The following is a 72089-nucleotide window of genomic DNA, read 5'->3' on the forward strand; positions in this document are numbered from 1 at the left end:
CATGAGAAATACATCGAATTTTGAAATGTCTTGAAATGTCGAAACAATTCAAAACGAAAAGAAATAGGCTACTCTCTGATTTATGTAATCCATGTGCATTTCTCTCGATAGGCGCGTTCACTACGGAGATGGTGATCGACAACTTCATCTTTGCAGCCGACAGAAAACACTAGTTTATTAATAAAATCAATGCACGCGTCACCGGATTTACAAATGCACATCTAGCTTGTTGCACGCACACATATTATGTCGAAATAACGAGATATTATGTTGAAATAACATTATTAGCCCAATAATAATACATCTTTATTCAATATTTGATTGAATGCTGAATGTTGTGCTTGGTCAATTTAATAAAATTGAGACTTTAATTGTGACAATTAAATTAATTAAATATTAAATATTAAGTGGCCAATTTTTGTAATAGTATTTATATAGGCTATATATCTAGCACCCCCCTCAGCACCTGCATTAAAAAAATATCTGGCACCGCCCCTGGTTATAACGGCCCACGTAATAAAAAAATGGTCGGGTTTAAATAGGGCTCGGGCTCATAATTACAGTTATGTTAATGTGTCGTGTTGTGTTGTGTCGGGCTGGGCCGGGCTCGGACACAACGTGCATGGGCTCGGGTAGGGTCTGGCTTGATGTTTTGGGCCTGATCTAAGCTCTTAACTCAAAGTACCGGTAGGTTCAAAGTCTCTGTGCATGTGTATGTGCGTGCGTGTGTGTGTGTCTCATGGCAATGTATATCCCATATGTTTCCATGCTTTTCCACTTCAGATCTGCTGCGTGAGATCACGTGAGGCGCTTCCTCTGGCATGATAATCTTAATAACATTTTGTAGTGTGTGGTGCACCGCGATTTTCAAAGCTTTAGTAGTGTTGTCACGGTACCAAAATTTCAGTATTCAGTACCGATACCAGTGAAAATCCACGGTTCTCGGTACCAATTTCAAACCAAAGTTTAATTTAGATTAAATTTACCAGTAAAAATTCATGGTTCTCGGTACCAAAGCAAAACACAAAAACATGCTAGCTGAACAACACACTATTTTTATTAATAAAGTTGCCATTCTTTATACTTGTTTAAAATTGTGTTTCAAGTTTTTCCACAAGTAATAAATGAAAATAAATTACAAACCTAAAAAACACAATTTTTAGGAATTAAACAAAATATGCCATGACTGAACAACAAGTTATAAACTAAAATATTATTTTAATGTAAAAAAAACAAAAAAACAATGGCATAATTTAAGTATTTCAAGCCAAGGATTGTAAACATTTGAGTGATTAAATAACTAGATAAATAACAAAACAATAAGCCATGACTGAATAAACACTCTTCTTATTTATAAACTTTAACATTTTTATAAATTAAACAAAATATGCCATGACTGAACAACAAGTTATAAATTAAAATATTATTATAAATGTAAAAAAAAAAAAATTTGAGTAAATAACTAGATAAATAACAAGCATTTTTTCAAACAAGTTTCACTTACTCTATGCTTAAAGTTTCACCCAAAAAAATACTGGCCTACACAGTTATTCCTTAAGTTATGTTCTTTGCCATTTCCAGATTTTCCGAAAGAAACACTAACATATCAACATGTTCCTGACTCAGTCTTGAGCGTCTTGGGCTAACAATTTACCCGGCAGTACTGAACACTCTTTCAGATGAACAGCTTGATGCAGCAATGCAAAGATACTTCCTGGCAAACTCGGATAGTTGAGGTAGTTTACCCATATTTGTTTTCCACCAGGAAAGTGGATCATCCTCAGCACTGACCTCAGGCATCTGACCGTACACCAAGAATTCACCATTTATCTCGTCACTTGCAGAAAGAGGTGCTTGACTTGAGGATGTTGGCTCTCCTTTTTCTTTCTTTTCCCCTTGTATGGTGGAAAGCAGAAACTTCAGGTCATTTTTGGATTTTTTTGATGGCCTGACTTCTTGACTTAACTCTCCTCCAGACACCCGAGATGCATTTCCTTCATTTTCATTGCCCATTTTCCTCACCTCATCCAGGAAACTTTGCTTCACATCATCCTTTAGAGAGACAAAGCTGTTCTTAAATCGTGGATCAAGGTAGGTTGCAGTGTTCAAAAGAAACCGCAGCTGCAGGTCATCATAGCGATGCTGAAGATACTCGTTATCTTTTCCTTCATGTCTTTGGCTAATGCAGAGTCACTTTGTTCATGACTGAGACACTCAAATATCTTCCAGAGTAATGGCAAGACTGAGGACAGGGTGGTATGTTTTTCCCCGCTAAGTGCATCAGTAAAAGGACTGAGTGGCTCAAGAACTGTTTTAACAGTTTCTAAAACTGTTATATCTGAGTCTTTTGGCATCAGATACCATTTTTTCATCTTCAGCCAGGACAGCACAGACAACCTGCTGCTGCTCCAAGAAACGTTCCATCATATCGTATGAAGAATTCCAGTGAGTGGGTTCATCATGAATGAGTTTGTGGTCTGGAGAGGACAGATCTTTCTGTTTCTTGGTCAGCTGGCGTGAAAGTTTTGGGGATCTTGTAAAGGCAGAAATAGTTTTTCGAAGCCTTGACAGCGCTGCGGACACCCTGTTTATGTCTAATGCCTTATTTACAGCAAGGTGGAGATTGTGTCTGAAACAAGGAATCCAGGTGTAGTACTCAAAGGCTTTTTTGTTATTTGTGGCATTGTCTGTTGTGATGCCTGACATTCTTGCTATGTCCAACTTCCAGTCTTCAAGTTTTTCTTCAAAGGCCTCCTTCAAACTTTCAGCAGTGTGATCTGTGTTGAGACCACAACAGCCAAGACACCAGGATTGCAATTCCCACAATTTAGTAATGTACTGCAGAGTTACAGACATGAAAGTGTCTGCAGTTCTACTTGTCCAAAGATCTGTTGTGCAGCTGTTAAACGGTTTCTCTCTGAGATGCTGGATTATGAGGTCTCTGGTGTCATTGTAGATGCGGGGAATCTCAGTGTACATAAAAAAGTTTCGACTTGGAAGCTGGTATTTTGGGCTGAAATGATGGAGCATTTGTTGGAATCCACATTTTTGAACTGTATAAATGGGCACTTTATCCATACATATGAATTCAGCAACAGCTCGGTTCAGTTTTCTTGCCTCAGGTGAGTTTTTGTCATATTTTTGCTGCCACTGAAAAGCTTCTGTAACTGTTGGCTGTTTATGAGTTTGCTGGGGTGTTCCATGGTCTTCCTCAGCCTGCAGCTGTAAAAGGAAAATATAATAAATATACTTTATAAGTATAGAAGTCAAACAATGGGCTGAGTCTGAACAAATGAAATATTAGTTTTTCTCTAAATAGCAAACCTCAGCTTTTATAATAAATCTAGATAAGTTTAAAATAACTTAAACACTGAACCATACATTTTGGATATACAATCATAAAAAAAAATCTCTAGTGTGTAAAAGCAGTAAACGCCTTTATGTCGTCCTGTTTGTTTTTTTACCCTAATTAAATGTATAGGAGCTTTAAATAGTTAATAAAGAATCTTAATTTTAACACTTATTATATTAGCGTTAGCCGCATCACGGATGCTAACGATTTAACGTTACTACACAAACGGCTGTTTATTTCTATCCGACTGATTCCGACATTCAAATTAAAATATGATATATAATTTATAACAGAAGCTCTAAATTAAAAATTAGTTTGAAACTTACCTGCTTGAACTCTTTCATCAGATCCGGGTGTCGGTCTTTGAGGTGTTTTATTAAGTTAGATGTGTTTCCTCCTTTTGAGAGAAAACTTCGATGACATAGTTTGCAAATGGGTTTTTGATGATCAATGATGTTCCCCTCGTCATCAGCCGCAAATCCGAAATATTTCCACACATGGCTCTTTCCTCCTTTTTTATCAACAAGTGGTTTTGCTACCACATCAGCTGCATCGCCAGTCGCCATGTCTCAGCGCTTTATTAAAGAGGACGCGCAACTGCACGCGCTCAGTGCATGCATGCGCATCAAGGAACGGGGTTTGAACGGGTCCTCTGTACCACCGGTACTTAACCCTCTGGGGACGGATTGGGCGGTACCGCCCAAAATGGCATCCTTTTACAAATGTGTAATTATCTTAAAAACTATTAATGATAGAGAGATGCGGTCTTTTTTGCCGTCTTCCTCAGATTCCGCTGAAAACAATGGTATATGGTATACATACTTCCTTGTTGCGTAATACCACTGCGTATAAGGCCAATGAAATCGATGTTGTTAGGAATATTCCACACGCAAAGACCAATGGAAAAATTGCCGCTGGGAGGAATATTTTTCTTACCCAATCAGAAGAAGGTTACCATGACTTATTCTAGCTAATCAGAGGACTCTGTAGCCTTGCAAGGGGTGGGACTAAAGTAAGTGATATGATGCAAACAGCCGCGTCGAGTGGAGAAGGAGACAGAGAGCGAACGGAGCAGCGTATTACACACAGAGATTTATATGAGAGACAGAACGATTATAATATTTATATATATTAGCAATATTTAATATTTATAGCATATTAGCAATTATAGCATTATTATTTTATAGTTTTAGCACTTGTATGATGGCAAGCAGTAAAAGATTTACCTCAGAACAAGCTCTGGAACAATTACTGGAAAGTGACGTGGAGAAATCCGAAGCTGACAGCTTTTTGAAAAAACGCTGTATATAAAGTTCATTATTTCATTGTTCTTTACACTTTTGATTGAACAATTACAAATATCTGTCTAGCAAAGGGTTTGAAATATATATATTTTGTTCAAAAACTGTTCACTATTGTTTTGTGAGGTGTGATTTTCAGTAATAAATGACTAAAATAAAATTTTCGTTTTTGAAATTCTCTAGTTTATTGTAAATTTTTTACTCATACTTCCTTTATAAACACATTACATGCATTCTTATGTTAGCTTAGGGTCTTCTGAATCCATAGATACCAAACACATGGTGTTCCATCTCCATTAAATATGGTTTATAAGCCCAAATGTAAAAATAGAGAAAACGGACCAAAAAGGGCTTAGTCCCCAGAGGGTTAAGAAAACTTGGTACCGTGACGTTTACATTTTTTTAGTACCGACTTGGTACCGAAGTACCGGGTCTTTTGACAACACTAGCTTGTAGTGTGAGCATGTTTAAGATTTGAGGGAAGAAAATCTGCAAAGATTCTCCTTAAGTGTGTGCTGCAACCAGATTTCAAAATCGGTTAGGATTTTAAAACTCCTGTAGTGTGAGCCAGGCATAAGTGATTGTGGTGTTCTGTTCTTGGGTGTAATAACGAACACAGCAGTCATTTTGATGTTCCTAAATCCGAACCACTGAAGACGCAGTGGCTGAGTTTTGTTTTCGAAGGGAATATTCCCCAAGATCAACTCAATGCTTTCATGTTTGCGCGAATCATTTCTCACCAGACTGCTTTACAAACGAGGTCAGTATAAAGCGGGTTTTGCTAAGAAGCTGCTCCTGAAAAAAGGATCGGTACCAACTATTTGTGTTCCTGCTGCACCTCCAGAAGAAGAAGTGAGTGTAACGTTATATTAACCTTTATATTAATATTTATATTAATCTTTGCAAATCGCTTGCTGCACGCTTCACGATGAATGCGGCTGCTTACACTCAGGGTACATTACTGTTATGCAACTGCTCAGAAACAAGACGTTGAGATCCAAATGCAGCTTTATTAGGGTTAATCCAGACACGTAATCCAAGAAACAGGCAATGGTCGAAACACAGGTAAGCAGTCCAAATGAATAAACAAACAAACCAGGAAACACAGGCAGGGGTCAGAGGCAGGAGAATAATCCGAGGAACAGGCAGGGGATCCAGGAAACGGGAAACCATGAAGAAACGCTCAGGAGTGCAGTGTAACCACATACAAAACTTCGAGGAGAGTGAATGAGTGAACAGGGTACAAATAGGCTAGGGAGACTAACAGGGTGACGAGACACAGGTGAATGCAATCAGTGAAGATGAGTCCAGGCAATGAATTATGGGCTGATCGTGGTCCGTGAAGCGGAAGAGGACCTGGAGACTGCGACAAGACGGGAGACCAGGGCGGAGCAGGCAGTGCAGGCGACACGGGCGGAGAAGACCCCTCGGGCGGCCACGGCGGAGACGACCCTTCGGGCGACCACGGTGGAGAAGACCCTTCGGGCAGCCACGGTGGAGACGACCCTTCGGGCGGCCAGGGCGGAGCAGACGGTTCAGGAGACCATGGGGGCGTGGTCCTATCAAGGGACCTCCTGCCTAACCCCTATGGGGTTATGGGCAGGAACAGACACCGGCTCAGGAACAGACACCGGCTCAGGAACAGACAGCGTGGCAGTGGCCATCTTTGCTGAGGGCTCAGGTTCAGGCGTGGCGGCGGCCATCTCTGCTGAGGGCTCAGGTGACATGGTGGCGGCCATCTCTGCTGAGGGTTCAGGCGGCGTGTCTTGTCCGGAGACACTGGCTCAGCGGCGGCCAACTTGTCCGGAGACACTGGCTCGGCGGTGGCTATCTTGTCCGAAGACACTGGCTCGGCGGCGGCCATCTTGTATGGAGACACTGACTCGGCAGACGTGACATGAACAGTCTCTGGATCGGCAGACGTGATGTGAAGCGCAGGCTCGGCAGGGCCGACGTGGAGATACTCAGACTTGGCCGGTGTGGTGAATAATATGGTTACTCGGTGTATTGGGTCCGGGCGTAGGACCCAAGCAATCCGATTGGCTCAAAGCCCGTTTTATGGGTAATCGCTTTAGTGCCTGGTTATAAATCATACAAAATAATTTTATTATAGAAGACGTTTGTACTACGTTTTAACGAGTCATTAATGTATTTAATGTATTTTAAATGATACGTTTCATATACTAGTATTTAACCGAAGCTATAGATTGTGAAATTAAACATTTCTCGTTGTTCGTGTTTTTTAGTTAGCTTAGATAATAGCATAGCATACAGCTAACGTTATCCGATGATCGTGCTATGAGCTTAAACTGCACTGATACTGCCTTACCGTATTCACAGCCATTCGTAATGCAATTATAATTATGTAATTATTTTTTATCCTCAATAATCAGCGCAATATGTTACAAGTACACTTTTATTTATTAAAAGAGCCATAAAATAATATTTATTTGTGTATATTACTATTTTTACTATTACATTTAAATAAATTACAGAATGCTAGCTATGTTTTGTGGGCATAAATATGAATTGGTTGTCTAGTCTTGACTAAAGAACACTATAATTATGGAATCACAATCTTAATGTAATTAATCAAACCCCTTAATTCATATAATAATCTTTATTTTAAAGAAATAACATGTTAAAGTATGTTTTGTGACGAAGTTATTTGTTTTAAAGAAATAGGACATAATATGCTTTTTTATTACAAGCATGTCATTTGTGTACTAATGCATATGATTTATGTCATAATAATTCTTAATACAGATCATACAACACAATAACATTTAATGTAATAAAATTAGAGAATCAAAACTTATATAAAAATTATATTAAATTACACAATACAATACATAATGAATTCTGAAACTGAATTATGAGATGTAATATATTACATTTTTATTAACACAAAACTACAAGCAAAATGCACATCGTTTTAGGACATTTATAGAGCTTTTTAAAATACACAACAATACAAAGCAGCTTTAAACAAACATACTCTAGTATGTCTTTACTTTCCTAAACACTTTTGTGATAGTCCTCTGGCTATAGATTGTGAAGATTTAAAAACAATTAATGTTGAGTTAGCTGTGTTAAAATATTTAATGAACTGTAAGGTTAAAGTTTTTTGAGAGCTAATGAGACAAATACTGTAGATGCAGTGTATTTTGCTGTATGAAAAGTCAAATCTTTAGTTTGAAGTAAATTCATGTCAAGGCAAGTCACCTTTATTTATATAGCGCTTTTTACAATACAGATTGTATCAAAGCAGCTTCACATTGATAAAATGAAAATAATACAACAAAGTTTGTTTCTAGAAGAAAATTGCATCATTGTCCACCCTAATTAGGCAGATCAATAATATTGTTGAATATTAAATGTCCCCAACTAAGCAAGCCAAAGCCAAGGCAACAGTGGCAAGGAACCAAAACTCCATCAGATGACAGAATGGAGAAAAACACCTTGGAAGAACCCAGGCTCAGTCGGGGGCCAGTTCTCCTCTGGCCAACGAGCGAACAGTGTATGATTATGATCCAGGCAGCATTACAGATCAGAAGTCAGATTGGTCGTGTCGATGAGGCTGGCACTTCAGGGATGCGTCATGGTTGGGTCCACGTGCAGGTCCACCATCTAGTCTGGATACGGCCGGGGTCCACCTCACTTCAGAAACGGAGAGACTGGTTGACAATTCAGCACTGCGTTGTCGTCGCGTCCAGGCGTAGGTCCTTCATCTGATCTGGATACGGCCTGGATCTGTCGGACTGCGGTAAACCTCGGTATAAGCAGAGAGACTAATATTAACGTAGACGCCATTCTTCTTATGATGGAACGAGAACATCAGGATTTATGGGAAGTGTTCCCGGTTCCGGCTGGCCTAATCTATGCAGCCTAATATGGAAATATATAAGTCTATAATGTGTTATGTGAATGCTAGGTCAAAGAGATGTGTTTTTAGTCTAGCTTTGAACTGACTGAGTGTGTCTGCTTCCCGGACAATGGTAGGAAGACTGTTCCAGAGTTTTGGTGCTAAATAGGAGAAGGATCTACCGGCAGCAGTCGATTTTAATATTCTAGGTATTATCAACTGGCCGGAGATCGCAATAGACGTGAAGGACTATAATGCGTTAAGAGCTCGCTCAAGTACTGGGGAGCTAAACCATTTAGTGCTTTGTAATTAATCAGCAATATTTGAAAATTTGTGCAGTGCAGTGTTGACAGAACCGGGCTAATATGGTCATACTTCCTGGTTCTGGTAAGAACTCGAGCTGCTGCGTTTTGGACCAGCTGTAGTTTGAAGGAACTCTGCAAAAACACACAAACAACACGTCACATGCAACTGAACACTTACAGTCTTTAGTGCTGTGGAACACCACTCACTGTTTTTGCTTTAATTTGCAAACTCAAAGGTGCAACGCAGCCGACGGTTAGCTCGTTGAACCTGAGCTGTCATGGATGCAATGACTTTTGAGGGAACTCTGCAAGACACAGCTAGCCCGTTGGGAACATTTCTTGCAAGAAATCAATATCTTTTAAGGACAATTTGAATCCTGATGTCTCTTATGCCTGATGCTGTTTTGTTAGTTATTGTTTTGCCTTAACATTAATCCATTAATCCATTAATCCAAACAGCGCTTAATCTTGCAAAGTACGTTTTGGTGTTACTGCTATCATTACGTTAGTAATTCATTAAGTTAACTATAAAGTGTCGCTATGTTGTGAGAAGGTATTCCTTTGCAGAGATCCCAACCCTAACTAAGCATTTAACAAACAGAAAAAAGTCGTGACATCTCATTGCTAGATGTTCTCCAGTCCTAAAAGTAAAACAAAAACACAAACAATCTGCATTTAAAAGATCTTTTAGAAAGTCATGGTCTCTTTTGGGCCTTTGTCAGTGATGCTTGATTTCTTTCAAGACAACATAGGCTACTCTGAATTACTTCTCATCCCATACATGAAAAAAAAAAATACATGCTGTGTTGGTGATATCATAATTTTATATATATATTAAAATATTCTTACATAGGCTATATAAAATAAAATGACACAACCCTGTCTCTTTTTGTAAAATTTTAGTTTTATTGATCAATAATAGCAACTATGAAAGTATAAGTAGCCATAGTTATAAAACTAAACTTTGCCCTCAGCCAAAACGATTTGCAAGGGAACAAATTAATGATATCAAAGATCGTCTGTTAGACATAGCCTACACAAGACGAATTATACCACTCCACTTGACTCAGCGAGTAACGTCTGCTGCACTTGCCGAGATAAGGCTTTTTCAGGCGGGATACGTGAGCGCTGAGCGCCCGGTGATCCCTTGGATCTCCCGTCTCCGAAAACGTCAGATCAAAATTTGAAATAGGCGCTATCTGTATAAACAAACAACATATTTGAGATTAAAACAACTACATTATCGACTGAAAAACTCTTAAAACTACATTTCGTGACACATTAACAGTAGTATTTTTAAATTTCGCGGTCTTTCTCCTGCTATTGACGCAACTTGAGATTTTAAATATTAGCTATAGAATATACACAATTTACATGTACAATATAAAATTTAATTTAATATACATTGCATATAGCATCTCTCTGAAGACCAGCGGGATTTAGCATTCATAAAGCTACCACATAATAACACTAAAACAGCTCACGTTAGCTTCAAGTTATCGCGAGAACAGATTTAGATCAGGCATACTAATGGGGTCCTTCGCCCAGACCCAATACACCGAGTAACCATATTATCCGCCACACCGGCATGACGTGAAGAGATTCAGGAACGGCGGCCATCTTAGGATATGGCCCTGGAACGGTGGTTGCGGCAAGACGAGACCCTGGGACGGTGGTTTCGGCGGAACGAGACTCTGTTCGGGCGGCCCTCTTGGCAGTACGTGCTGACATCAGCGGTGGATCTGTCACGTTGGAAATAAGTCCTGGACGCCCATAGACCGATCCAGTGGCAGGCTTTATGGGTAGCGTGACGTGAAGATTCTCAGGCTGGGCAGGCGTGACGTGAAGATCAGGCTGAGGGGATACTGCGGGTTCACGGAGCTCCTTCTCCTTCACGCCCACAGTAAACGATGAACCGCTCAACAACAGGGCCAGATCTATATATTGTTCTAATATCCCGTGAGGATCATGGTCGGGCATCAATGACCGGAGCGGTTCAGATAATCCTCTGTGGAAAAAGATCATTAAGCACTCGGTGCTCATTAGCGTGATGTGCCAGTTCAATAAAATCTGCAACGTAGTCTTCGATGGACCGATTCTCCTGACGGAGACGCATGATTTGGACTTCTGGACACATGGTTGGCATGGCTGCTGGATCTCGGTGTGGTGAAGTTTTCTGTTACGCAACTGCTCAGAGACAAGACGTTGAGATCCAAATGCAGCTTTGTTAGGGTTAATCCAGACACGTAATCCAAGAAACAGGCAATGGTCGAAACACAGGTAAGCAGTCCAAACGAACAAACAAACAAACAAACAAACAAACAAACCAGGAAACACAGGCAGGGGTCAGAGGCAGGAGAATAATCCGTGGAACAGGCAGGGGATCCAGGAACCGGGAAACCATGAAGAAACGCTCAGGAGTGCAGTGTAACAACATACAAAACTTCGCCAAGAGTGAATGAGTGAACAGGGTACAAATAGGCTAGGGAGACTAACAGGGTGACGAGACACAGGTGAATGCAATCAGTGAAGATGAGTCCAGGCAGTGAATTATGGGAAATGTAGTGCGTGGCTGATCGTGACAATTACGGCATGTTTTCTATGTACGACGTTCTCAATATAATTCATAATCCCACGTTTATAATGAACAATGCGTTATGGTTATTGTGTTAGAAACGGTGTACGCACAGAACAGAGGGGCGGGGTGAGCAAAGCTCATTATCATTTAAAGACACATGCACTTAAACAGCGTGCTGAAAACAGAGCTATTTTTGACCAGGTAAAATTAGTGTTTTCTTACAATACTAATGAGAATTTTTAATTACAGTATATTACAAACTTTTAATTTAGACCCTAAAGAATCATATTAGCTTGTACAAAAATGCCATTATATGACCCCTTTAAAACAGAGAGAGAGAGAGAGAGAGAGAGAGAGAGAGAGAGAGAGAGAGAAGCAGCCACTGGAGAAGAGGTATACAGTGTGTGTGTGTGTGTGTGTGTGTGTGTGTGTGTGTGTGTGTGTGTGAGTTAAACTATGCAGGGAAATGTCTTGATATTGTTACTGTTGGTCCTGGAAAGCATTGTTGCAATTATGTGGTGTAAATCCTGTATGATGGAGAATATCTACAGGTGTTGATGTCAGTGTAATAGAGGCCCTATAATTCCTTGATAAAACCTTGATTGTGTGTGTGTGTGTGTGTGTGTGTGTGTGTGTGTGTGTGTGTGTGTGTGTGTGTGTTTGGGCTAGAAGACAATGTGCCCAGGGTTCTGAAATCTTAATCCGTGTTTGCGTACAGACAGAGTTTTCTGCAGAGAAGGACAGTCTCACCCAGTGCCTTTATGTGCATCACTTACACCTCACCCTGCTGGTTCCTGTTATGTTCATTTAGTTAAAGATCTAAACCATTGTGAGAAAAGCATCTCTCACCACTGATGCCCTAGACAGGAAACGCTTCAAAGAAGTAGCAGGTTCTCGGCCACATCCTGTCACACAAACATTTGCATTTATATTGAAGAAACAAACTTTCCACTAAGCAGAAAACTCTTAAAGTAACTACAATGTTTTGATGGCAGACAGTGATTCTCCACATAGTTGCACTTTTATGTCACAAATCCTTTTGAAAAATGTAATTTCTATGAATTAAATCTCTACTAGTTTTCTGAAGAAGTTCTGGTTTAATCGGTTTAAGTTCCAAAGTTCTCACAGTCCTTTATGAAAACGCAGAACTGAAAGCAGTTTCAAAGCAACTTCTGCTGAAGTTCAGTGGAGGATCAAGACACATCTTCATCATCAGTATTCATGGTTAGTAAATACTACTTCATAAAATACTGACATATATAGATTTAACAGTGTCATGCATCCAAGCTATATTATAATCTGAGTCTCATATTATCTTGTGTTATTATATTATCTTGTAAAAAGGACTTTTAGGACTTCTTTAACAGAGGAGTTTGGATGAGTTGTCTCTGAAAGTCCTGATCCAATCACAGCTTCATTTCATAATCCAAATAACATTTGAGTGCATAGGTCCAAATGTTAGGAGTGAAACTACTTCAGAACTTTTTCTTTTTATCCTGCAGCTGTGAATCTGTGAAGGACGATGGCGTCTGTTAAAGTTAAAGAACTGCTTGAGAACTCACTGAGTGATCTGGTAGAACCTGAACAGAAGAAGTTTAAGTGGCACTTAGAGAAGGATCATGAGTGTATAAAAAAGTCTGAAATGGAGAAAGCAGATATCTTAGACACAGTGAATAAGATGGTAGCATGTTTTAAATCAGAAAAAGCTGTGAATAACACAGTGGAGATCCTGAGGAAGATGAACCAGAATAATCTGGCTGAGCAGCTGGAGAACAAACACAAGCAACTCAAGCAAGGTAATGTTTAATTCACTGTGACTGTAATGTAATTGACCGGAAATATGAAAACAGCTGTCACTGTTGGAGCACATTCAAATAAAATGGTGTAAATACCCTGGTGAAAAAAATAATATACTTTAGCACAATTTATTGTTATGTACTATAGACCCCTTTTGACGTCACAATTACGTCACAGCGTTAGCTGGAGGCAAAACGAAGGGAAAACTGGAGGCGGCTAATACAAACCAGCACAGATTCGGCTACATAATAAGGATCTTAAATTATTATTATTGTTATTAAATGTCATCTTGTTGTGTTGTTGGGTGCAAGAATCGATGGAGTACAGGCTCCCATTTGAAATTTTATCGCATAATGTTTTCTAAATTATTGTGATTATTTGTGAATCATCTATGATTGTGTACATTGTTTTGATTGATTGTGACTAGATTTTTGGAAGAACCTGGTAAGAGTGTAATCAAATACATAGTTAAAAAATGAATATGCTGCATCTGGAATTTTTATTTCTAGAAAATATTCACATCATTAAAATTGCACCGTAATGTCACTCTTTACATTGCCGTCTTCTGTCTGGCCGTGGCGCTGGCTAGGCAGAACTGCGGATCGTAGACTACCACACAAGTCTTGTACGTGACCATTTAGTACAGTTATAGGCATCTAAATTTGTATATGCCCTCAGTTTCTCTTTACCCTCAGTTTCTCTATCGGGTAGGTGTAGAAGTCAGGCCACTCAAACGGAGGTAGCGTTGACGTTAATCCTGTCAGATCGTCAATCCATTGAATGAGCGTGTATGCCGGGTCAGCCAATCTGGGATGTCCGTTAAACTAATTTTGTTCTAAATACATTTTAGTTGTACAAAAGCATTGCTGAAGTTCAACTAAAGCTGTATTTAATATACTTGCTTGTGCTAAAGTGGAACTATTGCAAGTATACTTAAGTACACTTTACATATACTCTTGTATTTAAGGTTTGAAATGCAGAATTCCTTCAATTGCAATTCAATTACACTGTACGAGTGTTGAACATACATTAATATTATACTGATAAAAACTTTAAATGATTTTAAACACATTGCAATGGCATTCCAAGTAAACTTTAAGTGTGATAATGGCATCAATATAGTGTGCTTCAAATAGGCTACAATAAAGTAATCTTTATAAATAATGCCACAGCTTCAGAATTAGATCGGATTTTCTGAGGCATTAGGCTATGTATCCACGGTCTAATGACGAGAGAAACCCTGACGCGCATCTGCACGGATGGCCCGACGAAACATCTCGTCGTAGGAGAGGAATGTGGACACACAACATATCAAAGGTTGGCTTGCTCATCCTAAAATTTCGAACCCACTGCTCCTCATTAAAGCCCGCCACGATCTCATGAAAGTGCGTATCCATAGGACGAATTTTATTTCTCGTGCCATTTACGACAGAAATTTTTTTTGCGTGCATATGATGCGCAGTTTTCGCTTGCATATGATACGCACTTTATGGCATGTAATATGCACACACTCCACACCCCTAATCCTACCCAAGGGGTTTACAGTGCGTATCATGCACGCAAAAACTATTTTTGGCGTATAAATGGCACGAGAAATAAAATTAGTACTATAGATACGCACTTTCATGAGATCGTGTTGTATGTTCCCACCAGTCCTGAGATCTCTCTTGCACACAATAACTGAAGCATATGCGCAGGCTGCAATGATGGCCCTTCTCGTCCTCCTCCGTCTCAAAATCATGATGATGTTTGGCAAACTTCGCATATCACAAAGCATCAAGCATAGTTCGTCCATCTGTGCAAGAACCCCCTTTAAGCATGCGCGATGTTTCAGATAGTATGTCAAGCAGTGGCGTGCACAGGGGGGGGGGCCCGGGGGGGCTCAAGCCCCTGCCCCTTTTGTCTCAAAATGTATTGTGCCCCTCTCTGATAAATGTAAATAATAATTATTATTAAAATAAATATTATAATAAATAACAATACACTTATACACCATTGCCACGAACAATAATAATACAAACAAATATTAAATATTATTTTTTTGGCGGAAGCATTTGGCGGAGGTGTAGTGGCAGTAGGCGGAGTTCTTTTTTTCAGCGCTATGTACGCAGCAGTTCGCCGCGAGTCTTCAAACTGCACGGGCAGCAGGTAATATTAAGCTAATACGGAAAAGTTACATTTATCCTACCATGCTACTGTAAAAGTTGCGGCAGCATGTGAGTTATGCTTAACAATCATAAAAGTATTACTCAATTTCAGCCGCATTCTGAGTCTGACAATGTCATTCGTTTTTGTCCAGGCCATAGCAAGTGTTCTTAGCTTGGGGAAATACATCTAGTGAAAGGAAATTTCATGTCCAAGGAAAAGTCCATGTCCAGCTCTAAATTGTAAGGAATTTATATCTTTGATTTCATAGTAGGCCTACACTTTACAATGAGGTTTATTTGTTTATTATTCATATTAACTAACATTAACTAATCATGCAAAACAACTAAAAACATTACAGATCATGTACAAAGTAAAAAATCATCAATTGCCAGAAAGTATCCAAGGGTTGTTCACAGAAAGAGAATGCCAACATGACTTAAGGGGAACTTGTACAATTCAAAAAGAACATAGGACCAATGCAAAATACCATTGTATTTCAGTTAAAGGTGTAAATCTATGGAATAGCTGTCATGAGGAATTAAAAATATGTGGGGCACTTAATAAGTTAAAGAAACTATTTAAAAAATAATGCACTGAAACTATATGAAACCATTTAAAGAATGTTAAATGAACAAGCTGCTTTTGTTGTATTTGGATTGTGCAACGGTATTGCACAGGAAATACTAATGTTTTTGTATTCTGTTAATATTTGTTTGTCAACATTATAATGATGTAAGACAATAATTATTTTTATTTTTTATTAAAATATGAGATGTTTTAAAAAGGTAGGCATTATAAGCAAGAGCTTCAGCCTACACCTCAGACTGTGCTGTTGTTTGTTAGCTCAACTGTGTCTGAAACTGAACTAAACATTTGTTAGGCTACTGTATAGGCCTATTTGTTAATCTTAGTTAATAATAATACAACTTTTAATTGTTTGTTCATGTTATGTCACAGTCAGTGCATTAACTAATGTTAACAAATACAACTTTTGATTTTAATAATGTTTTAGTAAAGGCTGAAATTAATATTAATTAAGATTAATAAATTGTGTAGAAGTGTAGTTCATTATTAGTTCATGTTAACAAATTTAACTAATGAAACCTTATTGTAAAGTGTTACTGATTTCATGATAGCTAACACTTTATTGAATACATAGGCCTACAATTTATAACATCAACATAACTAAACATGAATTCCTCATAATTACCGACTTGATTCTCTGTTTTGTTTGGTAAAGTAAATAATATTTAGTTATATTATCATCATTTCCGAGAGAGGCTCTCTGACCGACTGCTGCTCTCCATCGAGTGAGATATTCCAAATAATTGTGAGGAAGTCATTAAAATATATAAAACACAACAGACAGACGGGTGCTGCTTTAAATACAGGTGATTTATTTAAAAAATAAATGTTTTTTTTTTAAAAGTGCCCTTTTTGGTCCTTCCGCCCCTGCCCCTGAGGAGGTCTGTGCACGCCACTGATGTCAAGTGTAAACACATGAATCGGATATGGGTCACAGTTGAAAGAACATGTAAACGGATGGTCCAAGAAATCGGATATAGGCAACAAACCAGAATTGAGCATCAAGACCTGCAGTGTAAACGAGGCCATAGATCAAGCATAGCGGTCTGACGTGTCAACTTCTGGTTCAACCAATAATAGGACGTTGGGGCAGGCCAATGGTTTAGCTAGTGTTTTCAAGTCATGTCAGAAAGAATGTATTTATGAGCTAAAATGCACATGAACATCAGCACACAGCACAAGGTTTGGTAAGGATTTTCTTAAGAGTTTCCGAGTTAGGTGCGTGACAGTGAGAAAACATGGAAGCAGAGTCTGCCCTCCTGAAAAAAACCTATGCCAAAATGTATTTAAAATAGGCCTACATTTATTTCATACTAACTATAATACAAACCCATTAATATATTTACTGACATATTGCTTGAGACTATCATTATATGTGTGTGTGTGTGTGTGTGTGTGTGTGTGTGTGTCAATATTCAGCTCAAGTCAGTTCAGTATTGATTCTGCTCAGTTCCATAACTGTGTAAAATTCATCTGTTGTGCATACATACTATATATTTCCTAGCTCAAAACGAGGCGGAAGTGGTAAAATCGGAAAATCCTGATCATGTTTTTTAATAGAAAGATAATTAAAATAGTATTTTTCGTAGACCATAATATAAGGTACCATGTTTCCCACAGTATTTTTGTGGTTTCAGTTCGGTACCTCTAGGGGGGTCTGTGGGCATTGCTCCCTGGGAAATTTTTTTTTTAAAGATGAATTCATTAATCTGGTGCACTCTGAGTCACCCAGATCCGCTGTTAAAAATAAATAATCCACCGCCAACAGCCCAAAATATGATATTCTTTGATTTAGACATCTGCATCTGATCATCACTTTACATTATTATTTAAATTCTCAGTGTTAAGCATGATGATATGGTAACATATCACACTGAAGTAGGCTGATTTAAAATTAACATTTATTTAAATTAAAAGTTCTTCTTTTGGCAAAATTACATTTCCTTAATAACCTAAACAGAGGCTTTACTCCCTTCAAACTTAAATGATTACTGTCTCATTACATCACTGTTGGAAAACACTCTTATCAGAATTTTTTTTACCTTTATAAAGGGCATCTTGCTCCATCTTTCATTTAAAATTCTTCAATTTGATCAATACATTCAATTAGAATAATACGAGATAGGCTGTAAACAATCAAAACGTTGGGAAACACGGTAAGACATCTATATTATTATCAACTATAGGCTATCAATCTTCACTTACATTAAATGAAATAAAATCAGAATCATCCTCACGGTTTCGGTGATTCCCTTGTTATTTTTTTATTTTATTTTTTGATATTGGCCTTTTAATCAGGGCATTTGTCCCGTTCGGCAAGTACAATTCTCTCTCACTTGTCCCTTAAAAAACACACACACAAAAAAACACACGTATCCCGGACAAGTGTTAATGTCGAGCCCTGATATGTTTCCTTGATTGGTTTTCACTGAAGAGAATTACGTTGTTGAAAACCAAAGTAAAAAGAGTGACGCACGTTCATGGCGTTTTACCGTGATGAGAGTTCCGTGTCTTTATTAAACTCAACACATTATAATGATTGATCTGTCATCCACCCTTGGTTAATTGGAATGTTATGTTTTTATGACTTGGCCCACCCAACCCGCGGATTATGATCCGCGCAGCGCTATACTATAGGGATCTCCCAGTCACGTGACCCCTAGCCGCGTGTCAGCCATTTTGACGGAATACATCCGTCAGCTACTCAGTGGCAATGGATCTATTATTAGGGGTGGGTAATATATATTATTAGTATATTATTATACTAATATAATTATTAGTATAATTATTTTATAATTAGCCTAAATATTGCAATACTTTGCGCTACAGTATTGGTATAATTGCGTGTATAATATGGTGTAATAATATATTATTAGTATATTATTATACTAATAATATAATTATTAGTATAATTATTTTATAATTAGCCTAAATATTGCAATACTTTGCGCTACAGTATTGACATAATTGCGTGCGCAAAATATCTCGATACTGAACAGAATCGATTTTTTCCCCCACCACTATCTATTATTAGCGCAGCGGCCGTCAGCTAACTCTTCACGTCATGTCATCGCAGTTATTAGCATCACAAAAAGTTAATTGAACAAATAATAAAGATTGTGTTACATTTATTGTTTCTGATTAATAATACAGGTTCTTTTTTTTATATATATATCTCTAAAAGAGTACATTTATCGGTCTTAGGGTCGGTGACTTTCTTTTATGCATTCAAAGTTGGTACACTATGCAGTTATTTAACACTAGATGTTGTCATGGACATGTTACAAAAACTGAATAGATCAGTCAAGTAACCTTGTATAATTTCATTTAAACTCAGCGCCGCCGCTCCCACCACGCGAATCACGCGCTGTGCGTAGGGCACCAAATGCTGAGGGGGCACCAAAAATAGCCTAATGAAAAAAAATAATTATGCCGATATTATTTAATTAGCCTATAGAATATTATTAGGCACATTTTAGCCATGTATGTAACAAAAAAAAAGGGAACAAGATAATTGAATTGCTCTAGTCTAGAAAGTACCCCCCCGCCCCGTTGGATGGTCCGTGCCGGTTGTTCGCGCGGGCGCCTGAAGAAGTTTTACAGAGTCAGACAGACAGTAGGCAACTTTTTTGGAAATGGCCCCTAAAAGACAGCAGGAGTCAGGATCTGAGAAAAGAATTAAAAAGAAACTGCGAGATGATGCCCGTGCATCACTTGCAGGTAAGTCCATGTTTAATCATTCTTAAATACGGGAAATGTGCTGCTGCTAATCGTAATGCACCTCGAACTTGCTGACGTTAATGTTAGCAAACTGTGTTATTAAAACTTATAACTTCGGTGCAAGCTAAATTGAGATTTTACTGTTAAACATTACCTATTTTACAAATAACTGATGCCAGCTAGCTGTTACTTTCTTTACTATCTTTCTTTCGATAGCAGTAGTTTATGGTTTATTTTGACGTGACGGTGGTTTTAAATGTTTATCATTTTTTCCGGTATAAGATTCCTTGTTTGAATATTTTGTATAATAAATGTAATTTATTCAAAGTGACATTGAATTTTGGAAAAACGTGTCTGAATTATTTGGATATTTTTTTATTTTTTTTTTATTTTGCTGTTTACTGAAGAAAAGTTTGCACTTTCAAATGTGTAGTGTGTGTTGGCTATTCTACATATGTTTACTAAGTCAGCAAAGCTGTGAAGATTTTACTTTCTCTTTTTAGTGTGCTTAAGTTTTATACTGTGATGCTGCTATTGTGTTATTGGTATTGAGTTATATGTTTGGTAATTAAAAGTTAATGTTAAATTGGCAAAAACAAACGTTTTTTTTTTTGTCTCGGGGTCGGGGTGGGGGGCATCATAAAGGAATTATGCTTAGGGCACCAAAATGGCTAGCATCGGCACTGTTTAAACTTTATTGTATATTTTACATGCACTTTTATAATTTGTTTACATTTTACTTCTTGTATCACAAACAACTGACATGAATGTACTTGAACTTGACTGCAAAGTTATTTAGCAATAAAACATGATATATATTTCAACCCATTGTTATTTACTGTCATTGTTACAATAGACAGATATTCTGAACACATTTCAAATTCATGAAAAAAGTCATTCATATATTTGGGTTTAGGGAGCTTGTAGTGCGCTATCATGGCTAATAAGCGTCAAGCACCAACCTGGAATGTCCCACCGCAGGATTCAAACACAAGCGTGATAGAATCTGTTGATATGAGGCACAGTTTTCATTCAAATGGTACAACTGATTCAGAAAGATTCGTAAATGGCACAACAAATATGTACTATTTTGTCCAATGGCATTTCTCCACTCAAAGACTCTAACAAAGACAATGGAATGGGTCCATCAAGAATTGTACATTTTTGTCTTGTAAGGCCAGTGACACGCTCCACGTGGATCCGCACAGATGCTAACCCTTGGATTAAAGTAAATTTGCTGGAGGAAGTACACAGAATCACAGATGTAACTGTTTCTCTGATATAAGAGTTCAGGATTGTGATGTCATGTTGCTAAGCATTGTGGTATTAGTGGTAGGCTTTTTCCATAATAAATTAATGGAGGTTTTAAAAGGTAAAATCCTGGTGTTAACGTTCACATAAAAACGTTTTGACATTGGGCTACAGTGTGTTAGGTAAATGCATTTACCAGTAGTGACTCTGAAGCTAACTGAGCAGTTCCACGGCTCTCTTCATTACTCTTTACTACTACTTTAATAGTGTTTCTAGCTAATGTTGGTAGTTTTTTTTTTCACTGCTACAAAAAAAAAACGTTGAAAAATGTAGTCAACCCATACACCGTTAGAACCGTGAAAAAAATGCACAATATTTCTATCATAAAGGGTGACAGCTAAACGTTTGATTAACAATTGATTTTCTGTTTAAAGCAAAAATATATATATATCATAAAATTTGGAGCCTGATGTGTCCGGCTAAGGGTTAGGGTTATGTTATGTGGGTCATGTTATGTTGAATGCTTGGTAGTGCACACAAACATTGTGGATTTCTATGGCAACAGTGAATTTATAACATTTGATTCCGAACTCAGAGAAATCATTCATTAGCCTTCGAGGGGACAACTTACCTGATCCAAAATGAAGACTTGAAATGATTGAGTTGGAAACCAAACACCGCCATCAGCGTTTTGCCTGTTTATTGCCGCCAACCACTTGTTTCTCCATTTTGTTCCTTTTGGGGTACGGTATAAAGATATTCCTTTTGTATGATCACGTATCTGATCGCATCCAACTGCACAGCATCGCACAGGCATGATAGGAATATTTATTATTATATTATATCCAAGAACAGAACACCACAATCGCTTAGATTGCCATTCTGCTCCAGCGTATCAACATCAGATCGTATCAGGCGGACTATGATGACAGCTTGCTCAGGGCGGGTCTGTGTTGAAACGCTGCTGTCAATCAACAATCGTGGGAGGGGCGTCTGACCGTGTGACGTCACAAAATCGAACGGCTTGATTTAAGACAGGGGAAAACATATAAGGAGATTAAAAAAAAACACTGGATGGATTTTTATCATTTTATGATGGTTGTGTACAGGCACTGCCAACACACATTTCAGTACAATCAACTTGTAAAAGTGCATGTACCATTATAAGGACCCCTTTAAAGTCTGCGTTAACCGGAAGTTGCAAATGACTTTTCTCCAGTGTTGTGACGTATTTCCAAGTGAAACGGAATATTGAACAGAGGGCAGGGTTTTAGTATCAGCGCTCCTCCTCTCCATCTCTCGCTCATAGCAGACTAACGGTTTGAGGGGAGTGGTTAAGCGTTTTTCAAACCAAGCCGTCAAGCCTACGTCATCAGAAAAGGAACGCCATTTCAGACCGGAAGTAACTTTTCAGACTTTGATTAAAGATTACCACGGCAAACAATTTTTTTCTGTGTATTAACTTGCACGGATTAATTGTTCACCACAAGACTAGTAATATGCGCTAACAAAGTAAATAGGGTCAATTTTGATTTCATGTCCACTTTAAGTATACAAATTGAGTATACTAACAGTACATTTGCAGGGTATTTTTATTAAGTACATAAATATGTAATGTATTCGTAGTATACTTAGCATAAAATAAATGTATTTCAGATACATTTAAGTATATTTATTTTTTATTAGGGTTATCACTGCCTGTACCGGGAAACAAAAAAATATAACAGCAAGCAACAATTATCAAGCGTAGCGTTAGTTCTGGCAGGTCACGTTAGTCAAGCTCGCATCAGCTGACCCTCAGCTGATCCACATCTACCTATAGGATATGACACCTATCACCGTATACATATATAAGCGCTTTCAGTATTATCAGCAGCTATCACGTTTCTCAGGAGCTAATTACCCTCCTCCATCCCCAGCTCCTCCTCTCGCTCAGTCAGGATTTGACATTCTGATTCCCCTTGAATCAGAATAATTATCGAATAATGTTGTACTTTAAAATCTTGAATTAAATATATTTGCAAATTTTCATGTTGGTTCTGTTCTGTTTACCCCAAGGGGGATTATTGCTGCTCTCCCTGCTCTTATCCATGCTAGGCTGCATAGATGCGCAGGGAGTTCTCGCCCAGAACGGAACCATACCGCCAATCCAAACTGTATGCTAATTGTCAATCATATTTGACGGTAGTGGTCCTGACAGAAACAGGGCCAAGAAGAACAGCTGCAATCTTATACAAGTATATTTAATAGAACAGTGTCTGATTTTTCAATTAGTTAAATTATATAAAATGGTCTTAATTAAAACCATTAATTTAAATTTCTGAAAGCAACTTGTACTCTTTTCAATAACCCTAAACTAACCCTAATACAGTCTCATGTTAGATGTCAATGTTTAATCAAAAAGCTTTTAATAATATTGGTCAGCATGGCCTGATCAGTTGATCTGGGTCCAATGGTACAAATACAATAAATGCTCAGGTAGGAATTAGAAAAAATAGTTATTTAGACATTTTAAAACTGAAACCAACTGCATTCAAGTCAGCATTTGTAAAGGTGTTTCCATCACCATACATGTTGTCAACTTCAGCATGATCAGTGTAAGATGTGCATGTAAACACTATTTCAGTATGATTGTGATTTCAAGTGTGTTTAATTTGAATACAGCAGGAGTGCAGTTTTATCACACATGTGTTGTAGTTATTTTTGTAATGGGAACTGCAGACGACGTTACAAATTACATATTGGTTTTTTAAGAGAAAGAATGAAAAACATGATCACTTAGTCTCTGCTGTCTTTCCCCTCTTTTTTTAAAGTCTCACCTGCAAACGACAGTCCAACCACTCTTCCCGATTACACAGAGGCCAGCCGCAGACTGAAGAACATATTAAAACAGGAGTGTGAGCGGATATTGGTTGGTAATTCAGAGACGGGTCATCGGGAATACCTGAACGATATTTACACTGATTTATATGTGGTGGAGAATGAGACTGGAGGAAGAGTGGACGAGCACGAGGTGATACAGATCGAATCAAATCACAACCGACTGACTGCCAAGGAGACGGCAATCAAGTGTAATGACATGTTTAAAGTCCAGTGTGACACGGGTCGTCGAAAAAGAAAAATGCTGACGACGGGGATCACAGGAATGTGTGACATGGGTCGACGAAACAGAAAAGTGCTTACAACTGGGATCGCAGGAGTGGGAAAAACTGTCTCTGTCAATAAATTCATCTTTGACTGGGCTGAAGGAACAGAAAATCAGGATATAGTCTTCATATTTCCACTTCCATTCCGTAGACTGAATTTGATTAAAGAAGATTACAGTCTCATGGGACTGCTCAACAAATACTTTTTTAGTAGTCCTGAAGAATTGCTCTCTCTTCCTGAAATTGATGGTAAAGTTATGTTCATCTTTGATGGGCTGGATGAATGTCGCTTCCCTTTGAACTTTGAAGAAGATGACACATTTATAAATGTAAATGAAAAAACAGCAGTTAGTAAGATAATTATAAACCTTATCAAGAGACACCTGTTTCCCTCTGCTCTCATCTGGATCACATCCAGACCAGCAGCAGCCAATCTGATACCCCGTGACTACATTGATCAAGTGACAGAGGTGCGAGGATTTAACGATGAGCAGAAAGAGCAATACTTCATCAAAAACAGTCCCAAGGTTGCTAGAAAACTCATCAGTCACATCAAGAAATCCAGGAGTCTGTACATCATGTGCCACATCCCCGTCTTCTGCTGGATCTCTCTTATTGTTCTTGAGCCTCTACTGACCCAAGAGAACAATGCCAAAACTCCCACAACTCTCACAGGGATGTACACAAGCTTCTTAATTTCTCAGAAGCAACAGATGGAAAAAAAATACTATGATGGCCCTAAACCTAATTCCAATGCAGAGTCTTTTGATCAGATTATTCTGAAGCTTGGGAAACTGGCCTTTCAACAGCTGGAGAAAGGAAACCTGATTTTCTACATAGAAGATCTTGAGGAATGTGGACTAGATGTCAGAAAAGGTTCAGTGTACTCTGGGTTATGCACTCGAATGTTTCAGGAAGAAAAGGTAGCAGCAAGAAACGTTTACAGCTTCGTACATCTCAGCATACAGGAATTCCTTGCTGCTCTTTATGTGTTTATGATGGGCAAAGATGAGAAAGCTGACCTATTTCTTCAATCCTGGATAGAAAAACTGATATGGAAAATGTTCCAAAAGCCACTGTTTAAGCTTCATAAGGCTGCAATCGAGAAAGCTTTACAGAGTAAGAACGGACACCTGGACCTTTTCCTTCGGTTCCTCCTGGGTCTCTCACTGGAGTCCAATCAGAGTGACTTGAAGGGACTACTGCCAGGACTGAAACTCACAACAGAGAACATGCAAAACACTGTTGACTATATCAAAAAGAAAATAGAGGAGGAGAAATCAGTAGAGAGGACCATCAATCTCTTCCACTGTTTGAGTGAACTGAAAGATGACTTTGAGGAGGAAATCCAGAAGAATCTGAGCTCAGGAAATCTTTCAGCACAGAATCTGTCCTCTGCTCAATGGTCTGGTCTGGTGTTTGTGCTCCTTATGTCAGAAGAGACTCAAGAAAAGTTTGAACTGCAGAAATACAGAAGATCTGATGAAGCAGTGATGAGACTGCTGTCAGTGATCAAAAACACCAGAAGAGCACTGTAAGAGTCTACTGTACAGTCATTTATATACACTGTTAGTCATTTTAATTGGGCTTAATCTTACACAGGTAATTTGCTGGCCAAGACTGTATCAATGAGTATGATGATATTAAATACCAAAGTACCTTCATTATCATTTGGGTCAGGCATCAGGCAAAACTCAGCAATCTGATTTTTAACCCATTTTAATATTCCTAATTGTATCATTAATTAAAGAAACTAAAAATAAACTTTTTATAGCTTTGCTTACATCACTTCAGTCAAAGGTTTTTCCAAATGATCTGTGCTCCAGATTAACCCTACCTAATAAAAATGACTATTGCATTACTGTTGTTTTGTTCTCTTCACAGGCTACATAGCTGTAATCTCACAGCTCAGTCTTGTAAGAGTTTATCATCAGCTCTACAATCCTCAAACATCTTTCTGAGAGAGCTGGACCTGAGTAACAATGACCTGCAGGATTCAGGTGTGAAGCTTCTTTCTGATGGACTGAAGAGTCCAAACTGTCAGCTGGAGATACTGAGGTTTGAGTTAAAATACTTTATTTTATAGCAATGAGTTAATTATTAAATATCCAACTGCTAAGATTTATTCTGTATGCAATTACATTGTGTTTTTCTTCTTCAGATTTCTCACATGTAATCTCACTGCTCAGAGTTGTGAGAGTTTGTCTTCAGCTCTACAATCCTCAAACATCTTTCTGAGAGAGCTGGACCTGAGTAACAATGACCTGCAGGATTCTGGAGTGAAGCTTCTTTCTGATGGACTGAAGAGTCAAAACTGTCAGCTGGAGATACTGAGGTAAATGTTTGTAAAAAAAATGATGAAATACTTTTACAATAAATGACTTTATATTCACCTTTCACCTGTTGTCTGTGTACGTCCTGTCATTTTCCTGCATCTCGTAACCTGGGCGATAGTACTGATTATTAAGCTGATTTCCCTCACCTGTTGCTAATTCCGTTTCCATTATATTCTCTGCTGTGTCTGTCCCTTGTTGTCAGGAGATCATTTTGTGTGTATTGTCTTGTGCTGCTGGTCCTTTGCTGTGTCGTTGCGTCTTACCTTTGTTTGCTGCTGTGCCCAGGACGCCTAGGCGAGGAATTATAGAGCTTGCCGTGCGCTTGCTGTCATCTATTTCGTCTTGTCTCGCTTGCCGTCCCGTTGGGTGTGCACCTGAGTTGGTCTCCACAGCCTGTGTCCACAGGTGTCTGAACAGACGGCTCTGGAGCTCTCTCACATCCTTTGTGTTCCGTGTGTGTGCTACTACACTTTGGTTTGTCTCTTCTCTTGAATTTATAATAAACAATTGCATTAACCCTCTGCTTTTGAGTCCTCTCTTCACTCAGTTCCTGACAACAAAACAACATTTGCATTTTTATTTAATTTTTTTCCATATTTATACACATGTATACAGAAGTATGATTCATGTGGACTGCATAAGTCTGAAAAAAATATCGTTGGGGGTGGACAGACAGGAGTGAACTGTATGAAGATTGAAACTGTTAAATGTATATTTTTCAAATACATCTATTTCATGCATGGTTTGCTTCCGATAGCACTGAACAGGCTAGTAGCACCATCTAGTGGCTGTGTACACATGCCAATTGATGACTGTATGAAAAAATTACACTCACCAGTTGGCTAGCAATTTTTTTTAAATCAATTCTAGCAATACATATGAGACAATGGGATGTATGACTATGAGTATGAGTTTTGAAGGTGGTGATGTAATTATGAAAATATACATTCTGACATGCTCCATGTTGCAGAGTGAAATGCAGCACAGTATTCATTCATGGCGTTTTCACTCTGGCAGTTTAGTTCGGAGAGCGGTATGGTTTGCATGATAAATTGGTAATGTGAAAGCCCGGAGACTACCTGGAGGAGGTGGTCTGAGTTCAGTTGCACTCAAACTGTGCCGCGATTTGCGTGAATGTGAAAGCAACACAGACTTGGGTGCGCACTTGTTCAGGAAGTATTCCTGTGCATTTTAGCTGATTACTTTTTGTGACTTGACTCACGAGAAGAGGAATGGAAGAGGGAGAGGGCTCTGTCTTTGCTATCTTGTGTCCAGGGTGCGTTTTATTGCTTTATTGCAGGGTGAGTTTTGTCTTAGCAGGAAAATCAGTCCTTACAATGTATTTAGTTCAATAAAACACATTTAAGGGATGATAGTGTTGATGATTTACCTTGGTATCAAAGTGTGAGTGAGTGAGCCTTCAGTGTATTTGTGCATAGGCAATCAGGGCAGCAAATTAATGGCAATCTGGTCCGTACTGGGTCAGTTTAGACAGAGCTTTCTTCTGTGAAATACTAATTTATTGTATTAGCCTAAATAATAATTTACGTGGCATCTACTCGCACAACTACCCATAGCATACCTATTTGGCACACCACCTTTTATTTAGCTGACCAACTCTCAAAATCTGTGTACCAAAGCTGCACGACACACTGGACAACACTGAGAGAATGTACAATCTACATTGTAGTGAAGCGCAGAGCAGAATCGATTCAAGGGGAGACTATGAAATAACACTTTGAATAATAAAGCCAGAGATGAAGAGTATTTGTAGATTTATAGCCATATATCACAGTCAGAAATTAAGACAAATACCTGTAATGTTTGGCAGTACTGTTATATATTTAACTGCATCACCCAAGAGGCTAAGGGTCACGATAGAGTGAAAGACAAACAGTATAATACCTAGATCTATTTCTAATCTTAATAAACATGTAGGTTATATTATTCTTAAAATAAGTCAATAAAATTTGAGTTTGACACTATATGCTGTTTCAACAAAAGGCATCTTGTGCTGCAGAGGTGGCATAAAAGCAACATCTGAAGTTGCTTTTAGATGCATTTACTCAATTTAGTTGTCATTAAATGCATGTACACAGAAATTGCATGTGCTTGACTCCTCCTTTGCGTTTCCTTGCCCTTGAGCAGACACATAAACACAAAATTATGTCAAAATACCCGTCTCGGCAAGTATTCTCTCGTTTATGACATAAGTGAACAGTTGGGAAAGAAACCGGTTGTTTTATGGTCCATGCATTCGGCAAGTGACAGCAGACACCTAATATTCCTACTGTTGTTGTCAAATCATCAAGCCTTCATTTATATAGCGTGTAGCGACAATCACTTCTGGGGAATAATTAACTCAAATGAAGGGAATATTCATGAATTTATGAATATGATTTGCTTATCGTCTACACAGATTAAATTACCCAAAGAGGGAATATTTGATCAATTGTCCGGGTAACCTTTACCAGAATTAATTTCAGTTATCTAAACAAACTGTTTGTCCCGCAAACTTTATGTAAGACTTCCTTATCAACTATCAATAAAAGTACCCTTCTTACAAACTCCAAGAAAGATTAATTTTCTGGCCATGAACATTAATTTTCCTGTGTTTATAAAAATTAAACTACTCAACGTAGTAAATAAAAGCTTCGTAGCTTAGATCGTACGTTTTCAGGGACTTTGATTTGGTGAGCAATAAAGCAGATTAAATTCAAGAAGATTATTGGGTTTAATAAAACAAACTAAGGAATACACAACTACGAATCACACAGAGTAAATATGCGTATATAGCAATACAAACAGTAAAACAATACAAGACAACGAATAACGAATGAGAGTAAGAGAGAGAGAGAGAGAGAGAGAGAGAGAGAGAGAGAGAGAGAGAGAGTGAGAGAGAGTGAGCGAGAGAAAGTTAAAGAGGAATAGGGAGAGATCATAGAATGATCACAGTATGGCAAAATCACAGACAAGGTAACCTTTGAGAGACAATAAGGAATCAAATCACCTGAAACAGGGGCAGACAATCTTAACGCATTAAAAGCTCGATAGCTGATACTTGCATATAGTCTTTTGTGTTGCTGAGGCAAGAAGGCGTGTCGGTCTTTCGGAGCTGGGCGTGTTCTCTCGTTGTGTCTAGGGTGAGCGGAGTCGCAGGGAATTTAAAGGTCCTTTGAAAGTGAAATTACTAAAGAAATAATTCAGGCTAAGTTCATTTTCCCTCGTAGGTGGAAATGAACAAAGGAGAATATGAAAAAGAAAGACAAAAGACTAAAACTGAAGCTAAAAAGAAAACCGAAGTGAAGAAAACTGAAGATGAAGAACTGAAGAGAAACTGAAGTGGGGAGGAACTGGATGCCCCTCTCTCTTAAGGAAATCCTCGTTCACGCCTCCTTTTGCGTGAAGGGCAAATCACCTTCAGAGATTTTCGAGCGGGAAGAAGTTCCTTTGTCCTGTCCGGCATGGCCCACTTGCCTGATTTACGGGGATGTCGAAATTCAGCAGTTATACACAGAAGGATGATATGTACAAACATATTATTATATACACAAACATGCATATTATTGTAACTTGTCGTCGAGATTCGACTCAGTTGGGCCTAGACGATTACAGAGACACCAAAAATGACATTTTTTGCGAGACAGTGACACAGAGGTACATGATCGTTCATGATTACAAGCCTTTAGAGTTTGATTAACACACGATAAAAATTGTAGCTACTCCAATATGACATGTAAAGACATCTAAACACAAAAAGGGATACATTTAATACATTTAAAGGTAATTTTATCCGAAAAGGTCCATGGTTGGTGTGGTGCGTGTGTATGTGTGTGTGTCCGGAAAGTCACGTAGAAAGTTACGTTATCTCTCAGGCTGAGGGAGAGAGAGGGGTGAATTGGAATTCTTTTGAAGCTTGCAAAGCCAGGTAAAGGGATGTTAGTTTTAAGTCCTGGAGTGTCTCAAGGACTCCCTAAAGGTGTCACAAGTGCAGACCTAGCGGCACCAAGGCTGTGAGTTACAATGGATGTCTCACCGGTCTAAAAGCTGAGAGACCTGAGAGAAAGCACATGTTATCAAGATCTAGTCCAGAATGAAAGAGTGTGTCCAGAAACACAGAGTTAGAATTTGTTAATTCATAACAAATGAAAGAATGATTCATAGCCCAGATGCTACAAGCGCTTTTAACAATATGAATTGTTTCAAAGCAGCTTTACAGTGATAATAAGAAATTAAAGTAACAGAGATTGTTTTGGCTTTATAGCAGCTCTAGAATAAAGTTATTGCCCAGCTAAATTTAGTTTTGATTGATTCACTTCCGTCGCAATGAACATTTTCATTTTCATTACACGACACCGTTCCAACAGAAAACCCTTAAGTTCTCTCTGCGCAAACTTTAAAAACGCGAACCTGTGAGAACGCTGATGGCGTGCACATGCGTATTACGAGTTTAGTCAATAGGTATGCATGTTTGAATATATATGTGCGCAGGCGTGTAGTCCTTCTTTACAAACCAACCCCCAACAAACTACTTGCCTGGCCTTAAAATGTATAATACAGAATTTGTATCGCTTCCGCATAGCCACGCGAACCAGAATCCTCCCGACAACATTTTATCTGAGGTACAGAGGTGAAGGGAGGGGAGGGAGGCCTTCACAGGGGAGAGACTAGTTGACACTTAAGGACTGCGTTGTCGTCGCGTCCAGGCGCAGGTCCTTCATCAGATCTGGATACGGCCTGGATCCGGCGGACTGCGGTAAACACCATTCTTCTTATGATGTAACAAGTACATCAGGATTTATGGGAAGTGTTCCCGGTTCCGGCTGACCTAATTTATGCAGCCTAACATTGAATTACAGAAGTATATAATGTGTTATGTGTATGCCAGGTCAAAGAGATGTGTTTTTAGTCTAGATTTGAACTGACAGAGTGTGTCTGCTTCCCGGACAATGGTAGGAAGTAGAGTTGAGCCGGATACTCGGCTGAAACGAGTATCCGGTACGGATAAAGCACTTTTGTCGAGTACGAGTATTATACGAGTAATACGAGTCAATATCTGTGCTCGGATTTAAAAAAAGAAAAGAAAGTTATGTTGAGATTAGGGCTGGGCGATATATCGATATAAAGAATATATATATATATATATATATATATATATATATAAGATATATATTTTTTAAATGCAATATGGAATTAGACCATATCGCATCGATATAGTACAAATTTGCGCTGTGATCCAAGCCAGCTGACCCGGAGCTCTCTGTCTGCACGCCCCCGCCCCTCCTTTTCCACTTTGCGTGCGTGTTTAGAGCATGTTATGTTATATCATGAAATAAAGTCTTTCACCTCAGAAAAACGGACTTTCTTGTCCTGTCAGCCGTTATACTGTAGTCGTAGCGCACACTCAATTGCACGCGCAAATGCGGCGGCGCGCGCTGTAATAAAGTGCAAAAGAAACGAGCATGCAACGCCGTTACGTTGTAAATTACACGAAATAAAAGTAATGCAGGTATGATTTTCATTCTATTCACCAGGAGCAGTTTTCATGTTTCATTAACAGTCCTTGTTAGTATTGTGTATTCACCTTGGTAACTGTCGTTTCCATATTAACCCCAAAATGCCACTATTTTTCTTTGTGTTATTTTTTTATATTTTTAAATGACTGTGGTGGCTCATACCAACATTGTATTAACAAAAACTAGTTTGGGACTGCTATTTAATACCTCTAGCACAGGCCTAATGTTTATCAGTACTAGTCTTTACTATTAGTCATATTCTTACAATTTATGTTAAGTAAAGGGGGACAGTACTTGTGTGTGTGTTAACAAATTTTTTTTTTTTTTTTAAATATCGGGATATCGTATATCGAAATTCAGCCTAAATATATCGGGATATGACTTTTGGTCCATATCACCCAGCCCTAGTTGAGATGAAAACTCTTGTTCATTACATTTTACTTCATAATTGCAACCGCATGTGTTGTATTCATTGTTGCAAAACTTGCTCTGTAGTTCGTTTGTTATCGTGATCAAAACCATTGATCTGAAGCTCAATGCTGATGCTGTCATGTAAATAGTTTTCTAATCAGCAATAAATATAACAATTTCTGATCAACCCATATCAATTGCATGCTTAAAATAACATACCGGTTAAAGCCCCACCCATTTCAAGTCAACCCGACCCACTTCCGGGTTAAATCCCGCCCACTTCCGGGTTAGGCCCCGCCCATTCCGAGTACAGATACAGATACAGATAATTCATATGGTTAACAGATACAGATACAGATACAGATAATGCTGTACTCGCTCATCCCTAGTAGGAAGACTGTTCCAAAGTTTTGGTGCTAAATACGAAAAGGATCTACCGCCAGCAGTCGATTTTGATATTCTAGGTATAATCAACTGGCCGGAATTTTGGGATCGCAATAGACGTGAAGGGCTATAATGCGTTAAGAGCTCGCTCAAGTACTGGGGAGTTAAACCAATGTATACGATGTTTAACCCTCTGGGGTCTAAGGTGTTTTTGGGGTCCTTGAGATATTTTGACATGCCCTGACATTTGTGCTTTTTTCAGTTGCTTATAAACATATTAATGGCAAAGGTGTCATTACACTCCATTTAGCACAAACAGGGCTACCATAATATGTAAGCAACATGTATGTACATGTTTGTATTTTTGAGAGAATAATGTTTATGCATGGTTATTGAAAAAACTAAAAATGAAAGTTACTGAAATAAGGCCACAAAAAAACATACTAAATATGTGTCCACAAGACTTTTGACTAATGGATGTTGTCGCCTAGAGTGGGGTGGGGGTCTGAATGATAATGAATAATGCTGTGGTTTACACCTGAGAAGACAATGACCCGCATAATGAGCTGCAAAATGAGCCTTTCATTCAGGTGTGTCACTGATAGGGTACCACAAGAAAAAAATGTGAGGAAACAACAGCGCGCATCTATGCCGTTCATTCAGACACGTATCATATTTAAACAGTCTTTTTGTGGTTTACAGACACTATTGCATATCGCGATTAGAACAAAGCACTTAAGAATACAGAACTTACTATTCACAATCCTCAGCTGGATCCATTGCTCCTCAAAGTGAAACTAAACCAGCACTTCGGAGATAAATTTCCCAGAATTATTATTACAATAATATCATTCCTCACAGCATTGCAAGATGACGTAAAGTAGATGAGTCTGATTAAACTTGATGTGTTTTATCGAGCTGATGTGGGCGTTGACATGTTTGCATGGATTGCCTCAGATCATTTGCGTTTGAACAGCGTGCGCTCGCCGAGGTCATGTTCACATTAGCGGATAATGAGATGAAATGAGAACGACTGACATCTCTCTCTTTTCATACAGATTACATAAACTGAGAATATTTGTTTTTTATATAAATTACTTCATTTAAAAGAAGATAATTCAAGCTTTATGCCTGTGTGTCTGTATGCCTGTGTGACTGAGTATTCGCTGAGTTATAGTTCATTTTCGGACGCATTTCAGAATGGACTACACTGACAGAGAGAAGGCAGAACTCGCATCATGTTTATTTTTCTTTATTTGGCAAAAAGCACAGCACTTTGTTTTTATTGTGAGTATACACAAACAAATAGACACTTAACAGGATCGAATGATGCATAACACTTACAACAGAGTCTTATTTTGAGTCTCTTTTGCACTGATAAGAAAAAAAGCGAGTTGGTATCGCCGGCACGACCGCCGACCCCAGTGGCTTAATAAAACAAGTAAATGTTTAGTTTGATGGTTTTACAAACCAATTATTATGTTTCCAAACTTTAAAATAATATATTGGTTCATTTTGAGTCAGAGTGACCGTCAGCAATATCCGAAAGTGAGTAACTTTAGTACATTGTCGTAGTGTTGGGTACGAGTCAAGTCCAAGTCCTTACCAATCAAGTCCGAGTCCAAGTCCGAGTCCAAATGGGCCCGAGTCGGACTTGAGTCCAAGTCCTTAATATCCGAGTCCGAGTCGAGTCCGGCCGAGTCCACAAAGATTTCAATGATGTAAAATGGACCTTTCACAAAGACCCGGCCCTCTTAGTTACTGTTGCTACGTCTGACAAGCGATTCTGCTCTCACTCCACATGTTCTCACACAGTGAAAAATGTATTGCGGAGCAAATAGGATACTGACAATGCGCCAACATACAAGACAGAGCAGGTTCCTTTTGGTATAAAATAAAGTCTCAGCTTTAAAATTGAGTAATTTTTGTGCAATTCAAACAATAAATACCATTTTGTGGCGCTTTACTGTATAGTGCCTTAGTTCAAGCAGCATGTGAACTGATCATCTATTTTAGTTATAGCATGATTTAAACATGAATGAACATTAGAAATGCAAAAAGATGTCAATACACACCTTTTGGTTTTGGTTTGGTTGGTTTGTCAGACAAAAATGGTGGATATCTGCATTATGATTGGTCACATTATTCAGAATCTGCAAGGTAATGCTCAAGAATGCAACAATATTGTAATATCGTATTTAATATCGTATTTAGCCTCTGAAGGGCAGTATTAAATTAATTTATGAATTTTTAAAAAAAATAAGAACAATTTACACCAATTTACATGCCCTGGCGCTGAATGGATGTTTCCTTCTTGAGCATCACTGAATGTTTGCAGTGTTTGTAATACTGGTAGTTGTGTATGAATCCCAATGTGAAAAGATGGATCCCAAAATCATACAATCACTGCTAGTGAAGAGTCAAATATGCAGAAGATGCTGGAAAAGCAAAGAATGTGCAGGAGCTGGAGGATTTTTCTGAAGACCATTGGGCAGTTTAACCCTCTGGGGTCTGAGCTGTTTTCTGGGCCCTGGAGGTGTTCTGACATGCTCTGACATTTGTGCTTATTTCTGTTACTTGTGACATTTTCTTGGCTAAAGTCTAATTACACTGTATTCAGCACAAACTCTGCTACAATAATATATCAGCAGCATGTATGTAAAAGTTTGTAGTTTTGAGATAATGACATTTATGTGTGGTTTGTGAAAATACAAAAAAAAATTCTCACTGAAATAAGGCCATGAAACCCATACTGATTATTTCTTTATAAGACTTTTGAAAATTGTATGACGTAGCCTAGAATATTTGCTCTAAAACTATGTGAAAATCACCCTGACTGCTCATTCAGAGAAGACAATATATTGATTTGAAATTTTTACGACGTGTTTTGTGTGAGAAAGCTTTATGCGGAGGTCATTAATATGTATGGCTTTTCACACCTGAGAAAGACAAAGACCCTCCCCTAACGGCCCTATTAGGAGCTATCAGGCCCTGTCATTCTGAGCAACCTTTCACAAAGAATGAGGAGATTTAAAAAAGAATGGCTTTTAGATTGTTTGGATTTATTTACAACACAACATAATCCAAAGATACACAACAAATGACAAAAAAACACTTATTGAAAACAATGATCCAAAGACAGAGACCTTTCTGCCATTCCTAAAAACATTGTACATACCTTTCATTTCCAAGGTGTTTGATTTTCACTTTACCATGTTCATGTACAGAGACTCGTGTGAATGTTGAAGTCAGCAGGACTCAGTGGCATCTGGGCCCTGAAAAAAAAAAAAAAAGTGAACATACTGATATCAACAGAAAGGCCTGCACGATTTTTGGGAATACATTTTTCTGATTTTTCTGGTTAAAATTGCTTTTTAAAATTCACAGAATACACACACACACACACACACACACACACAAATATAATGAACACCAAGTTTGTTGTGCCTTGTAGGCATAGGCTATGCGCAGTGCTGCATAAAATAATAACAATAACCTATAGCAGCCTATAAATCTTCCAAAAGATTTCAGTAACAACTAAGCTAGAGAAAAATATATTGATTATCATATTACGTCAAATGTTTCCATTCGTTTTGATGATATGAAATTAGATAATAGTAAAAACATAAAGCCGTTTGCAAACGCGATCGCGATCCAAAATATGATACATTCAAACGTGATCGCGCTCAAACTAAAACATTATGGTTGCCATATAGCCTACATATCTACGTTTGAGCAGATATCCACAAACACAGTAACAGTAAACACGGGTCTAAATATTATAATATTCACCATATATCTAGCAACAGTTCAACTGCAATGTGAAATTTATGCAACAATAACAAACTAATATGTAAGAATTTCTTACCTTACATCTTTCTTGTCTTCAAATCGCGTTCTTCTTCTGATGTAAATCCAATGTAAGCTCACGGCGCGTCTTTCAAACTCGACGAAAAGCAGAGACTTGTGAAGTGTTTTGGTGTTTTGTTTTTGAGGTAATAAGCGCGTTCGCGTTCCATGTTGAAATTTGCATGTGAATCTCTTTTGCGCGAGTGGGCGTGGTCAAATTAAAAATAATTAGGAAGCGTTTGAGAAGCTGGACATCTTGTTGGTTTTATACAAATTACTTAAACAGAGAATATTTGTTTTCAGTTTGAATCCGATCATTTAAAAGTGCACACTTAAATGTTTATAAAGGTATATGGCTCATAAATGTGTGACAAGTATTCGCTGAGTTTTGTTTCAGTTTATAGACGTGCTCAAGAAAAAAAAAGTTCACTGCGACGGAGAGGCAGAACGCACACCCTGTTTATTTTCTTTATTTTACAAAAGCACAATGTTTTGATTTGATTGTAAGTGGACACATACAAAAGTAGAAATATCACAGATTCTTTTTTTATATTTATTTTTTCTGTATGACCATAAATGACGGAGAAATTTAAGTTTATAGTGCTACAATGTGAAGAAAATCCAGCAAAACGCGCGGGCGCATAAAAAGAAAAACGTTTTTATGATCCTTATTATTAAAAAATAAATAAAATACAAATTTTGGAGGTTCTGCAAGGTGTATGTAAACTTATGACTAAAGTATAAATGTAACAAAAATGATAACATTATTAGACCCCAAAATGTTGCAATGGTTACCACGTTCTCATGTTGCTATGGTTACTATGTCAAATCCTCGCAATTTCATGACTCACAGGACTATAATTTAGCGGGTTCACTCCCACATTTAAATGCAGTTATCACTCCTTAAACTTTACAGTGTGAATGTAATCACTTGTCCTCTATAAGCATGAAGACAAAACTATTATTTAGATCATCAATAGCGCTCCCTTTAAGCCATCACTCTTACCGCGTTCTGCACTCTCACAGAAACTCTCGTCATAAACACTGAAGTTGTCCGCACTGCAGTGAATCTCTTATTTACATCGCGTCTAGACTTTGTTGTTTATGAGGAGATTTGCGAAAGGATAAAGCTTGCGCTGATTCTGAACATTTTGAGCGAATTCTCCGCATGGTGACTCTAAAACGCCTCTGATTTGCCACTGCGTTCATGCGCGTAATATACATGTCTATGATTGGCTACAATGCTCAACGCTGAAACAACACAATGTAAGTAACGTTAGCTTCGTTTTGTTTTTGAATAATAAAATATTGTGTCCTCCAGTGCCCGGAATCGACTGTACTCGGCAAATTTTCCGAGTCTAAAATGTCTGAGTCCGTGTCAAGTCCGAGTACAAATTCACCCGAGTGCGTGACAAGTCCGAGTTCATTCAAAATTGGACTCGAGTCCGAGTTCGAGTACCCCAACTCTACATTGTCGAGACGCAAACTGTTTAGAATGATTCAGTCCGATTTGGTGAAGTGGCTCAACCAGTTTCCTAAAAAGAAAAGCTTCAAAAGAACGATACGTTCATGAACCGGACATCACTACTCACTACTAGTGTTTTACTGTCATTAGCTCCCCGCAGTTTTCTGCTAAAATAATTTTTTTTTACATTTACAAATAAATTATACTTAATGAATGGTTGAAATAGGTATAAATGTTCAAGTCATGTGGACTATTGTTGTGTGTGTCTGTAGGTTGTCTGGCTGTATGGTGACAGAGGAAGGCTGTGGTTATGTGTCTTCAGCTCTGAGTTCAAACCCCTCACACCTGAGAGAGCTGGATCTGAGCTACAATCACCCAGGAGATTCAGAAGTCAAGCTGCTCTCTGGAAAACTGGAGGATCCAAACTACAGACTGGATAAACTCAAGTATGTGAAGCAGGAAGAGTTTTGATTAAATCCCCCCAAAAACAGCATTACCATCTTCACTTATTACAAACTAGTTTGACTTTATTTCTTTCATATATTTACAAAAGTTATAATTGATCATTAATAGAGGTTTAGCTGTAGTTATACAATTGAATGCTTCATTTTGATTGGTTGATGAACTTTCTAAGGTGTGTAATTATTTTCCAGTAAACCCACAGCTAAAGTAGTTCCAGTCATGTCTTAATCACATCACAGTTCCATATCACTTCGTCAAATGATTTCAGTTATTTCAGGCTTCACCTTACAACAGCAAAACAAAACAAAAACAACAAAGACACTGACCAGCCAAATAAATATAGAAAAAGATAAAAATGACAAACTATTAGACAAAATTACATTTTATCATCTATGGTAAGTACGCTCTTTTCACAAAGGATCTGATCAGCTTCACACAAAGGAGGCTTATTTGTTCTTAACCTAATGGTAACTTTCATCTTGGTTAGGGTCAGCAACCTAAGGCAGGGTTAATCGCTGGCACGCAAGCAAATGCAAGAAAAGTTTAGGTATTTCATTCAGATAAAGTACCTCCCACCTGCATACAGATCTACATTTTGATTGAATAATTCCTTGTAATTACAGCTTGTTGTTTTATTAAATAAATACTTTTAACGTGTGAGAATTAAACTGCACAAGTCAATGAAAGCGTGCAGCTCTAAGAAACCATTAGCACGACCACTGCGCATCTGCGCACACAAGTTACTGACTTACAAATATTTACAGCGGAACAAGCTTTAAGCTGTAATACAGTTCGTTGTTATTTGATAAAGGAGGCCATAACCGGCAAACATTTAAAGACTTTAATAACAAAATAAAACAAATACAAAAAGACGGCAGCCCCCTTTACAGACGACTTCCCCCACACATAATAAAAAAAACATAAAATAAAACAGTCCAGGCCTGGTCCTCTCTCATCCTTCACAATCATCGCTCTTTCTTTAACCCTCTGGGGTCTGAGGTATTTTCTGGGCCCTGGAGGTGTTCTGACATGCTCTGACATTTCTGGTTATTTCTGTTACTTGTGACATTTTCATGGCTAAAGTCTAATTACACTGTATTCAGCACAAACTCTGCTACAATAATATATCAGCAGCATGTATGTAAAAGTTTGTAGTTTTGAGATAATGACATTTATGCGTGGTTTGTGAAAATACAAAAAAAAATTCTCACTGAAATAAGGCCATGAAACCCATACTGATTATTTCTTCTCAAGACTTTTGAAAATTGTATCACGTAGCCTAGAATATTTGCTCTAAAACTATGTGAAAATCACCCCGACTGCTCATTCAGATAAGACAATATATTGATTTAAAAATTTTACGACGTGTTTTGTGTGAAAAAGGTCATTAATATGTAAGCTTTTCACACCTGAGAAAGACAAAGACACTCCCCTAACGGCCCTATTAGGAGCTATCAGGCCCTATCATTCTGAGCAACCTTGCACAATACTGTAAATGAGGAGATTTAACCCTCTGGGGACCAAGGTGTTTTTGGGGCCCTTGAGATGTTCTGACATGCCTTGACATTTGTGCTTTTTTCAGTTATTTATAAACATGTTAATGGCAAAGGTGTAAATTCACTCTATATAGCACAAACAGGGCTACCACATTGGAACATCTAACATCTTAGTCTATGACTTTATTTTTGACAAAAATAGTATTTTATATATATGAGCAGATATTGCTAAACAAAAGCTTATTTGATGTGGCAGTATATTCTACAGTAAAAACTGTTCCCAAATCTAGTCAACAAAATGTTGTCTTTCATACTTTGCCTGACTGTAACTTTGTTTTTATGAAATATTAGGGCATATAAATGTTAATTTGCAGTTTAATACGTTGCTTATACAAATACATTTTATTTTAACATATTTCAGTCGATTTTTACTCATCTCAGTAGGCTATAGCAAAGCACTTTATTCTTTCACACACAGACGCGCAATTCATATTTAGGCTAAACAGTCTTTACAAATATGTACCCTTCATTCATCTTCATTCGCGATTCATCTTTTTGTGGTTTACATAGGCCTACACTAACGTTATTCCATAACGTTATTCCACATTAACACTTGAGAAAAGATAACAGCCTACCTCACTCCTCAGTGGGATCTATTGCTCCTCATATCAGCACTGTTCTGAGGAAACTTTTCTCCATAAGGTAGGCTATATTATGCCTCACTCGCGGCGCTTTGTTTACAGCTGATGTGGGCATTTCACAGGTCTGAAATGGTTCTCAGAATTTGCGTTTGAATAGCACGCGCTCTCCAGGGAGTGGTCACATTACTTTTGAATGAGCTCGTAATGAGCTCGACTGGAATTGTTCTCTTTTAATACAGATTTCACAAGCTGAGAATATTTGTTTTTTATATAAATTACTTCATTTAAAAGATGCGATCTCAAGCTTTATGCCCATGGGTTTGTTTGCCTGTTTGACTGAATTTTCGCGGAGTTATAGATCATTTTTGAACGCGTTTCAAATTGGACTTCACTGACAGAGAGAGTGCAGAAATCGCATCACGTTAATTTTTCTTTATTTGGCAAAAAGCAAAACACTTTATTTTTATTGTGAGTATACAGAAAAAAAATAGAAACTGAACAGGATCGATTGATGTATTACACGAAAATGAAAGATCAAAATTAACAGAGCATTTAGTGTTTATTTTACATTGCTAAAAAAAAAAACGAGCAAAACGCGCGGGCGCGTTTTTGGTCCCCAGAGGGTTAAAAAAGAATGGCTATTAAATTGTTTGGATTTATTTACAACACAACATAGTCCAAAGATACACAACAAATGCCAAAAAAGCACTTATACCTTTGTGCCATTCCTAAAAACATTGTACATACCTTTCATTTCCAAGGTGTTCCATGTGGAAATTTGCATGTGAATCTCTTTTGCGCGAGTGGGCGTGGTAAATTAAAAAATAATTAGAAAGCGTTTGAGAAGCTGGACATCTTGTTGGTTTTATACAAATTACTTAAACAGAGAATATTTGTTTTCAGTTTGAATCCGATCATTTAAAAGTACACACTTAAATGTTTATAAAGGTATATGGCTCATAAATGTGTGACAAGTATTCGCTGAGTTTTGTTTCAGTTTATAGACGTGCTCAAGAAAAAAAAGTTCACCGCGACGGAGAGGCAGAACGCACACCCTGTTTATTTTCTTTGTTTTACAAAAGCACAATGTTTTGATTTGATTGTAAGTGGACACATACAAAAGTAGAAATATCACAGATTCTTTTTTTATATTTCTTTTTTCTGTATGACCATAAATGACGGAGTAATTTAAGTTTATAGTTCTACAATGAGGAGAAAATCCAGCAAAACGCGCCCGCGCGTTTGCCGACCTCAGAGGGTTAAAGCCAAAAAAATCTGCCTCTTGCAAGCTCCAGAGTCCTTTCATACCCCATGTGCCCCATTTCGTCATGAACTCCTTCAAGAGCTCTGTCTCTGAAACTCAGGGGAACCACCATCTGCCTATATTTTTGCCCATACTGATCAGATACCATACAATACAGTACGCCTTCTACTAAGCTTAGTCTGGGCCTTTCCCTCAGCATTAAACTCACTTCTTTAGATTCTTTGAGCCTATCTGAATGAGTTAAAGTTTCCCCAGACACCACAAGGTCAATTACCCTTCTGATGGCTATATCCTCTCTCTGTAACTTGTACCAATCTGTGGGAGTCATACTGGGTAAAGTAGTTTGTCCAGACCAGTGCCGAGGTTCTATAAAATCATCAGGAACCACATCATCATTGCAAAGAAGCATCTCGACAGCGGGATTTAGGATGACTCTGCCTTCCAGCAGGTCTCCCTCCTCACTTTGCTGTACGACAGACACCATTCTATCAAAAGAAAACAATGACTTTAGTTCAGTGATCGACATGCCCCTTTTCAGTCAACCAGCAGATCTATGTTCGCAAACAAGATGCCTGATTACAACAAGACTAGTTTAGTACTCATTCAGTGAGTTTACGCAGTACTCATTCAGTGAGTCAAACCAATGCTACACAGAATCGGTTACAAATTAAAAAGTGCATATGCATTTACATAGGAAAACTGTAAACAACTGTAATGTTGATCATTGCCTTATATACACAAAATGCACAATTCAGATCTTATTTCCCTGTATTTAGGAATACTATCTGTAATAAATAACGATATTTGTTTAGATGCAGGTGCGCAGTAACACTTTCTCCTGGTCTCAGAAGACTTTTATCTTGACAGAACTCAGCACATTTAACCAGAGTGTTTCACAGGTTGAATGACTTGCCTTTCTTGTTCAGTTTTAAGTTTTTTTATTCGCATGACCAGTATTTTTACATTCGTATTGCCAAAGCATTTGCAGTATTGCAAAGGCGATCAGTAGCAGTAATTTGGTAATGTGAATGAAATGAGAGGGGAACGAGATGCTGCGTCCCCTTGCCATACTTCCCGCATGCCTGGGAACGGCAGCTTGCTTCAGTCTATCAAAAGCAGAGGCTGTTGTTTTGCTGGCTTCCCTTTACAGCTGCTGCCTCAAGCCAGAACACGTCATGGGGTGACCTGCTAAGACCTAAGACCTGCTGTAATAGGGCTTCAAAAGATTTATATGACAGAGCTGGGTGGAACGCCTATCATTTGGTGTAGAAATTAAATAGTTCAGGTCTGACACCTGCCAAACAACCCTGTAGGGACCTGTGTATTTTGCAAGGAAAGGGGAATTGGCTATCAGCAATAATGCCAGAACTTAATCACCAGGACTGAACACCCTTGGCTCAGCCCGACGGTCATACCAACTCTTAATTTTCTGTTGAGCTTTAGTCAGGTTGTCAGTCGCCATCTCACAGGCTAGAAACAACCTATGACGAGAACCATTAACATAGTCCAACAAGTTAACAGGAGACTCGAACACTTCAGCTCCCCCTGCAAAACTGCTAGAGGCCCACAAACTCTATGGCCAAAGACCTAATCATTAGGTGAGAATCCCGTGCTCTCCTGAGTTACCTCTCGTGCCGCCAACATTAGCCATGGGAGCCCTTCGTCCCAGTCTCGGTTAATTTCAATACAATAACCCCTGAGAAGTGACTTCAATGTCTGATTAAAACACTCCAGTGCATCTTGGCTCTGGGCGTGATAAGCGCTACTACGCTGATGTTTCAAGCACCTCTCTGAACATGCGTGATGTAAAGTTAGAGCCTCTATCACTCTGTATAGTGTGAGGGATACCAAAGATGGAAATAAACTGGGAAAGGACTTTCACCACCGATCTAGTAGAAATTGTAAGCAAAGCATAGGCAGCAGGGTATCGGGCAGACTGACACATCACCGTCAGCATGTAAAAACACCCTGACTTAGATGGAGGCAATGGTCCCACACAATTGATTAACAAATGTTCAAATGGTTTCACTATAGCTGGAATAGGGTAAAGTGGAGCTGGCTTTAACACCTGATTAGGCTTCCCTGTTAACTGGCATACAAGACACGTCGTAATGTAGCATGCTACATCCTTCTTTAGGCAAAGCCAATAGAAGTACTTCATAAGTCTGTAGAACCAATTCTCTAAACTTAAATGGCACTACCACTTGAAACACTGGGTCCTCGACCCCTTCGTCAGTCAGTGGCGGATTTAGCAAATCGGGGGCCCAAGGCGAAGGTAGGCTATGGGCCTCTCCCCATCCAATCTTTAAAAGAGAACGAAAAAAATATGTACCGACTGAATGGTGGATAGGCAGGTAAAGCTAATCTACGAGGAAGTAAAGATTAGAGAGGAGAAAAAACGTCCCCTTAAACCCTGCATACACTTCTTTACCCCCAAACAGAAACATGTTACAATGTTTACATGGTACAATTTCTGGTAAGCTATGTTTTTTTTTTTTTTGCTTGACAAATTTCACCATTTCGATTCAATTCTTGTGATTTGATTCAATATTGACTCATTTGGATAAATATTAGGTAACGTTTCACAAGATAGGCGTTACTTTTTCTCAAGAAAAAAAGCCCTATCAGCTGGTATAATTTAAGGTTAAAATAAGTAATATAGTACACATATTTAGCCAAATACTCTCTATAGCTCTTTTTTTTCTAGCCAATTAAATGGCTTTCCTGAGGTAAATGTTATGTGACGATTGTTCTCCAGCTGTTTTACCTCTTTCCGCGGTTGAAAAACACTTATTGATCAATATTATGTTAACAATGTTGAAAGATACAGTATAACTTATCGAAATGTATATTCCATACATTTCGATAAGTTATACTGTATCTTTCAACATTGTTAATTCGTGTTTATTTACTATTAGCTAGAGATGATCAGTTCACATGCCGCTATAGGAATCTGTCACGTCACATTAAAACGGCAAAACGGTATTTATTGTTTGAATTTCGTAATAGAATTGACAGAATCTGAGAGCTGAGATTTTTTTAAATATCATGATTCATAAGTAAACTGCACAGTTTTGTCTCTCGATCTCCGTGTCCTCTTTGCTTCACGATTTTTCTGTGCGTTGGACGTTGTTGTTCCTGATCTGTAGCCTATCCCCAACAGTAGCCGTAAAAAAGTTTGTCATCTTTGGCAGCGTTCCCAAATACTTATCAGCGTCTTCTCACTTTTTTCTTTTATTTGAGTCGCTTGGGTAACTTCGAAACTTTAAATTTTCGCGTTTAGACTCGTCTTGCTCTGTTTGTGTATTTCCCAGTCCTCCTGTTACTGCGCGTTGTTTATCTTTCGCGCCGCGCACCTTTACGGACTTTTTGCTTTCCTCCCGCTTCCTCCTTTTTTCAGCACCGTTGGGTAGCTAGCTTCGCTTCATTTTTACTCTGTCTACTACTCTGTACACTCTGTCTGTCAATCACCTCTTTTTCTCCGTCAGTTTTTTGGCACAGCCTTGTCACTTTCGCAGATGCGCAGTAAGTGAGATAATGGAATAGTCCAATGTAGTGAGGCGGGGGGCCCCCTCATGTCTGCGACAGTAATGATTTGATGCCATTTTTCACAAATGGAGTTTTAGAAATATATAATAAAAAAAAAATAAAAAAAAATAAAAAAAAACTTAAGCATAAGGTAATAGGACATTTTGGGGGCCCCTGGTTAGCTCGGGGCCCAAGGCAATTGCCGACCTTTGCCTAATGGTAAAGTCCGCCCCTGTCGTCAGTGTGGAAGACCACTTCCGGATCAACAACCCTTCCTGAACAAAATAACCCCTTGCTGCACTGTGCAACTCCTCAGGTGGCAAAACCCCAATGAACAGATCTTTTAATGTCGCATCTTCCTTTCGAGCTGCAGCAAAATCACTATGGGAGAGAGAAGGAGGTAGATTAGGTAAAACAACAGACTTTAACTCCCTAGTCTGAGAAACATCATCATCATTAGAGGCACGGCTCATAGCCCGTCAGACAGATTCTGACGACTAACATCACTATCAGCTGGAATAGAGGGAGAATTCTTAACAACTACAGGGGGCGTAGTTGTATATCACGCCAGACACGCTCTCCGGCCAGGTGATTGCCCACGAGGAGATGGAAGCATTCTACAGGCAAAGAAGGGCGGACTGCTATGGTTACTTCCCCCTGTACCAAATCAGACTGCAGATTAATCCTGTGCAATGGAACAGAGACAACCTGTAACCCAATCCCTTGGACTAAGACATTGTTCCCAATGCTTGAGTCAGTAGAAAAAGGCAGACTCTAAGATAAAGGACTCAGATGCCCCTGTGTCCCTAAGTATTTTTTATGGCACCTGGACGGAACTACCCACCAGTGAAACTAAGCCATCTGTAACAAAATGAAAGTAGCCATTTCCACCCGCTTCAACTGAATCAGCCCTACCGTTGCTCTCACTAGACCCAGCAGAGCTCAGGTCTGATAGCTGAGATGAAGTCACAACCACTACAGAACTACTACAGGCCACCAAAACTTTAGAAGGTACACCTGACTAGATACAGCAAGTGTATTACACTAGCAAGTGTATCCCCCCTAACAACATCAGTACCATTTCTCTGATTTTCCCCCTTTAAAACAGGACAGTCTTTCTTCCAGTGCCCCTTGTCCAAACAGTATCGACACACATCAGCATCCTTCTTAACCTGACTGGCAGATGTAAAAGCAGAAAACCCAGAATCTCTGCGAAAACTCACAGCACCCTTGTGTGACTGATTAGCGTGGGAATCTATTCTACTCTGAGTAGGTGACCAAAATGAACCTAACGAAGAAGACCCCAAAACTCTTTTGAAATGTCCAAAACGTTGTTCCCGATAAACCTTACCTGTATTGTTTTCTTTTATACTATACTTTTGTGTCAAAGCAAAATCATCAGCCACGACTGCGGCTTCCGCTGCTTTTTTCATCTTATGCTCAGATATGTGTGTAGGGATACGCTCATGAAGGATGTTTCTAAACAGTTCTAAAACAATCAAGTTAGACAACTCTTGACAAGTAGCGACCCCCACTCCAGAGCACTAATGATTAAAGTGGCTATTCAGCTCTCTCTCTACCTCTGTATACGTCTGTTTTTCTCCGCAAACCGCAAACGATAAGCTTCAGGAACTAATTCGTACATTTTAAGCACCGCCTCTTTTACTTTCACATAGTTTTTTCTGTCTAGCACAGGCAACGCAATTAACGCTTCTTGTGCTCTACCTACAAGAACACTTTGGAGTAACAACGTTCTCTCAGAGTCAGACCAACCACGGCCACACTCCCTAATAAAGAAAAGAAAATACCTGGGTCTCTCTCATTGAACTTCGGGAGCAACCTAACCATGTTGGATATATCAGGAGGACACACAAACCCCCTTCTAGGAGTAGTACCCTCACCCCCATCAAATGAAAGCCCACCTTCGGCGACCAGTCTCAGCCGTTCTAAAGCCACATCACATTCACTTTTTATTCTTTCCATTTCTAATTGACACTCAGCTTCCCGTTCAGCTTCCCGCTGCGCTTCCCTTACTTTCTGTTGCACTTTTTGTTGCTCAATCGTAAGTTACATTTTGGAAAACTTTGTCGAAAGAGGTGTCGACGTTGCTTCTCCTAGCTCTAACTCCTCCATAATTAGAGATGCCGGTGATGAAAGCATATTCCTGACAACCAATTCCGCCTGAACTGACACTTTTATCTGGGCCAATTTCGCTGTTCTGGGTAAACCCAAGTCAAAGTTATAATGTTTGCAAACTTGACGCAACTGATCCTTTGTCCAACTATTCAAAACGTCCACAGATGGAGCTACGAAAAAATCATCCAAACGGAACGAGTTCTACAAAATACAATCCTTAGATACAAAAGAAAAATGAGCTCACCTTTTTCAATGCAAGTGTGGCCACAACACTGCGCATCAAGACGAGAAAAACGGAGCTGCCCTGTAAAAACTGTGATCCCTTCATGCATACCCCAAGGACAGAGATTTTTATTACACAATATCAGCGGCGTCTAAACTCCCCCAACAAAATTGCTGTTAAAGCAGGCCTCCACGACGGTGCCCTCTGCCCAGGATAGCACAAAAACAATAAACTAAAAAAACTGATATAACAAACAAGCCATAAACGCTAGGCGGGCACTCGCAAAGCTCCGATAATTATGTTATCCAAAACTTTCTCAATAAACTCAATCTTGTAAATGCAGAGCAGCCCCACACTTACCAAACAATGGCACACCGCTGATTTTTCAGCCTGGCTCACTTCAAAAATGGCCAAGGCACAAGTTAACAACACCTCCTCCTCATCTCACGCACCAACAACGAAACTAACAAAATTTCCAAACCCCATTAACTTTAAACTAATCCACATGCGTCTTCCCAGTGATTCAAAACCACATGTTAATCTCAATGAACTGTATCGGATCTTCACAGGATCCATATATAGCGCTTTCCAGATCAAACGCAACAAAACAAACCTAATATACTTAAAGCTTTTAACACCTACCAACACCTAGGCTATTCAAAACCTAGTGATAAGCATTAAAGAAAAAATGCATATTTACCAACGACGTTTCAGATCCTTGACGAGCCCCCAATCTATTACATCCTGCCTAAAACCAGAGAGGGAAGACCACGCGGAATTGCCATTTAAAGAAATATATTTATTAAAGATAAAGAATTAACAATGTAGGTTAAATAAAGTCAGTATAGATGTTAGGTTGAAAAATAAAAGTGTATGCAACAAGAGAAATGAGGTGTAGTGCATAAACAAACAAAAACGGCAAAAAGGTGCGGGAGAGGAGAAGAAGCGGCGGCCGTCCACAACCAGGTCTGGAGAGATTTTAAAGCCCAAGATCCAGGAAGCAATCACACGCACACCACGCCACACCTGTGCTTTGCCCACCTGTAGGGGAGACGCAATAAACAGGAAAAAAGCAAAGAGGAGGAGGAGCCCGGCAGATCTGTGACGATAGACAGATAGTTGTTTTAGAATGTTTATAGCATATTTTAGCATTTTAACTTGTTTTAACATAATGTGGCGGGGGGAAGAAATACGAGGGGTACAAGGGGGTTCCCTAAAGGATGAAATAAATGACCAAGATTGCACAATTCACACTCCGACTACGCCACCCTGGGAATTTCACTCAAAGAATTAACATTAGCCCCTACAGAAGGCATACACAGGTTCGTATCACCAATATGAGTCAGAGACAAGGGTCAGCATACAAAAATATACTTTATTGACAATTCTTAAAAGAGAACATTAGTAAAATGGTTATGGAACACTTGTTCCAATTCAACAGGCTACTAGAGGTTTAAGACAACATCATGGCCAGGAACGAGGCTTACCAAGAGGCAGAAAGTCAAGCCACGCCACCCACGAATGAAGATCACTGCACTTCAAGACACACACACACACACACACACACACACACACACAGGTGTTAATACCAATTACAGCACATGGTGAGGTGGTCACAACACAAGGTGAGGAAGATACCACCACCTAAATAAGCCAGTCCTCTGCCCCTGGTGCTCACGTCCTGCCAACACAGAAAGATGTACATCAAAATACAATCATTTTAAGGCCGGGTTGCATAAACTCAATCCACTTAGTCAAGACAAAATAAAGAAAAATAAATGTTGCCACTAATAAGTAAGAAAATAAAGTAAATAACCAAGTGCTTAAAGCAAAGACAGATGGCAACAAAATACAAACAATTATATTTCAAAAAAAAGAAATATAAGACACAACTTATACAAAATTACATATAAAATAAACAAATCTAATGCAATGGAAAAGAGCATGTAAAATAAAACTAAAGAAAACCACAAAGAAAATGGTTAGAAATAAAGAAAAAGCAATAGACAATTCAGACACTTAGGAACGATCCTAAAAGTCAAAAAGTTCACTACAAATCAAAAAAACATAAGTTGGAAACAAAAACAATAAACTGAAAACCCAAATTATTTTGGAAACAGAACAGCACTGCAGCCGTGAATGAACGCGAAACACCCTGACTGGAATGCAGGTATGGGCCTTCACAAACCTATAAGCAAAATGAGATTGTTACTCTGCTAGATTAATTCTCAACCTAACGCATGTACACACCCATACACAAAAGAAATATATTTGAAATATATTTTCAAAATATATTTTTGGAATATATGCAAATATTTGAAATTGGCCCAATAAATATATTTTAGTTAAATATATGTAAATATATTTTCATATATGTTTACATATACAGTACCAGTCAAAAGTTTGGAAACATTACTATTTTTAATGTTTTTGAAAGAAGTCTCTTATGCTCATCAAGCCTGCAGTTTAAAAAAAAAAAAAAAAACAAAAAAAAAAACAGTAATATTATGAAATATTATTACAATTTAATATAATGGTTCTCTTTTTTAATATACTTTAAAATGTAATTTATTTTTGTGATGCAAAGCTGAATTTTCATCAGCAAGTACTCCAGTCTTTGGTGTCTTATGATCCTTCAGAAATCATTCTAATATGCTGATTTATGATCAATGTTGGAAACAGTTGTGCTGCTTAATATTTTTTTTATAACCTGAGATACTTTTTTCAGGATTATTTGATGAATAAAAAGTTAAAAAGAACTGTATTTATTTAGAATAGAAATCTTTTGTAACAATATACACTACCGTTCAAAAGTTTGGGAACAATAACTATTTTTTTTTAAAGAAATTAGTACTTTAATTCAACAAGGATGCGTTAAATTGATAAAAGGTGATGGTAACGATTTATATTGTTAGAAATGTTTTTATTATGAATAAATGCTGTTTTTATGAATAAATGCTGTTAACGTTGTACTCAATGAATCCTGAAAAAAGTATTCCAAAAAAATATATTAAACAGCACAACTGTTTCCATCATTGATAATAACTGAGTATCAAATCATCATATTAGAATGATTTCTGAAGGATCATAAGACACCAAAGACTGGAGTACTTGCTGATGAAAATTCAGCTTTGCATCACAAAAATAAATTACATTTTAAAATATATTAAAAAAGAGAACCATTATTTTAAATTGTAATAATATTTCATAATATTACTGTTTTTTGTTTTTTTTTTGTTTTTTTTAACTGCAGGCTTGATGAGCATAAGAGACTTCTTTCAAAAACATTAAAAATAGTAATGTTTCCAAACTTTTGACTGGTACTGTATGTTCATATATGTTTTAACTTTTGCAAATTGTTTCATTTGAAATATAAAAAGTTAACATTTTCACAAACAAACAACACATTTTCAATGTATTTTTTAGATAGACCACTTCAGCTGTGGATGTGGGCATGGGAGAGCAGTGCTCTACCACTTGCTCCGCCCACATTTTTCCTACTGGTCGGGAATCGAACCAGCAACCCTTCGGTTCCAAGCCCAAAGCCCTAACCCCTAACCACTAACCAGTAGGCCAATAACACACAGTTCTATCTAGTTCTAAAACACAGTAATAAAACACAACAATAAATCTAATAATTGCACTTAGTGTTAGGTACGTGCCACGTAATATGGCCTAATAGTCCTAGGAAAGCAACTATCTGTCATTTTACATTACAGTCATTTAAATGTAAGTACAGTATTTATTATAGCTGTGTGTCATAATACAGTAGTGAAATATGGTAGCCTACTGTTGTGTATAGGGGAAAAGGTAGAGGAATTACTATGATCAAAATACATTTTGACCCTTCTTTAGCAAGCTAAACATTTTATGACCATATATTTTGTCATATATTTTACATTACATGTTATAAATGTAAATATATTTCACACTTAACATCATATATTTTTGTTATTTCAGAATATATTTCAAAATGATAAATATAAGTGAAAAACAATGCAAATATATTTCAATACATTTGGAATATATGCCACATATATTTTTGACACTTTAAAATATATTTAAATAGCCTATATTTCTTTTGTGTATGGGCATAAAACTAATACCTACCGTTCGACGAGAAAATTAGTAAATGCTTTATCAAGAGACAGTGAAACCGTAGCTTTCTCTGGCAAGGAACAGAGCAGAGAAACAACAGCAATCCAATCACTGCATCAGGTTCTCACAGCTGAGAGAGGAAATAGATTAGACCATGCTCTCAAATACAGACCAGTGCTTCGAGAACGCGCACTTCATACCATTAAGAACGATTTGCGAGAGATCAACAACTTCTCCCTGCCGACTCCAGTGTCCACGTCCAGTGCTTGCAAACAGTGACAACACGGTACCAATCTTGTACAGCGGGGGACAGAAGCCCGCTCTCCAACACAGATCAGCGTCTCTAAAGTGTACATTAGACAGAACGCACTTCTCTGTAATGAATACACTTCAAGACCTACAAACAACTAGCAGTATATTCTCCTTACCGGCTCGGGTGATCGCATACGGTTCCCAGGAAGTGATGATGGAAGCACGTTAACGACGCAGTTCACAAAAAGTGACGCATAATAGGCAGCACATGTGCTACTTCTTTTATAGCCCAGAGGGCGCAGATAATAGGCTGGAATTCAAATAATGACGCATAATACAAAAAAAAAAAAAAAAAAAAAAAAAATCACCCATCCCGCCACAATAAGTTTTAGCATGTTGCCAGCATGTTTGTAGCATATGTGAACGTGTTTTAGCATTACTGGTATATTCTAGAGTGGTGTTAGGGTATTCTGGATGGTTGTTATGGTACTCGGGTGGTTGCAACCCAGATAGCAGACCAACATTGAATCTACATTGAATCAATGTTAATGCATTAACCAAAAGATCATTGAATCAATGTTGAAATTTAACATTGATTTTTCATCAGGTTTGCACCCTGAAATAATGTTATATCAACGATGAAAAATCCATCAATATGGTCATAAAATCAATATTATTTCAACCATAATTAAATCACTTATTTAACATTGAATCAACATAAAATCAATCTTACTTCATGTACAGCAAGATTCTATGCTAGTTTATCATGCTTGTACTGTGCATTTTTAAATGACTCCTTTCAGACAGAAACCATGTAGGTGTTATGGAGTAACAGTTGGGTTGCAATTAAATATGTTTTTTAATCAAAATGTCATTCAAAGTAAACTACATCCTTCAGTTTACAAGCAAATGTATTTATTTATGCCCCCAAAACTGAACATGAAATTTCATTTGTAAAATGCATTTTGTGGTGACAAAGACAAAAACAGTGCAGTAAGTTACTACGGTAAGAAAGAATGAAACATTACTCTGATAAATATTTCAAGTTCAATTTTATTTATGTATCACATTTAGAACAGACCAAAGTACTTTACAGAAGAACAACATTAAACAATATAGCATGCATTCTATAAAAAAAAGATATAACATGCATTATAAAATAAAACAAAAATAAGAGCAACATAGCTGAGTAACCATAAAAAAAGAACTAGAACAGAAATCAGAACTCAGATATAAATTAATAACACCAACCAAAGAAAATAATCAATATACTAAATAAAATGGGTAGGTTTTAAAACAATTAAAACGTAGGCAGAGAAGGGGCTGCTCTAATAGGCACACTTACCTCTAACGTTACTTGGGTAAAATACCGTACCGTAATTCTAATGAACTCAGGGGTTTCCACCACGAGCAATACCCCCAAGCCGTTCAGGGGCGTAACGGAGCCATCTTTGTACCGAAACAGAAAAAAATAAACTCTGAGGCTCTGAGGCCTCCTTTTTCCTCTGCCGCCTGCTGTTGTAAGGCATCTAAACAAAACAAAACACAATTAGAAAATATTTGGAAATATGACTAATTATAAATGACAAATGTACTACAAAATTAAGTGAAACTTGAAATTTTGAAAAATACCCTGAATTCAAAATCATTTGAATTTATTTTACTATTTAATGAATTTTAGTATAGACCCTATTACAGCTGTTATTTCTATATTTTTTACCCATTTTTGGAAGTTCTGGAAACGCTATATCATCATGGATAAAAATAAATAAATAGCTAACTAACGTTAGCTATTATTGGAATACAAAAATTATATTAGCTGTCGTGCCCGTCGTCTCCCATTTGCGTGCCCAACTAACGTTATGAACTCACGCTTCTTTGCGCCTTTTTTGACTTAAGGGTTAGTTCTCACAAGAATGAAAATTAACAATTTACCCACTGTTAGTTTTACCCACGATGACGTTTGGTAAAAGACAAATTGAAATTCAATATGGGAAAATCCCGGCCGTTGGTTTGTTCATGTTATTAATAAATTTAACATAGCAGTTCATTCCGACTCACCCAGGAAAAGCAAATAAGTTGTAAGAAATATAGATGCATAAAAATGATAAATGAAAGATTAGAAATTTAAGATTAACTTACCTCTAAAAATCACTCTGTCGTTGCCTGAATGCTTCTGTCTGTTTCGCGCTTGAAATCTGTTAGCTGCGTTTGAATTCTGTTGACTGTTATCCACGCTTCGATCTGATTGGCGGTTGGCAACCAACGTTAGGATTGTCTAGGCAACCAGTGGAGAAATTTAAGCTGACCAAAAATCAACATTGATTCAATGTTTGTCTTTTCAACACTGAAAAACATTGAATTATCAACATTGATTCAATGTTTGTCTTTTCAACACCGAAAAACATTGAATTATCAACATTGATTCAATATTATTTTAACATTGAATTTTCAACATTGTTCCAATATTATTTTAGCATTGATTTTTCAACATTGATCCAATATTATTTAGCATTGTATTTTCAACCTCAACCAAAATGATGATTCTGATGGAATTTCAACATTTAATCAATGTCACCTTGCTATCTGGGAAGGTTTAGGGGTAGGGTTAATGTAGGGGGAGAGAATATACAATTTGTACAGTATAAAAATTATGATTGATTATGTCACTGTGTGTGCTTTTTCTAGTGTGGATCATGGAGGAGAGATCAGGATTACAGCAGGACCACGAAAATGTATGTCTACACACACACTCACACACACATCTGGTTCACTTTCTTTGTGGGGACTCTCTTCATATAGATAATGCTTTTTATACTGTACAAACTGTATACCCCCCTCCCCTCCCCCTACCCCTACACTAACCCTACCCCTAAATCTACCCATCACATAAAACTTTCACACACACATTCACTCACACTCACACACAAACACACTCAGTCTCTCAGACACACACTTACACACACACATTCTCTCTTATACACACACACACACACACACACACACACACACACACACACACACACACATTTTCTCTCTCTCTCACTCTCTCTCTCTCTCTCACACACACGCAATCACAGACACAAACATTCTTTCTCACACTTACACACACACCCACACATTCACTCGCACACACACTTACACACAGGGAAATCTTATCATGGACAATACACATATGGGTTTACCGAGAGGGAATGACATCATATGGCCATCTGTTGCACTACAAGGGCTGACCGGCCGGGCATGCACATGAGTACTGGGCCAGGTGTCAAACACCTCCACCACGTCTGACTGCTGAAGAACGCTGGAGGAACTCAATTCAGGGTTCACCTAGTGGGGAACTTACCTGAAGAACAAGTAGGCGTTCATATCCCCCTGTTAGAGGGGAACACATTACCTGAAGAAACCGGCTCCACTCTGAGATTGTAGAATCTCGTGAATGTGTCAGGTGTCGCCCATCTGGCAGCTCTGCAGATGTGTGCCAGAGAGGCGCCATGGCTTCAGGTTGAATTATTCTGAAGAAAGATAAACAAAAGAGATAAAGCAAAAACACTGAAAACAACTTTAGCGAAACAAACCAAATACAAACTGAACAAATTTAAGCAAAACAATATCTATAAACAAATGCACTTAAGAACGAGTAAAGTAAATATACAGAAAGCAAAACAAACAAATTGAAGGACTGGTAGAAAAAAACCCCAGCAATTGCAGAATCACATGAATGCTGGAGAGCAGGTGTCACACACACACATGAACCGAGCGCACACGCTGACGAGAGAGTTGTCACTGGAGAAACCAGGATAGACAAAGCAGCAGCATCAAATAGTGTTGCCCCACAGGCCTCACTGAACGCACGGTATCCGAGAACACAGATTATTCCTCCTAAACTTTAAATGTAAAATTACTCACAACATAACTATAAATTAACGTTGTGCACTAGCGGTAGTTACATGTTCCTTCATTTCATAGCGGGTCGCAAATCCAAGTGACACACACACACACACACACACACACACACACACACACACACACACACACACACACACACACACACACACAGAAGAGTATCACCATGCCAAACAGGAGACTCTTCCCAAAACATCAAGATAACATGTTCTTTCTCTCAATGAGAGGACACTTCAATATAGAACAGTAAAGTAAATGCTTTAACTAAGAAATGGTCAAATAGTGTTGCCCCGCAGGCCTCAATGGAAGCCGGGCTAAATGAGCAAGCACTGTTACTGCTTTCTTGGCATTGGCCAGACCCTCAGTCACCTCTCAGATATTTATTATAGACATTAAAGAATACATGAAAGAACATTTCAGTAATCACACCGGTGACTTCTATAACTAAGTAAGTTTTTTGCCTCTTCACTATGACTCGCTTAACTTAGTCCTAATTTGTAAGTCGCTTTGGACAAAAGCATCTGCTAAATGACTAAATGTAAAATGTAAATGTAAGTTCTCATAAGCTTAGAGAAGTCATTCAACTCTTTTGATATTTAGAAGGAAAATTGATTATAATCACTCATTAGATATACATTAAGACATAATGCACAGATTCAGTACACTGATACTGTTACACATGTCTTTCTCATCTGTTTATGTTCACTTAAGATATAACTGACTGTGTTTGCTAGGATACTTGCCAAGATGAGCATGTTGACATAATTGTGTGAATTTGTCTGTTCAAGCGCAAGACTTGAAAGAGAACTCAGTATTTAGGCACTGTTTGAGATGTGCAAGTCTCTTTAACATCTTGCGCTTAAATGTTTAAATTGGCAAGACTTAAATAATAAATGATTTCTCATATTAGAGCATATGACACTTGCAGTGAACAATTTACAAAGAGTGACTTTTTTCCATGTTTTTGATCATTGCTTGTAACATATTGGGAAGCCAGATGATTATCCATTGACTGCCACATACATTAGCCAAACTCTGTCTGTCTGTTTTACGTCTTGTTATTCTCAACAAACCATATCATAGATGTGTCGTCAGATGTGAGATGAACAGCAGTGCAAGGACAGAGACACCGTTACACCCCTATTGCACAGACCAGTTGACTAGTTGACTTTAATGTTCTACCATGATGCTCTAAGTCGCTGATCATGTGAACAACATGGCCACCTTGCAGAAGACCTTCAGACTGTTCTGACTCAGGGTGCTTTATCTCTTCTGACAGCTTCATTAAAAGATCAGATTCATAATTCCTGATTCTGATGTGTTTTCTCTCCATCAGATTTCCATCAGCTCACTCTGGATCTGAACACAGTGAATAAAGACCTCCATCTGCCTGAGGACAACAGAGAGATTACTTGCACTGACACAGTCCAGTCGTATCCTGATCATCCAGACAGATTTGATCATTATGAGCAGGTGTTGTGTAGAGAGAGTGTGTGTGGACGCTGTTATTGGGAGATTGAGTGGAGTGGGTATGTGTTTATATCAGTGTCATATAAGAGCATCAGCAGGAAGGGATCGGGTAAAGAGTGTGTGTTTGGATATAATGATCAGTCCTGGAGTTTGTCCTGCTCTTCCTCCAGTTACTCATTCAAACACAATAACATAGAGACTAAACTCCCTGTAGAGTCCATCAACAGTAGAGTAGGAGTGTATGTGGATGACAGTGCAGGAACTCTGTCCTTCTACAGCGTCTCTGACACACTGAGCCTCATACACACAGTCCAGACCACATTCACACACACACTCTATCCTGGGTTTAGGGTTTATTATAATGGATCATCAGTGAAACTGACTGTAGAGAGCTTCTACCCATAATGCTTTGAGCTGCATGATAAATCAGTGACAGTGAGATGTTCTAGAGTCTCTTATTGTCTCTTCATTACATTAATAACACAGCTGAACTTCTGTCAGTGAAATAAAGAGAAACAGACAATGATACACAGAGAAGAGAGAGGAAATATGAGACACAATGAGACTCACTGAAACATGTCTGGATGATACGAGCAAAACTAGTGTAGCTGGACCTCAAGAGGAGAAAACTACCTCTACATATGCACGACTATGCCACCATGTTAAACAGGGAAATATGAATATGAATCAATTTAACCACCCACAAAGGACACACAGGAACGTGGTTATCGAAGAAGGGCCTGAGATGTGGATACCACAAAATACAAAAAAAGTTTTATTTAGATAGTCAACAACAATCTTAAAAGACAACATTAAAAGACTGGTTCAACATTCATCATTCACGAATCTGGCGAAACCAAGAAGGAGGCCGAGGCTTAACAATGGCAGGTACACTATTTTAGTGAGCACAAAGCTCCTATAATCACTCTTACCACCCTGTGCACAGGTATCAACACAAGCACTCCAATAAGGTCAAGCATGAACACACAGCACTCTGTGACAAAACCTCCACCACCGCACGTGAGGGCCTACTAGCAGCCTGCCTTTAAGCCTCAGCTCCTGCAACGGAAGCAAAATTACCACACTGGTCTGCAACATACAACAAGGACACTTAATTACAAAAAGACAAATAAAAAAATACAGTTAAGCAAAACAACATCCAAAAAGGAATGCACTAAAAAAATAAGTAAAATAAATATATCAAAAACAAATAAAGCAAATTACAAACAAATTGAAAGACTAGTTGAAGAAAAGAAAGAAAAACCAGCGATCACAAGGACAAATGCTGGAGAACAGGCGTCACACCAAACACACAGGTCGAACGCGCACGTGTTGATGAGAAAGTTTGTCACAGGAGAGAATCCGGATACAAAACAGTAGCGTCAAACAGTGTTTCCCCGCCGAACAGTCTATTCCTCCTTCATTTCATAACCAGTCGCACATCCACGTCACGCACACACAGAAGGATACCACCATGCCACAAAGCACGGGAATGCAGGAGGGCCATATGAATAGCCGCCGCCAACAACAAACCATCGGCCATAATGCTATAAACCAAATGACTGTTACATAAAGTCACAAATCTATGTGCTAACTAATGTCAAACACATACATCAAGCAGAAGGGATAAAATAAACTGGAATGGGCGGTCCCCGGCAATGACGCTCATGCGGTGACCACACACACACACACGCAGTGCATTCGGATTCTTTTTATACACTCCCTCGCGGAATAATTGAACACTACATTACCCACACGCATTAAATTAATTAAACTCTGTACGTCCCACTACACTAGACTTTCAAATCTAAACTCAGTTTAAGACATACTGAAACTAGTCTGTGGAAACAGGAATATTCCTTTAAATGTACATCTGAATTTTGTGATGGGTCTCCTGCTCTTCCTGCTGTAGGTGCTGTAGGTGTTGTTTTAATTTTTTTTGTATTTGTCTACTTATGTTAACAAATATTTTTGGTTGCAACCTTACCAACCTTACTTAAGATATAACTGACTGTGTTTTGCTAGGATACTTGCCAAGTAGGGCATGTTGACATAATTGTGTGAATTTGTCCGTTCAAGCGCAAGACGTCACGACTCTGATGTCACGCAAGACGTCATTTGTCACGGCTCTGAGCTGGTTGTGACAATTTATTGCTGCGTATAAATCATTTTTAAGGCTTTTATTTTGAAGTTCAACATCTGACATTGTGTGAGTGAAATGTGCTGTTTGCCTTCATTAATGTGGGTAAAAATACTGTGAAAGAGTTTAATCTTATACATCTGTTGCTACTTTGACATACATTTTAACACATCCTCAGTGTTACGATCTCTGTGTCTGAAAATACAACAGTGAGGAAAACATTATTGTGCTTATATTCAAGATTTACCATTAGCTTTTTTTTTTTTTACATGGTTTCCTTTTGATATTACTACTACTACTACTACTATTATTAATATTTTATGTATTTTTATTATTATGCATTTATTTATAAATGATTATGATTAGATTTCTTTGTTTTCAGATTTCTGATTGATTAATCATTACTGGTATGTTGTAATATATTTGTTTTTTCATTTCATGTCTGAGTGAGAAACAGCCTGAAATGAAAATTAACCAGATGTTTTATTTTGTTTCTGTCCTCGACTTCCTGTCCCGCACAACCTGCCCTGTGCTCTCCCGCATCCGGCAAAAATCCGGCCAGAGTCGGAACGCAGCCGTTCCGCAGTCAGTGAAAATACACACATTGACTTTAATGGAAACCTATTGACTCCACAGCTGTTCCGGAGCAGATCCGCAGCTGTTCCACAGTTAATGGAAATTACCCTTAAGACTGAATTAAAAATGGCTGTCAAAAATTAATGCCTTAAAGGGACAGTTCACCCAAAAATGAAATATATCATTTAATCACCCTTTCCTGTATGAGTTTCTTTCTTCTGTTGAACACAAAAGTTCTTTGGTTATTTTGCATTAGCGTTTGATATTTTTATTATTATATTTATTTTCATACAATAATAAAAATGCAAAGGCAAATTAACCAAAGAAATATAATTATATAATGCTACTAAAATGTAAAATGTGATGGAAAAAATGTGTATAGAAAAATATATATTTCAATGCTTTTGACTTTGTGCTCTTTGGGAACGGCCACACATTTTCTCTGGGAACTTTGCAAGAAATCATAAAAGCATTGACATATAATTTTTCCTCCCATCTCATATTTCTTTCCTTCCCTCATGTCTCTTTAGCGGCTCTGTAGTAATGTGTATAGTAAATATTTCACAATTAAAGTGTCATCAGCTGCTGACTTCTGTCTGAAATGCTGGTGTTTGACAGGTTCGTGAGAGCAGAAATCTTCCTCTAAACACACATGAACATCGACTTGATTATCAAAGACATAACTAAACGATACTGTGACATTACAGAATGATAATGTGAACACATGATTATGTTATTACGATTCAGTCAATTTTCGTAATTAATGTAATTTGTAACTTTAAGTGTTTTGCATATAATAAATGATTTCTTGCTTGGAAATCCTGTGTTCTTTGCCTTTGACTGCTTGGTCCCTCACAGAGAGTATTTGTTTTTTGAATGGGTTGGTTTAAAAGTAGACATTTCAAGCTTTATAAATCACAGCTGTAGATGTAACTAGTCAGTAGAGTTAGAAGAAACCAAAAGAAGCATTACAGAGGGACCCATAATCTTGTTAATCACTGCAAAGTATACAAAGGTTTCTCTTGTGATAGCCATGGTGTGAATAAAGGCTTTTTAACTTTTTCTTCTGGGATTATTTCACAAGATCCTACACAAACAATGTTCTCAATGCTTGTGTAATGTTTGAACTTAATCAAAATGCTCTAGACATCAGAAACCTTCCCCCTCTCCCGTTGTCATCGTCCCTCAGTTCTCTTCAAAGGCTGTTATCACCTCTGCTCTCCTGAAAGATCTCAGCAAGAGACTGTGTCTGCAATCCTCAAAGACAGCACGAGAGTCCAGACGGCACTAGCCATTTGGTCAAAGACTATAGAGATAAACATCCAATACACAAGGACACTTACTCCATTCTTACCCACAAACTTGCTCAGGGTTTGTACAGATTCTGTAAAATGAAATTCCAGGACTTTCAAGGACTTTTCAAGCTCTACTTTTTTTGGATTTCAAGGACTTCAATCAGCACTTATCAAACAATATATTTTTTTAATTTTTTTACTCAAATGACATATGTATGATATCTAATGTTTCACGTCATAGAGATCAATCCATTGACCAGTGCTGTCAGACATGGGAAATCACCTTAAAGGAACACTTCGACTTTTTGGGACTTTAGCTTATTCACTGTATCCCCCAGAGTTAGATAAGTCCATACATACCTTTTTCATCTCCATGCGTGCTTTAAGTCTGTTTGACGCACCCACCACTAGCCTAGCCTAGTTAGTCACGTTGGTTTTGTTGACGGAACGGCGCTTCTCGGGTGCTGCGCTAATCACTCTGCCCAAGTAGCAGTGCTTCGCCTTTTGAGAAAATAGTTCCCAGTATTTAAACGTTTAAAAAATGGCTGTCTCATGTGACCTTGTTATTTGTACACACTGTGACTATACAAATCACAACATGTAAATAGGAAAATGTTGGCGTTATTTTGTCACTTATTGGGATTAGTATGCTAGGTGTAGCCATTTACATCCAGTCTTTGTGCTAAGCTAGGCTAGAGGTGGGTGCGTCAAACAGACTTAAAGCACACACGGAGATGAAAAAGGTATGTATGGACTTATCTAACTCTGGGGGATACGGTGAATAAGCTAAAGTCCCAAAAAGTCGAAGTGTTCCTTTAACCATTGAAAGGATATTGAAAGGATATTGATTTTTCCCTATGAATATATGATTGACCTGAAGAATGAAAGTTGGATTATATACTTATCATATACTTAATATCATGCTCATAACCATGTGAATTAGCTCTATATCTCAGACAGGCTGCAGCATTAATTTAACGTGAAACGGTAAAATATTTTTTACTTAGGGATGCACCGATACCACTTTTTGCCACTTTTTCATTTTTGGTACTCATCGATACCAAGTACCGATACCCGATTTGTCACTGCATTTGTAATTTTTAAATGTATTAGTAGATAAACCAAAAGAATATAAATCAAATTAGTTGGCTTAATTTGTGCATGAAATACATATTTATTTCAGTTATTTTCATGCTTAATTAAGCCTGCTAAAATGCATTGTATGAGCTTTTGTTTCTGTCACAGTTCATTCTATTGCTCTATCATATTTTATCATTCATTTAATAGCACAACACATACTTAGAGCAGCTTCAGCAGGGCTCAGTGCTGAGGATTGGGTCAGTGGTTCAAATGATTAGATACCAGGGAATATGAATTATTTAATCCAAATTTGATACAACAAAAACTACCAGCCTAATTAATGTGAATTTAAAACATTATTAAAGACAAGTAAGCAGTCAGTAACAAAATGAGAACAAATAATCAAATTACAAATACGACAAATAAATACAATAGAACAAAGAAAGGCTACAAATGAAATAAACAGTGTTTAGAGTTTTTTCGGGTAGATCTAACAGGTATAGAAATTTGAATAAAGTCATCAAATGTGAAAAAAAATGCATATTCATTACTGTCTAAATTAAATATAGATGGATATTTTTGTAAAGTTGAAAAGGGTAGCAAATTTAGTCAAGAGCAGTGAGTAATTTATTTGTCCTTTGATTAACATTAAAACATAGCATCAGGTGTATTAGACTGCTGTCCCTTTAAGACAGAACGCACGGACCCCATTTGAACATGGCTACGGTCACTTGAGATATAACCGACTTTGTTTACTAGGATACTCACCAAGACAATTCAATTCAGTATTTGCGTGCTGTCTATCAAGACGTTGGTTTGCAGGGCGCACGCTTCGGATGTTTGCGTTCATTAAACTTCTTGAAGTCTTCAAATGTCCTGAAATAATGTAGGGAACCACTCGTTATACATAAATCAGGTAACAGTTCATGTTTTACTTTACTTACATATACGACTTAGCTTTAATCCAAATGACACGTGCTGAGTGAACGATCAGTAATCAAGAGCATACATACAACAGAAGTGCGCGCGCTCTCGCTCCCTCTCGTCAGTTAACGTTTTATTTTTTTTGCCATTGACATCCGACTGAACTACAAACTTTCCACTGATGTCTGTTTAAAGGGGTCATATAATGCCATTTTTGTACAAGTTAATATGATTCTTTAGGGTCTAAATTAAAAGTTTGTAATATACTTTAATTAAAAATTCTCATAAGTATTGTAAGAAAACACTCATTTTACCTGGTCAAAAACAGCTCTGTTTTCAGCACGCCGTTAAAGTGCATGTGTCTAAATGACAATGAGCTTTGCTCACCCCGCCCCTCCTGTTCTGTGGAGACAGGGGTAGCTGCAGCTTGGAGTAGGCCTAATGGACGTGGCAAGAGGTAGAGGCGTGGTAAGAGGTTTCTCATTGGTCAAAGGAGTTTCCTCCTGGCAACTGCGTTGGCCAATCAGCAGTAACCATAGTTATACGTCATTTCCTTTAGCTAAAAAAAGCGTAAATTTCTTTAGACGGAAAGAGGCGGTAGTGCGCCTGCATCCGCCGTTAAGCAGCCAAAGAAGAAGAAGAAGACGAAGAAGACGAAGACGGAAAGAAGATGGCGGAGGTAATACATGTGCGATATAATTTGTTGTTCTCTTTGCTTTACATCTTTCAGCTTTGGTAATTATTTAATTGTTGTTGACAGACACATGTTACAGTAAAAAGAAATTAAAGACTGCATTTGCATCGAAGACATCAGAGTCGGTGATTTATATCGATGTCCGTTCTGTGCCCTCAGTGTTTTTAGACCTTCTGAATATCACAAGATACATAGTCATTTGCAAAGCCACAGACTTCGCGCGGTTCGCCATGAATGTAAGTAGGAGTTCAGTTGTGTTATGCATGCCTGTTATAACTTGTTAAGGTTATAGATTATAACGTGAACGGTGATGTTACTTATCATAATTGGAAACTTATGACAAACATGTTTTGCTTTATATATGAATTTTCCTATTTTAAATTGTGTTTGATGTTTATGATTCTTATAGATTTTATCATCTTTGACTGCCAATTGAAATGCAGACAAACCAAGCACTTTCACTGCTTCCACTGCTCAAAAACCCTAATTAAAAAGTCAGATTTTATAAAGCACATAAATATGTGCAAAGTAGTCAAACAGACGGTGCCTTTGTCTCCTCCCAGTAGTGACACAGCTCCAAAAACAGTCCAGTGTGCATCTTTGTCTCCTCCCAGTAGTGACACAGCTCCAAAAACAGTCCAGTGTGCATCTTTGTCTCCTCCCAGTAGTGACACAGCTCCAAAAACGGTCCAGTGTGCATCTTTGTCTCCTCCCAGTAGTGACACAGCTCCAAAAACAGTCCAGTGTGCATCTTTGTCTCCTCCCAGTAGTGACACAGCTCCAAAGATTGTCCAGTGTGCGTCTTTGTCTCCTCCCAGTAGTGACACAGCTCCAAAAACAGTCCAGTGTGCATCTTTGTCTCCTTCCAGTAGTGACACAGCTCCAAAAACGGTCCAGTGTGCGTCTTTGTCTCCTCCCAGTAGTAACACAGCTCCAAAAACAGTCCAGTGTGCATCTTTGTCTCCTCCCAGTAGTGACACAGCTCCAAAAACAGTCCAGTGTGCGTCTTTGTCTCCTTCCAGTAGTGACACAGCTCCAAAACCGGTCCAATGTGCGTCTTTGTCTCCTCCCAGTAGTGACACAGCTCCAAAAACAGTCCAGTGTGCATCTTTGTCTCCTCCCAGTAGTGACACAGCTCCAAAAACAGTCCAGTGTGCGTCTTTGTCTCCTCCCAGTAGTGACACAGCTCCAAAAACAGTCCAGTGTGCGTCTTTGTCTCCTCCCAGTGGTGACACAGCTCCAAAAACGGTCCAGTGTGCGTCTTTGTCTCCTCCCAGTAGTGACACAGCTCCAAAAACAGTCCAGTGTGCGTCTTTGTCTCCTCCCAGTAGTGACACAGCTCCAAAAACAGTCCAGTGTGCATCTTTGTCTCCTCCCAGTAGTGACACAGCTCCAAAAACAGTCCAGTGTGCGTCTTTGTCTCCTCCCAGTGGTGACACAGCTCCAAAAACAGTCCAGTGTGCATCTTTGTCTCCTCCCAGTAGTGACACAGCTCCAAAGATGGTCCAGTGTGCGTCTTTGTCTCCTCCCAGTAGTGACACAGCTCCAAAAACAGTCCAGTGTGCATCTTTGTCTCCTCCCAGTAGTGACACAGCTCCAAAAACAGTCCAGTGTGCGTCTTTGTCTCCTCCCAGTAGTGACACAGCTCCAAAAACGGTCCAGTGTGCGTCTTTGTCTCCTCCCAGTAGTGACACAGCTCCAAAAACAGTCCAGTGTGCATCTTTGTCTCCTCCCAGTAGTGACACAGCTCCAAAGATTGTCCAGTGTGCGTCTTTGTCTCCTCCCAGTAGTGACACAGCTCCAAAAACAGTCCAGTGTGCATCTTTGTTTCCTCCCAGTAGTGACACAGCTCCAAAAACAGTCCAGTGTGCGTCTTTGTCTCCTCCCAGTAGTGACACAGCTCCAAAAACAGTCCAGTGTGCATCTTTGTCTCCTCCCAGTAGTGACACAGCTCCAAAAACAGTCCAGTGTGCATCTTTGTATCCTCCCAGTAGTGACACAGCTCCAAAAACAGTCCAGTGTGCATCTTTGTCTCCTCCCAGTAGTGACACAGCTCCAAAAACAGTCCAGTGTGCATCTTTGTCTCCTCCCAGTAGTGACACAGCTCCAAAAACAGTCCAGTGTGCGTCTTTGTCTCCTTCCAGTAGTGACACAGCTCCAAAACCGGTCCAATGTGCGTCTTTGTCTCCTCCCAGTAGTGACACAGCTCCAAAAACAGTCCAGTGTGCATCTTTGTCTCCTCCCAGTAGTGACACAGCTCCAAAAACAGTCCAGTGTGCGTCTTTGTCTCCTCCCAGTAGTGACACAGCTCCAAAAACAGTCCAGTGTGCGTCTTTGTCTCCTCCCAGTGGTGACACAGCTCCAAAAACGGTCCAGTGTGCGTCTTTGTCTCCTCCCAGTAGTGACACAGCTCCAAAAACAGTCCAGTGTGCGTCTTTGTCTCCTCCCAGTAGTGACACAGCTCCAAAAACAGTCCAGTGTGCATCTTTGTCTCCTCCCAGTAGTGACACAGCTCCAAAAACAGTCCAGTGTGCGTCTTTGTCTCCTCCCAGTGGTGACACAGCTCCAAAAACGGTCCAGTGTGCGTCTTTGTCTCCTCCCAGTAGTGACACAGCTCCAAAAACAGTCCAGTGTGCATCTTTGTCTCCTCCCAGTAGTGACACAGCTCCAAAGATTGTCCAGTGTGCGTCTTTGTCTCCTCCCAGTAGTGACACAGCTCCAAAAACAGTCCAGTGTGCGTCTTTGTCTCCTCCCAGTAGTGACACAGCTCCAAAAACAGTCCAGTGTGCGTCTTTGTTTCCTCCCAGTAGTGACACAGCTCCAAAAACAGTCCAGTGTGCATCTTTGTCTCCTCCCAGTAGTGACACAGCTCCAAAAACAGTCCAGTGTGCGTCTTTGTCTCCTCCCAGTAGTGACACAGCTCCAAAAACAGTCCAGTGTGCGTCTTTGTCTCCTCCCAGTAGTGACACAGCTCCAAAAACAGTCCAGTGTGCATCTTTGTATCCTCCCAGTAGTGACACAGCTCCAAAAACAGTCCAGTGTGCATCTTTGTCTCCTCCCAGTAGTGACACAGCTCCAAAAACAGTCCAGTGTGCATCTTTGTATCCTCCCAGTAGTGACACAGCTCCAGTCCAGTGTGCATCTTTGTCTCCTCCCAGTAGTGACACAGCTCCAAAAACAGTCCAGTGTGCATCTTTGTCTCCTCCCAGTAGTGACACAGCTCCAAAGATTGTCCAGTGTGCGTCTTTGTCTCCTCCCAGTAGTGACACAGCTCCAAAAACAGTCCAGTGTGCATCTTTGTCTCCTCCCAGTAGTGACACAGCTCCAAAAACAGTCCAGTGTGCGTCTTTGTCTCCTCCCAGTAGTGACACAGCTCCAAAAACAGTCCAGTGTGCATCTTTGTCTCCTCCCAGTAGTGACACAGCTCCAAAAACAGTCAAGTGTGCATCTTTGTCTCCTCCCAGTAGTGACACAGCTCCAAAAACAGTCCAGTGTGCGTCTTTGTCTCCTCCCAGTAGTGACACAGCTCCAAAAACAGTCCAGTGTGCGTCTTTGTCTCCTCCCAGTGGTGACACAGCTCCAAAAACGGTCCAGTGTGCGTCTTTGTCTCCTCCCAGTAGTGACACAGCTCCAAAAACAGTCCAGTGTGCGTCTTTGTCTCCTCCCAGTAGTGACACAGCTCCAAAAACAGTCCAGTGTGCATCTTTGTCTCCTCCCAGTAGTGACACAGCTCCAAAAACAGTCCAGTGTGCGTCTTTGTCTCCTCCCAGTGGTGACACAGCTCCAAAAACGGTCCAGTGTGCGTCTTTGTCTCCTCCCAGTAGTGACACAGCTCCAAAAACAGTCCAGTGTGCGTCTTTGTCTCCTCCCAGTAGTGACACAGCTCCAAAAACAGTCCAGTGTGCATCTTTGTCTCCTCCCAGTAGTGACACAGCTCCAAAAACAGTCCAGTGTGCATCTTTGTCTCCTCCCAGTAGTGACACAGCTCCAAAAACAGTCCAGTGTGCGTCTTTGTCTCCTCCCAGTAGTGACACAGCTCCAAAAACAGTCCAGTGTGCGTCTTTGTCTCCTCCCAGTGGTGACACAGCTCCAAAAACGGTCCAGTGTGCGTCTTTGTCTCCTCCCAGTAGTGACACAGCTCCAAAAACAGTCCAGTGTGCATCTTTGTCTCCTCCCAGTAGTGACACAGCTCCAAAAACAGTCCAGTGTGCATCTTTGTCTCCTCCCAGTAGTGACACAGCTCCAAAAACAGTCCAGTGTGCATCTTTGTCTCCTCCCAGTAGTGACACAGCTCCAAAAACAGTCCAGTGTGCGTCTTTGTTTCCTCCCAGTAGTGACACAGCTCCAAAAACAGTCCAGTGTGCATCTTTGTCTCCTCCCAGTAGTGACACAGCTCCAAAAACAGTCCAGTGTGCATCTTTGTCTCCTCCCAGTAGTGACACAGCTCCAAAAACAGTCCAGTGTGCATCTTTGTCTCCTCCCAGTAGTGACACAGCTCCAAAAACAGTCCAGTGTGCATCTTTGTCTCCTCCCAGTAGTGACACAGCTCCAAAGATTGTCCAGTGTTCGTCTTTGTCTCCTCCCAGTAGTGACACAGCTCCAAAAACAGTCCAGTGTGCGTCTTTGTCTCCTCCCAGTAGTGACACAGCTCCAAAAACAGTCCAGTGTGCGTCTTTGTCTCCTCCCAGTAGTGACACAGCTCCAAAAACAGTCCAGTGTGCGTCTTTGTTTCCTCCCAGTAGTGACACAGCTCCAAAAACAGTCCAGTGTGCGTCTTTGTCTCCTCCCAGTAGTGACACAGCTCCAAAAACAGTCCAGTGTGCATCTTTGTCTCCTCCCAGTAGTGACACAGCTCCAAAAACAGTCCAGTGTGCATCTTTGTATCCTCCCAGTAGTGACACAGCTCCAAAAACAGTCCAGTGTGCATCTTTGTCTCCTCCCAGTAGTGACACAGCTCCAAAAACAGTCCAGTGTGCATCTTTGTATCCTCCCAGTAGTGACACAGCTCCAGTCCAGTGTGCATCTTTGTCTCCTCCCAGTAGTGACACAGCTCCAAAAACAGTCCAGTGTGCGTCTTTGTCTCCTCCCAGCAGTGACACAGCTCCAAAAACAGTCCAGTGTGCGTCTTTGTCTCCTCCCAGTAGTGACACAGCTCCAAAAACAGTCCAGTGTGCGTCTTTGTCTCCTCCCAGTAGTGACACAGCTCCAAAAACCGGTCCAATGTGCGTCTTTGTCTCCTCCCAGTAGTGACACAGCTCCAAAAACAGTCCAGTGTGCGTCTTTGTCTCCTCCCAGTAGTGACACAGCTCCAAAAACAGTCCAGTGTGCATCTTTGTCTCCTCCCAGTAGTGACACAGCTCCAAAAACAGTCCAGTGTGCGTCTTTGTCTCCTCCCAGTAGTGACACAGCTCCAAAAACAGTCCAGTGTGCATCTTTGTATCCTCCCAGTAGTGACACAGCTCCAGTCCAGTGTGCATCTTTGTCTCCTCCCAGTAGTGACACAGCTCCAAAAACAGTCCAGTGTGCGTCTTTGTCTCCTCCCAGTAGTGACACAGCTCCAAAAACAGTCCAGTGTGCGTCTTTGTCTCCTCCCAGTAGTGACACAGCTCCAAAAACAGTCCAGTGTGCGTCTTTGTCTCCTCCCAGTAGTGACACAGCTCCAAAAACCGGTCCAATGTGCGTCTTTGTCTCCTCCCAGTAGTGACACAGCTCCAAAAACAGTCCAGTGTGCGTCTTTGTTTCCTCCCAGTAGTGACACAGCTCCAAAAACAGTCCAGTGTGCATCTTTGTCTCCTCCCAGTAGTGACACAGCTCCAAAAACAGTCCAGTGTGCGTCTTTGTCTCCTCCCAGTAGTGACACAGCTCCAAAAACAGTCCAGTGTGCGTCTTTGTCTCCTCCCAGTAGTGACACAGCTCCAAAAACAGTCCAGTGTGCGTCTTTGTCTCCTCCCAGTAGTGACACAGCTCCAAAAACAGTCCAGTGTGCGTCTTTGTCTCCTCCCAGTAGTGACACAGCTCCAAAAACAGTCCAGTGTGCGTCTTTGTTTCCTCCCAGTAGTGACACAGCTCCAAAAACAGTCCAGTGTGCGTCTTTGTCTCCTCCCAGTAGTGACACAGCTCCAAAAACAGTCCAGTGTGCATCTTTGTCTCCTCCCAGTAGTGACACAGCTCCAAAAACAGTCCAGTGTGCATCTTTGTCTCCTCCCAGTAGTGACACAGCTCCAAAAACAGTCCAGTGTGCATCTTTGTCTCCTCCCAGTAGTGACACAGCTCCAAAAACAGTCCAGTGTGCATCTTTGTCTCCTCCCAGTAGTGACACAGCTCCAAAGATTGTCCAGTGTTCGTCTTTGTCTCCTCCCAGTAGTGACACAGCTCCAAAAACAGTCCAGTGTGCGTCTTTGTCTCCTCCCAGTAGTGACACAGCTCCAAAAACAGTCCAGTGTGCGTCTTTGTCTCCTCCCAGTAGTGACACAGCTCCAAAAACAGTCCAGTGTGCGTCTTTGTTTCCTCCCAGTAGTGACACAGCTCCAAAAACAGTCCAGTGTGCGTCTTTGTCTCCTCCCAGTAGTGACACAGCTCCAAAAACAGTCCAGTGTGCATCTTTGTCTCCTCCCAGTAGTGACACAGCTCCAAAAACAGTCCAGTGTGCATCTTTGTATCCTCCCAGTAGTGACACAGCTCCAAAAACAGTCCAGTGTGCATCTTTGTCTCCTCCCAGTAGTGACACAGCTCCAAAAACAGTCCAGTGTGCATCTTTGTATCCTCCCAGTAGTGACACAGCTCCAGTCCAGTGTGCATCTTTGTCTCCTCCCAGTAGTGACACAGCTCCAAAAACAGTCCAGTGTGCGTCTTTGTCTCCTCCCAGCAGTGACACAGCTCCAAAAACAGTCCAGTGTGCGTCTTTGTCTCCTCCCAGTAGTGACACAGCTCCAAAAACAGTCCAGTGTGCGTCTTTGTCTCCTCCCAGTAGTGACACAGCTCCAAAAACCGGTCCAATGTGCGTCTTTGTCTCCTCCCAGTAGTGACACAGCTCCAAAAACAGTCCAGTGTGCGTCTTTGTCTCCTCCCAGTAGTGACACAGCTCCAAAAACAGTCCAGTGTGCATCTTTGTCTCCTCCCAGTAGTGACACAGCTCCAAAAACAGTCCAGTGTGCGTCTTTGTCTCCTCCCAGTAGTGACACAGCTCCAAAAACAGTCCAGTGTGCATCTTTGTATCCTCCCAGTAGTGACACAGCTCCAGTCCAGTGTGCATCTTTGTCTCCTCCCAGTAGTGACACAGCTCCAAAAACAGTCCAGTGTGCGTCTTTGTCTCCTCCCAGTAGTGACACAGCTCCAAAAACAGTCCAGTGTGCGTCTTTGTCTCCTCCCAGTAGTGACACAGCTCCAAAAACAGTCCAGTGTGCGTCTTTGTCTCCTCCCAGTAGTGACACAGCTCCAAAAACCGGTCCAATGTGCGTCTTTGTCTCCTCCCAGTAGTGACACAGCTCCAAAAACAGTCCAGTGTGCGTCTTTGTTTCCTCCCAGTAGTGACACAGCTCCAAAAACAGTCCAGTGTGCATCTTTGTCTCCTCCCAGTAGTGACACAGCTCCAAAAACAGTCCAGTGTGCGTCTTTGTCTCCTCCCAGTAGTGACACAGCTCCAAAAACAGTCCAGTGTGCGTCTTTGTCTCCTCCCAGTAGTGACACAGCTCCAAAAACCGGTCCAATGTGCATCTTTGTCTCCTCCCAGTAGTGACACAGCTCCAAAAACAGTCCAGTGTGCGTCTTTGTTTCCTCCCAGTAGTGACACAGCTCCAAAAACAGTCCAGTGTGCATCTTTGTCTCCTCCCAGTAGTGACACAGCTCCAAAAACAGTCCAGTGTGCATCTTTGTCTCCTCCCAGTAGTGACACAGCT

General features: G+C 39.3%; 1 protein-coding gene across 1 annotated transcript; it reads left to right on the plus strand.

Moving 5' to 3' along the window:
* Positions 1-12311: 12311 nt before the first annotated feature.
* On the plus strand, positions 12312-58604 carry LOC307157231 (protein NLRC3-like). The gene is made up of 8 exons (XM_079869078.1): positions 12312-12625; positions 12904-13197; positions 23716-25582; positions 25933-26106; positions 26210-26383; positions 38282-38455; positions 54798-54844; positions 57352-58604. The coding sequence occupies exons 2-8, from the start codon at positions 12924-12926 to the stop codon at positions 57888-57890; spliced, it is 3249 nt and encodes a 1082-aa protein (XP_079725204.1). The 5' UTR covers positions 12312-12625; positions 12904-12923; the 3' UTR covers positions 57891-58604.
* Positions 58605-72089: the final 13485 nt, after the last annotated feature.

This window comes from Squalius cephalus (genome assembly GCF_949319135.1).
Source record: "Squalius cephalus genome assembly, chromosome: 4".
NCBI classification, from domain to species: domain Eukaryota; kingdom Metazoa; phylum Chordata; class Actinopteri; order Cypriniformes; family Leuciscidae; genus Squalius; species Squalius cephalus.

Coding starts and splice junctions, on each gene's coding strand:
- LOC307157231 (XM_079869078.1), top strand. CDS start 12,924: ATGGCGTCTGTTAAAGTTAAAGAACTGCTTGAGAACTCACTGAGTGAT. Junction 13,198..23,715: donor ACACAAGCAACTCAAGCAAG/GTAATGTTTAAT, acceptor CTTTTTTTAAAG/TCTCACCTGCAAACGACAGT. Junction 25,583..25,932: donor AAAAACACCAGAAGAGCACT/GTAAGAGTCTAC, acceptor TTCTCTTCACAG/GCTACATAGCTGTAATCTCA.